Here is a 72,089-nt window from a genome sequence, read left to right as displayed (position 1 = left end):
AGATCTTGCAGGAACTTAATGACGGGATAAGCGATATCTCAGAGAAACTTTTTAGATGTGCTGTTCCTGTTGGAAAGAAATTGCATCTTTCAGATGTTCCCTTCCCGAGCAGAGGCCCTATTATTCTTTGTATTGCTTTTGGCAATTTACTTTTGCTAATTATTTCAACATTTATGAAATCTTAATATACTCAGTCCTAAGTTGGCTAACCTTGAACAACTAATTTTACTGTTTTCTAGAAAAAATTCAGGCAATTTTGGGTAATTTTAGACCACTAAGTGAATTAGCTATAGACAGATAAAGTCCAAAGCTAATAACTTAATAACTTAGTAACTTAAGCACACTGAGCTGAAAAATCAGAGATATCAAACTAAGGGAACCAACTTTGAAAAACAGATCATGAATCTTTCCATATGTAAAAGTGGAGCATGGACTTTGATATTTCAAAGAAAGGTAGTGTATGTTTTTAAATGATTATTGTTTTGTTTATTAGATATTAACTTTTTTATTTTTTATTTTTTAAAAAAAGGTAACTTAGGGAAAATAAAGAAAAGCAATTTTTATTATTTCATAGATATTGATGTTTTGCCTTTTTATTGTGCCTGAATGGAGCATGTATAATATGTTACTTCAGAAACTGTGTATTCTAAACAAGTGAAGACTCCCCGTGTTTGGAAGCCAGTGGAAGTCCTATAGGTCCTTAACTTGCTGTTAAAAACCTCATTTTTAAATTACGTGTGCTTCTATACTTTGTACAGGAATGATTTTTACCCTTTATAAGCAGTTTTAAAGTGAGTGGAAAGTCATTTTGTGTGTGAAATCATAATATCATAATAAATGCATGAGAAAGCATGAAACTAGGATGCATACTAAGATAAAAGTGTAATATTAATTTTCCCTAAACTTTGGTTTATAGTATGTCTTTATGTTAAATATTAAAAAATATAGAATATATAAAAACATTAATGCAGATTCTTTTTTGCTATAACCTTTGTACAGCAGTCTGTATTTTGTATTCACTTGTGGTTGAAGGGAAGAATATATCCTGTTTAAAGTGCTTAGAGAGTGAAAAATATTGAGTATTAAAATCATAATTACTTTTTCAGAGCTTAGCAGAATTGGGACATCATGCATCACATGAGATTTAAAGGCAGCCACTGGAACAATTGGTCAATTAAAAGTAATCCCATACTTAAGTTGTTTGTAGACACTAACGGAGCATTTCAGGGAAGTTAGTAAGAGAATGTACTGTTTTTGCTTGCATTTTAAACAGATCTTTAAGCTGAGAGAGTTTACAGCAGCAATGAATTTAGAATGTCATAAACTGTGTGAACTTGAATACATCTGTTAAGGACTGAATGTCTATACTAAGAAAAACTAGTTGTCTGGGTTTTTTTTTGTCTCTACACCCCTGCATGTCAGTGACATATTGAGAATGCAACTCCCAGTATGAACACAGCTTGCTCTCAGTCCATGTCCTGAAGCAAGTCAGCGAGATGTCTCTGAGGAAAAAGACAGGCTAGGGACACAGTAGTCCTGTGCTGGAGAACAGTATGGGCTGTGTGATTCCTTTAATCTTTTCCTGCATTATCCCAAAGCCTCCCACACACAATCCATGCTCAGACATGCTGTGTCCAAACACTTGGAACATGTAACTGTGTTATCCTGTAAGAATATAAGTGTGGTGTGCAGCCTCTGCGTTACTTAAGGGACACCTACCAACAAAAAGTATTCTATGGAAGAAGAATGAGTGCCACACATGCTCAAGGGGCACACGGGTGATGTGCTGCACAGTGTGAGCACAGCTACTCAGCTCAGAAGGTCATGGTGGACTTGAGCAATTCAGCTCCTCTTCTGCACCTAACTGGGGGCCAGTGCTTGCCAGGGGCGTGATTCTGGCATAACCTGAATGAATTTCTCCCATTAAAGTCTGTAGCACTATTTCCTCCACTAATTCTTCTACTAGGAATTACATTCATTCATGCAAAGTCAGAAAAAAACTTATCCAGATAAATATTTTACCAATTCCTATCCTCATATTTTTTTGAGAGGCAAATATTGTTCAGATGAAATTGTCATTCTGTTAAAGTAATTGGCAAAGCCATCATTACTTTTATATGTTGAATGAAAACAAATTCAGTTGTATAAACTTGTTCTGCTTTGTATCTATCTGTCTTCTCACGTCACTTCTAATATTTCAGACATTTATTTTTTTTCAGATAGAATTGTATTAATTCTGATAAAGAAGCCAAACTGAGCTCTGAACAAAAGAAGATTCTAGCTCTGACTAGATTCTCTTTATCATTGCTTTGGAACTAGTTCGTGGAAGATAAACTAATGTGAGGAAAAACACAGTGCGCTATTGTTAATTTGTTCTTTTATCACCAGAAGATTAGTATAACACTTCTTTCTATTTGTCATTTTAAAACATATTATTAAAACCCTCTAGAGGCACACACACACAAAAATAAACAAACAAACAAAAAACAAACAATTTTGGGCTTTCAATTTTTAAATATCGGGATATAATTTAGGACATTTTTCTCAGTCACGTTTTTCCAAATTTAATGGTTTTTCTTTTTGTTAAGCTACATTTATTTATTCATTTATTAGAATACAGAGCAGACTGGGTATGTTCTTAAGACGACATAATATTAAATGACTCTGCAACTTAACATTTTTTTGGAATTCCTGTACACTTCTGACTTGAGCATTTTAAACAATAGGAAAGGTCTGAGACCAGATTCCTTTATAAAATTAGTCTTTTATTTTTATTTTTACTTTTTTTTTAAAGTATTCTTAACCGTATCCTGGGGTGCATCAAGCATGTCACTGCTAGCTGGTGGATGGAAGGGATCATACTGCTCTGCTCTGCCCTGATGTGGCCTCACTTTGAGTACTGTGTGCAGTTTTGGGCACCACAGTATAAAAAGGACTTAGAGCTATTAGAGAGCCCAAAGGAGGGCTACAAAGATGGTGAAGAGCCTACAGGGTAAGTCCTGTGAGGAGTGGCTGAGGTCCCTTGGTATGTTCAGCCCAGAGCAGAGCAGGCTGAGAGTGGCCTGCAGCTCCCTACTAGGGGAACAGAAGGGCGAGTGCTGAGCTCTGCTCTCTGGGGACAGTGACAGGACCCGAGGGAACGGCATGGAGTTGGGACAGGGGAGGGTCAAACTGCGGGTTGGGAAAAGGTTCTGCACCTAGAGTGTGGTTGGGCACTGGGACAGGCACCCCAGAGCAGTGGTCACAGCACTGAGCCTGCTGGAGTTTAAGAAGTGTTTGGGCAATGTTCTTAGACACATGGCCTGGTTTTTGGGTGGGCCTGTCTGGAGCCAGGGCTTGGACTCAGTGATCCTTGTGGTTCCCTTCCAACTTGGGATATTCTGTGAATCCATGATTCTAACACACTTAAGAGATTTAAAAAAATAAACAAATAAAACAATTTCTGAAGGCAATATTTTAACTATTTTTGGATAGCCCAGACTGCATGCAGGCGATTTGTATAGAAATCCTGCTTTTCTTTGTTATAGGTCTTGGTAAATTCTATTGTTTCAGTGTGTAGCCATTCACTGTTTTTGGGTAGGGTGGAGGTGGCAGTATGTTTGCAGGCCTTCATAACTTTTTGAATGAGCGTAGCTGTAGGCTGCATTCTCTTGCTTGTTAGTATGGAGAGCATTTATCACTAAACAAAAACACTGGGTTTTACCTAACTACACATACACTTTAACCTGCAAGATATCTGCATCTGTTACAGTGCTCTTATTCTAGGACAAGTGCAAACAAATAAGAAAGCAAACAACAAAAAATACCTCTTCAGGACAAGATTAATCTCATCTAAAACTAGGAGCATGTAGGAATGATTACTGTAAAAATCTTGACTTAGCTTTGGTTTTCCCCATCATATTTCAGACTTTCTCCCATGCAAGAAATGATTTATATTTCTTTACTGTGAGGATCAAGTACTGATGGTTTTAATATTACAAATGCCTGTAATCTCCATTTGTCCAGAAGGCAAGAGAACATATTCAAGAATGAGTAAAATCTTTCACAGCTAGTTTCTGCTTCTTCCTGATGTCTTGTGCCATATAATTCTCTGTATTCAACAATGTAGGGCCAAAAGGTATTTTAGATAATCTAATCTAACATGTTATGTCATTCAATTTCTCCTAGTCACTCCTGCATTGAGCGTAGTAACTTGTATTTATACACATTGATAAGATTCACACTCTGATCCTTCTCTTCTGCAGGCTGAGCAGTCCTAACTCAGCTTCACTACATATGAGAAATGCTCCAGTCCTTTAACCATCTTAGCGGACCTTCACTGGACTCTCTCCATTATGTCCATACCACTCTTCTACTGGGGAGCCCAGAACCGGACACAGCACTCTAAGTGTGGAGTAGAGGGGAAGGATTACGTCCATTGACCTGCCGGCAATACTGATATGTATGACAAGCACGATTGTTTAAACTGCTTGCACATTTAGGAAGCATAGTTTTATCCTAATTAAAAAAAAAAAAAAAGTGTTGCAAGACCCATGATGTCAACTTTAACATTAAGCCCATCTGCCACTCTTAGTAAGAATGATGGGAATTCTGCTAGACTGAGATTAAAACAAAGATGATTTTAAGGATAAGTGCAAAACCATTTTGCAGTGATTCATTAATGTACTGGGTCTGGCTGGAATGTTAACTTTCCCGGCAGCAGCCCATACAGTGCCGTACTCTGTACTTGTAGCTGGAACAGCAGTGTTATCACACCAGTGTTGTGTCTACTGCTGAGCAGCAGTGGCACAGCATTGGGCCTCTCTCTAACCCTCCTAGGGGGTGGGCAAAAGGTGAGGAGAGAAACATCACTAGGGCAGCTGACCTAAACCAATCAAAGGGATATTCCATACCATGTGATGTCACACTCAGCAATAAAAGGTGGAAACAGGAAGAAGAGGGGAGGGGTGGGCTCTTGTTGAAAAAACGTCGGTCATCTTCTCGAACACCGGCTGCGTGCGTTGAGGCCTTGCTTCAAGGACGTGGTCAATCATCGCTCATTTGTGGGAAGTAGAGAGTAATTTCTTTCCTCTGCACTTCCATATAGCCTCCATTTATTTTGTTTGTTTGTTTTCCTCCCTTCTTTTTATTTTTCCCTTTTCCCCTCCCTTTTCCCCTTTCCCGTTTTATTTCCCCTTAGTTAAATTGTTTAGTTCATGGTAGTCTTTATTTAATTGTTATTATTATTTCCCTTTAATTAAATTATCCTTATCTCAACCCGTGAGTTGTTCTTTGCTTTACTTCTCCCCCTCCTCATCTAAAGGAGGGGGAGTGAGAGAGCGGTTGTGGGGTTTAGCTGCCCAGCACGGTAAAACCACCACAAACTGTTAAATATATACTTACTTTCTGGGAGAAGATGTTGCTGACATGAAATCTCAGTCTTGCTCAGTGATCTGCATATTCCAAGGGTATATGCCAAATCCATCATGTATCAATATTATGCTTTAAAAATCAGGCAGAGAGATCTGTACCCCTTTTCCTCTCCAATAAGAGAATTTTGGAGAGTAATCTCAAGAAATCCCTTGTTGGCACTTGTCCTTTGATATCTTCCTGGTAAAGGTGGAATGTTTGTGTCTGTGAAGAAGTCACACAGCTCATTCATTATGCTGTATCCCCTTCAAATGCCCCCTATGGTGGTTGGTCTGTGCCAGAATACAATATAATAATCTTATTCACTGACATAAGTGTTTCCTCACCAATATGCTCAGTAGGCAGACATTTTGAAGAAATTATCTGAAAAGTTACAGGATCAAATCCAATAAAGCACACACTGATACCTGATGATCAGCTACCCATATACAAGTTGGGGAATGGCTAGCTAGGTAGCAGCTCTTCCATTGAGATTTTGATGTTTGCCAAATATGCATCAGCAATATTGTGCTGTTCTGAAGAGAGCTGACATCATTCTCCAGTGCATAAACAAGAGCGTAACTTGCAAGGCATCAGAAATAATTCTTTCATTGCTCTCAGCAATGGAGACTGCAGTCCAAGAAAAATCTGAGCCAAATGGAAAGAGTCCTGAGGAAATCAGAATCAACAGAAGCCTAGAAAAATGTAATTATATGGTGTTCAGCCAAAGCAGTAAAGCCCAAGGGGGAACATGAGAGCAGTTTTCAATTACGTAACACTGTTGTAAAGACAAAGGGAATAATCTGTTTTCCATGTTCAAGAAGGAGGTGACAAGAAGTAATGTTTTTAAATTGTAGCAGATTAGATACTAGGAATATGAAGTAGCAGTAAGAATAATGAAGTAGAAAATGAGGTTCCTTAAGAAGTTGTAGATTATTACTACATGGCTCCCAACCAATACCTGTCAGGCATGACATAAGCTTTTACATTATCCTGAGGAGAGTGGGTGTGTTGATGTCTCAAGAACTCTTTTGAAGCCTCTATGTCTGTTATTCTGTGAATCTATGAGGTCTCTGAAAACAAAAGTCAAATGTTCTTATGTTCTTAGATTTTTCTCACTTCCATTTCTTTCTTTTTGTTCCTTGCCCCTTCCCTCCCCTGGCCCCCCAAAAATTTATCATCCTCATCTGCATGATGAGGCGAAACATGTTGCATGGGTCTTCCAGAATTATATTTATTAGTATGCAAGAAACTTTGAGTAAGAGGGGAAGCAACATAAAGGGTGTAATAAATATACAGCAGTTGACACAGCTCAGAGAGCTCTAGCTGACTGGTAAGTAGTGGACTTTAAATGTTCATATTCATGCTGTGGAAGACTCCAGGCAGGATTTCACACCCAGTTTGTCTTCAGTAGATATCCATGTTATCAGTCAACCTGACGGATCACTGAAGTGCCACTCTGTCAAACAAAATGAAGTCAGATCTTCTGTGCCGTAATGTTTGGATTACTGTGATCACTGGAAAGAGAATCAAAGTTTCTATGTGCAGTGCCAAATATCTAAAAAGCATTATAAATAAAGAAGCATTGTTTGTTAGAAGGCAAAAAAGAAGTCTGTAATTGCCCTCCAAAATGGCAGCTGAGAACTCAGTGTATGGCATGTGTGAAGGGCCAGCAGGGGTGAAGACCTCTGAAACATGATTTAACACAAAATGATTTGCACTTTGAGTGTGGTGACTGTCACCAGTATGAATGTGGGTAGAGATGACTGATTCAGGTGGGGTAACAAAGTCTAGCAGAACTAAATACACTGGTCCCAGCAAAGAGACTAGTACCAACTGATATAGCTACTAATGAAATCCAGGAGGACTGGGAAGAGTTCAGAACAGTGTTGGTGCCAGGAAAATCCTAGCTGAATTTGGCAATAGTGCAACAGTCCTTGTATGTTGAAGAAGACAAATGCCACACAATTCCATTATGTGCAGAATGTGTATAACCCCAAGGTTGTTTTTTTTTTTCACTGAAGAACAAAAACAAATGCTAAAACTTTGCAGTTTCCTTGCCAGTTCTAAGGATATTAGCTTGGAACATAAAGCTCATGTCAGTTTTCTTATGGATAAACACTGTGTCAAGGTGTTTATCTGGTGCTTATATATCTGGCAAAAGTAACAACTTAGGGCTTGCTAAAAGCATAATTACACCACTGTCACAGTATTTGCAGTATTAATGTTCTCAAATAGCTGCTATAAGCATTTGGTAGAGGCTTGATGATTGTTCAGTCCTGGCCGTAGAGCAGTTCTTGTATATCTTTTGTGATGATAGCCATGCTGGTATTGTAGGCAGAAATGATTTTGGTTGTGCAGATTCTGTTCCCACATGAGTGTTGGTTGGAAGAATGTACTTCAATGTGCTTATTATAGTGTGTAGGAAGTCCTAGACTGAAAACTAGAGTAACATTTAAACAGACAACTTTGTTTTTGAAATGCTTCTTGGTCACAGGGTTATAGGCACAAGTCACAGTAATTTCTTCCAGGTGTTTTGTCTCCAGTCCATTTTTATAACAACTTATGGAAGTAGATAACTAAACTTATCACTATAAGAGAGGAATTTGCTACCTACTTCACCTTCCTATTAAGCTGTCAGCAGAGACAAATGGTTAATATATTTTTTAAAACAGTTTTATTTTCAAAACAAATTTCTGTATCTAAAAAAATGCATTGTTCTTAAAGTTAGTGTTTTTGGCCCTGAGGGTATGAATATGAAGCAAATACACTGTTTTGCTGCAGTTGATTTCAAGGCAGTCTTTCTAGGTTATGATTGTTTGGCATGTAACCCTTCCCTTAGGCTGTGAAAACATTCCTCTGTAACCTTGTCAAACTAAGCAGAAAGCAGTTTAAATATATAGCAGGCAACAGTTTGCTTCTTTTGCTTTGTTTTTTAAAATATTTTTCCATAAAATAATGATTTCAGGTCTTTAAAAATATGACAAATGATATTTGGCCAACTCTTCAGTGCAAAGCTCAGGCTAACTGAGGTCTTGACATAAAAATTACTGCTTTTAATGTACTTTCAGTGCTTCACAATTATTTTTTTCCTCATACTTGTGCCTCTGAAATGCTGATCTGTTCTGCAAAATAATTTTTCAAAAATTGAGTTCTTCCAGAAGAAGTGATCATGATTGAATAGTATTTAGGTCTACCACTTGAGAGCTCTACTGCCATACAGCACTATTTGGTTGAGGTTGAGGGGCATTATGAATGCCATAAAACTAGGCCAGGCAGCACAGTGTCAAAATTTGTGCATCCTATCTAAAACTTTATTTAATCACTATGGAAAAACATCACTATGCAGTTATAACCAGACAAAGTGAGATTTAATTACAAGTTTTCTTTAAAAAAAGAAAGTGCCAGCAAAAGTTGTCTTATTTTAGAAAGGCTGAGCATATCTGTTTCTTTCCAAGAGGTCTCTGCTCATGAGCCTCTCTACGCACATAGTACACGAGAGACAAGAATTGAAATTCTTGTGCTTGAGATCTGTCAAACTTCCCTCAAAGGAAATGCCCTAGGCATGAAGTATTAGCTGAGAGGAGGAGAAAGTGAAGCTTCAGACTTAATCGCATCAGAGAGAAAGAAAATGAACACAAGCACCAAATTTGGTAGCTTTAGAACAGCTTACGGATGATGTATTTCTAAATCCATCTTAAACAAAATGCATTGACAGTCCCAGAAATCTATGCTAGAATCTAAGATTCCCCTTCCAATACAGGTCCCTAAACACCTGGCCCCACTTTTCTTTTTGTTGGATGGTAGCTTTAACTGTGCCATACAAGTGGAATATCCAGTTGGAATGACTCAGTCAGCAGCTTCCTTGACTTCATTTTTTGCATGGAAGTTTCCAAACATCTCTTCTGTACATGCCCATTGGTGCTTAATTCCTAAGCAAGCTGAGCTGTGCAGAACTTGCCTGGTGCCCTGTCATCCCAGCGATGTTTAGGGCACTCTCCTGGCACACTGGACATGACCCATGTACTCCTGTCAATGGATTGCACTTAAAGGGGAATTTAAGGAAAATTAAAGTCAACTAGGAGCTAAGGCACACTGTAGGAAGAGGAAACTGTAGGTTGGATTCCCTCAGACAGAGAAAAACTATGTTTTTAACTTCCTAGCAGGTGAGCATTTTTAAGAGTGTGCTAGTGAGTAATAGCGTCAATATTTTAAAGGGAGAGAATGACCTTCGATAAATGTTGTGCAAAAAACTTTGATTATTTTCAAAATGAGATTTTCAAATATTATACACAGAAATATGTCTAAATATCACAGAATCACAGAATCACAGAATTGTCTAGGTTGGAAGAGACCTCAAGATCATCGAGTCCAACCTCTGACCTAACACTAAGAACTCCTCCACTAAACCATATCACTAAGTTCAACATCTAAATGTATTTTAAAGACCTCCGGGGATGGAGGTCTCCACTTCCCTGGATAGCCCATTCCAATGCCTCACAACCCTTTCAGTAAAGAAGTTCTTCCTAATATCCAACCTAAACCTCCCCTGGCACAACTTCAGCCCATTCCCCCTCGTCCTGTCACCAGGCACGTGGGAGAATAGACCAACCCCCACCTCACTACAGCCTCCTTTAAGGTACTTATAAAGAGTGATAAGGTCGTCCCTGAGCCTCCTTTTCTCCAGGCTGAACAAGCCCAGCTCCCTCAGCCGCTCCTCTTAAGACTTGTTCTCCAGACCCCTCACCAGCTTTGTCGCCCTTCTCTGGACTTGCTCAAGCACCTTGACGTCCTTCTTGTAGCAAGGGGTTCAAAACTGAACACAGTACTCGAGGTGCGGCCTCACCAGAGCCGAGTACAGGGGGACAATCACTTCCCTAGACCTGCTGGCCACACTGCTTCTTATGCAAGCCAGGATGCTGTTGGCCTTCTTGGCCACCTGAGCACACTGCTGGCTCATATTCAGCTGACTATCCACCAATACTCCCAGGTCCTTCTCTGCCAGGCAGCTCTCCAACCACTCATCTCCCAGCCTGTAGCTCTGCTGGGGGTTATTGCGCCCCAGGTGCAGGACCCGGCACTTGGCCTTGTTGAACTTCATACAGTTGACCTCAGCCCATCGGTCCAGCTTATCCAGATCCTCCTGCAGAGCCTTCCTACCCTCAAGCAGATCGACACACGCACCTAACTTGGTGTCATCTGCGACCTTACTGAGGGTGCACTCGATCCCCTTATCCAGATCATTGATGAAGATATTAAAGAGGACTGGCCCCGGTACCGAGCCCTGGGGAATGCCACTAGTGACCAGCCTCCAACTGGATTTGACTCCATTCACCACGACTCTTTGGGCTTGGCTATCCAGCCAGTTTTTAACCCAATGAAGCGTACGCCAGTCCAAGCCACGAGCAGACAGTTTCTTGAGGAGAATGCTGTGGGAAACGGTGTCAAAAGCCTTGCTGAAGTCAAGGTAGACCACATCCACAGCCTTTCCCTCATCCACCAAGTGTGTCACTTTGTCATAGAAGGAGATCAGGTTTGTCAAGCAGGACCTGCCTTTCATAAACCCATGCTGACTGGGCCCGATCACCTGGTTGCCCTGTAAGTGCTGCGTGATGACACTCAAGATAATCTGCTCCATGAGTTTCCCTGGCACTGAGGTCAAACTGACAGGCCTATAGTTTCCCAGGTCTGCCCTCCGGCCCTTCTTGTAGATGGGTGTTATGTTTGCTAGCCACCAGTCCACCGGGACCTCCCCTGATAGCCAGGACTGTTGATAAATGATGGTAAGCGGCTTGGCCAGCTCCTCCGCCAGTTCTCTCAGTATCCTCAGGTGGATCCCATCTGGCCCCATCAACTTGCGTACATCCAAGTGCTGTAGCAGGTTGCCAACCATTTCCTCATGGATAGTGAGGGCCACATTCTGCTCCCCATCCCCTTCCACCAGTTCAGGGGTATCCAAAGAGCGACTGGTTTTGCCGTTAAAGACTGAGGCGAAGAAGGCATTAAGCACCTCCGCCTTTTCCTCATCTTTTGTAACTAAGTTCCCCCCTGCATCCGGTAAAGGCTGGAGATTCTCCTTAGTCCTCCATTTAGCACTGATGTATTTGTAAAAACATTTTTTGTTGTCTTTGATGGCAGTAGCCAGATTGAGCTCCAGATGAGCTTTGGCCTTTCTAATTTTGTCCCTGCACTGCCTCGCAACATCCTTACAGTCCTCCCGAGTGGCCCGCCCTCTTTTCCAAAGATTGTAAACCCTCTTTTTCCTGCTAAGCTCAAGCCACAATTCTCTGTTCAGCCAGGCTGGTCTTCTTCCCCGCCAGCTTGCCTTTGGGCATGTGGGAACAGACCACTCCTGAGCCATTAAGATTTCCTTCTTGAAGAGCACCCAGCCTTCCTGGACTCTCTGCCCTTCAGAACCGCCTCCCAAAGGACTCTACCAACCAGTGTCCTGAGCAGTTCAGAGCTGGCCCTCCGGAAGTCCAATACAGCAGTTTTTCTGGTCCCCTTCCTGGCTTCTCCAAGAATAGAGAACTCTACCATTTCATGGTCACTCTGCCCAAGACAGTTTCCAACCACCGCACCTCCCACCAGTCCTTCTCTGTTTGTGAAGAGAAGGTCTAGCGGGGCACCTCCCCTGGTAGGCTCACTAACCAGATGCGTCAGGAAGCTATCTTCCATGTTCCCAAGAAACCTCCTAGACTGCTTTCTCTGGGCTGTGTTGTGCTTCCAGGATATATCTGGGAAGTTGAAGTTCCCCACAAGAACAAGCGCTGATGATTTCGCAACTTTTGTCAGCTGCCTGTAGAACTCCTCAACAGTCTCCTCATCCTGGTTTGGTGGTCTATAACAGACCCCCACCAGAATGTTTCCCTTGTTGGCCTTCCCACTGATCCTAACCCATAGGGACTCAACCTTATCATTTCCACCCTCAAGTTCCATGACATCAAAACTCTCTCTGATATAGAGAGCCACACCACCACCCCTTCTGTGCTGCCTGTCCCTTCTGAAGAGCCTATAGCCAGACATTGCAGCACTTCAGTCATGAGAGTGGTCCCACCACGTTTCCGTGATGGCAACCAAGTCGTAGCCTGCCTGCTGCACAATGGCTTCCAGCTTCTCCTGTTTGTTACCCATGCTGCGTGCATTAGTGTAGATGCACTTCAGTTGGGCCACTGCCTTCTCTCCCAGCCTTGCCATTGTTCCCCCTGGCACAGCTCTAACAAGCCTTGTTTCAGCCCTGTCCCCCTTTTTGCCAAGTTTAAAGCTCTCTCAATGAGCCCCGCCAGCTCCTGGCCTAGGATCCATTTTCCCCTTAGAGATTGGTCTATGAAATGTGGAAAAAGGGCCTGTCCTCTTGGGAGGAGTATAGATGTGTTGTCAGGGCCTGCAGGGACACAACGAGGAAGGCTAAAGCCCACCTAAAGATGAGGCTTGCAAAAAAGATAAAGGATAATAAGAAGGGTTTTTTCAAGTACATGTATTTAAACAGCAAGAGGAAGACTAGGGATAATGTGGGTCCCTTGCTGAATGAGGGAGACGCTGAGAAGGCAGAGAGACCGAATGCTTTCTTTGCTTCAGTCTTTGCTCCTGACAATAGGACAAAGGGTCTGGGAAATGAAGGGCTCCCCCCTGGTGGACATGGGAGTGGTTCAGAAGCATCTGAGTGGGCTCAATACACACAAATCCATGGGTCCTGATGGGATGCGTCTGCGTGTGCTAAGGGAGCTGGCAGATGTGATCGCCAAACCGCTCTCTATCATCTTTGAAAGGTCCTGGAGAATGGGTGAGGTGCCTGAAGACTGGAGGATAGCCAATGTCACTCCGGTCTTCAAGAAGGGCAGGAAGGAGGATCTGGGAAACTACAGGCCTGTCAGTCTCACCTCTGTCCCTGGAAAGGTATTGGAGCAGCTTGTTCTGGATGCCATCTCCAAGCAATTGGAAGAGAAGAAGGTTATGAGCAGTAGTCAGCATGGATTCACCAAGGGGAAGTTGTGCTCGACCAACCTCATTCCCTTCTATGATGGTATCACCAGCTGGGTAGACAGGGGAAAAGTGGTGGATGTCATCTACCTTGACTTTAGCAAGGCTTTTGATACTGTCTCCCATGACATCCTACTAGCAAAGCTGAGAAAGTGTGGGATAGATGAGTGGATGGCAAGGTGGGTTGAGAACTGGCTGACTGGCCGAGCTCAGAGGGTGGTGATCAGCGGAGCAGAGTCTTGCTGGAGGCCTGTCACTAGCGGTGTTCCCCAGGGGTCGGTGCTGGTTCCGGTCTTGTTCAACATCTTCATCAACGACCTTGATGAGGGAATAGTGTCTGCCCTCAGCAAGTACGCCGATGACACAAAGCTGGGAGGAGTGGCTGACATGCCAGAAGGCTGTGCTGCCATTCAGCGAGACCTGGACTGGCTGGAGAGATGGGCAGGAAGAAATCAAATGAGATTTAATAAGAGCAAGTGGAGAGTCCTGCACCTGGGAAGGAACAACCTGAACTATCAGTACAGGCTGGGGAACGACCTGCTGGAGAGGAGCTCTGAGGAGAAGGACCTGGGGGTCCTGGTGGATGACAGGTTGACCATGAGCCAGCACTGTGCCCTTGTGGCCAAGAGGGCTAATGAGATCCTGGCGTGCATTAAAAGGAGTGTGGCCGGCAGGTCAAGGGAGATGATCCTCCCCCTTACTCTGCCCTGGTCAGGCCTCACCTGGAGTACTGTGTCCAGTTCTGGGCTCCCTGGTACAAGAAAGACAGGGGTCTCCTGGAAAGAGTCCAGTGGAGGGCCACAAAGATGATACGGGGCCTGGAGCATCTTCCCTATGAAGAAAGGCTGAGAGACCTGGGTCTGTTCAGCCTGGAGAAGAGAGACTGAGAGGGGATCTCCTCAGTGTATATAAGTATCTGAGGGGTGGGGGACAGAAGGATGTAGTCAACTTCTTCTCAGTGGTTTGTGGGGATAGGACAAGGGGAAATGGCTGCAAGTTAGAGCACAGGAAGTTCTGCACTGACATGCAAAGGAACTTCTTCACAGTGAGGGTGACGGAGCATTGGAACAGGCTGCCTAGGGAGGTTGTGGAGTCTCTGGAGATATTCAAGACCTGTCTGGATGCCTACCTGGTCAGCCTGCTCTGAGGAACCTGCTTTGGCAGGGAGGGTGGACCCGATGATCTCTTGAGATCCCTTCCAACCCCTACGGTTCTGTGATTCTGTGATTCTGTGATAGGGAGCCATCTGCGGCCATCAGGCTGGGTGCCGAATAAAGCACCCAATGGTCAAAAAAAACAAAATTTCTGTGTTGGCACCAGCCTCTGAGCCATGTGTTTATCAGGTGGGCTTTCCGTGTCCTCTCTGTACCCCTCCCTGCCACCGTAGGGATGGACGAAAACACCACCTGTATTCCCACTCCATCCACTAACCATCCCAGTCCCCTAAAGTCCTGTTTGATGGTCTTCAGGCTTCTCTCTTCAATGCCATCACTGCCAGCCTGGACTATCAAAAGAGGATAATAGTCAGAGGGGTGAACCAGGTTGGGAAGCTTTCTGGCAATGTCCCTGACCCTGGCCCCAGGGAGGCAGCAGACTTCCCTACTGGTAGGGTCAGGCCAACAAATAGGGCCCTTTGTTCCCCTGAGAAGGGAGTCGCCCACAACAATCACCCTTCTTTCTGTCCTGGTGGAGGCAGTCCTGAGGTGTGGAGTCGACTTCCTTGCCCTAGGCATCCTCCTGGGTAGACTTTCTACCTCTTCCTCAGCTACCAGTCTCTCAAGCTCCAGGGCCTCAAACCTGTTGCATGAGGGCACCTGGGAAGGCGGGGCCGGTAGGGGGGGGGGGCATCGCCTGTGGTGTCGAGCAGGCACCTGTTTCCATTCCTCAACTCCCAGGTCCCCTCCCTCTGCCCAACAGCAACAGGGCAGGGGATCCACCCCCATTTGGGGCATCTCACCCCGGTGCCTGTCTTTCAGGCTGCGCAGGGAGTTGCTCCACAAGTCTGTCTCACACTCACACTCCCTGATATCCCTCAACCTCTCAACTTCTTCGAGTTCTGCCACAAGGCGGACCAGGTCATCCACCTGCTCGCACCTCACGCACACAGTCCCTCTGCCTCCCGCCGATGGCAGCAACAGGCTCAGGCACTCCCTGCACCCGGAGACCTGAACTGCCGCAGTTTTGAGCGGGCAGTCGGTCTGGGTGTGTACAGACTTCCTGGAGAGCGCGCTGTGCCTGGTGTGCACCACTGCAGCTGAGCTAGCGGTAGACTGCCATTAGAGGAGGTGTTCATATGGGCGGGGGGGAGCGCTCTGCCCTGCCTGCTCGCCCTGCCGCGCTAACTGCCGCGCCACTCCCCTCTGCCGCACCACGCTCTGTTTGCCCGCCCTGGTCGCCGCGCTCCCTAGGGGCAGCTTTTGAATGGCCGGGGAGGGGGCGCTGCTGGCTCCACCTACGCCTCGTTCTTGCCTCGTTCGCGAGGGCTGCCGGGTCCTGGCGACTCCCTTGAGTGGGCTGGAAAAATTAGCCCTGTCTGTCTGATCCGCTGCCCCGGAAAGTTCAAATACATTGGAAGACCCAGTCCAGAACATTTCAGTTTACACCACATAGGTGAAGGGGCACAGTTGTGGGGCAGCAGAAGACACAAGCAGCTGCAGACCTTGGTCTTGGTCCTTGGAGGCACTTTGACCTCCCAAGGGTGCCCAGGTGGAAAAGGGAGAGAAATGAACCTTCTCCTTAAGCTGACTGCCAGAAACAAAGGAGCAGAGATAATGCCGTCAATGCCAGCAGTGCAGTGGTGAGAAGGGTCCCCGAAGTGTGATTTGGCCATTTATGAACAAACATTTATGAAGCTCCTTTTCTCACCAAGCAATGAGTAAACATAGTGCTGGATCCTGGGAAGTGTTCAAGAGACAAAGTTATGTTTTATTTTCTCTCAAAAAGCAGCAGAGAAGTGATGAGAGATTTTTTCCAACTAAATAAATGTTTCAGTATTCAAGGTATTGCTAATACACTGCACTAGTCGGTTAACTCAAGATATTTTTACAGGTCAGGCAGAGCAATGAATGTGTCTTATATTCACTGCTGTGATCATGCAAGGGAAAGGAGACAAAGTACAGAAATGCAATCTCAGTGTGCCTAACATCAAACTACATTTTCTCCAGAAAACCTCATTTTTTCTGGAGAAAATGCGAGTTGGTTTTCAGGTATGTTGTTTTCCTGAACCTATTGTTTAACATATAATCTAATATTTTGTCATTAAGCTTATATTCCTGGTCTGCACATAGCTTTTTATTTTATTTTATTTTATTTTATTTTATTTTATTTTATTTTATTTTATTTTATTTTATTTTATTTTATTTTATTTTATTTTATTTTATTTTATTTTATTTTATTTTATTTTATTTTATTTTAATTATCTATTTTTTCTAAGTCCTGACCCACAGTGTTCACTTAGGTATCATCACCATAATAAATGCTAGAGTAAATGATTAGCTCTTTAAAGTCAATATATTTTTAAGTAGGTATCCACTTAAGAGAGCCTGCGTATTACTAGAGTAGAAAGGTAGAAAGGAATTACACATGCTTTTCCTTCTGTTATGCTTACATGCACCGAAATTGAACCAAGGTTGTAATAATATACAGATTTTTTCTTCTTTAATTTAATTCCTAAATGTACATTTTGTTCAATCCGTTTTATCAATTTTAAACAGTTCTTTTATGCTACAAACAACATAAGCTCACTCAAACTACCAGATTTTGTATCAGCTTCAGAGCTATTTGCTTGATCCTTTTTATGTGAAATTTGAAATGCATTTCATAAAGTGCTATAAAATATATTAAGATGCACTTTTCCAAAATTAATTCCAACCCCAGTTTTAAGGATGAAGTATGTCAAGTAGATAATAAGTCAGTTTTTCCTTTGTGACTAGATCTTTGTAGGACCCCAAAATTTGATTTTAAAAAGCTTGAATCAACGTAGCAATGTATGATCATAACTGCCTATTTAATATAAATTGTATTGCATTGTATTGTATTGTATTCTGATCTGAGTTCAGAGTCATTAAGATAACATTTGAATGCTTTGTAATAGTACAGTAAATGGCACAATTGTTATTTAGTACATATGGGTAGCCTGTACATGTTCCACTCAGACTTTAGGTGTGATTCATCTAATCAAATGTCACATTTGTGATGCACGTGTCTAATCCTAACTGGCCCCTTAGACTCGTTTTGTAATCAGTGGAAGCACAGTAAATGGGTATGATTCATCTCATTCTAATACAGATGTCTACAATAAATCATATGAATTGTCCCAAACATAGATTTTTCCCTCCATATCTCTAAAGGTTAGCAGAAGAATGACAAAACCTTGTTGCCCATTTTGCCACAAATCTTCTACTATAGTGTGGTAAATTACATTCTGCTGAAGCATGAAATAACAAATGGTGGCTTGATTCAAAACCCAGTGCTACTTTTCTGTACCAGAAATATCAATGTGAGCAAACTGATTTCCCAGTGTTACTGACTTTGAGCAGTAGATTGAATAGACCCTTTGATATAAATAGGATCACTCAATCAGTACAGTATGAATGGACTTATGATCAGGTATTATATCAGGTTACTCATAAAATAATTCTCAGTTGCAGCTGGAAATAAGCTACATACCTGCAATCATTATTGCTAAAGGGTTTAGTCACCCTTTTTATGAGGTTCATGCAGCAGTTCAAGTCTCTGCAGTGTAATGGTGGTCACAAACTAAGGATGGCTTCCCTGTAGACCCAAGGGAATCTCAGGTATTGAATTACAAGTTCAGGTTTCCTTTGGAGAAAGTAAGTGTTTAAATAGTGTTTAAACATGAAGTACAAGAGGCAGACTCCCTTGCTCAACCTTTAGAGCCCATCACAGCAGACGTTCTACCTGCCTGAAGATTGGAATTGCACCAAGGTTTTCACAGACTCACTGAGTGCTTTTGTCGTCAGACTGTTCATTGTTGTTGCTTACAGCTCTCACTCACAGCAGATTTCATTACAAGCTGTTTCTTTTCCAAGAAACAGATGGTATTTTTCAGCAGAAAAATAATTAGTAAAGTTTTTGAACCTGTTACGCTGTAAAATGTGAACTTTTCACATAATTGGAATCTTGAGCTGACTCACTGAAAATACATTATTTTTTTGAAATAAATTAATTAATGTTGAGCTTTGGAGATAATGACTGATAACTTAGAGGGATGTACCCTGAGATTTTGCTATGTGAAGGATCCTGCACTAGAGAAAATGAATGCACAATTTATAATAGCAATCTTCCTTAAGAATGCCAGCATAAACGGGCATTTAAACTCACAATATGTAAATCTGCAAAGAATTTCTAAAATTGCATGGTACTCCATTTCTATTTATTTAAATGTGTCTCTGATAAGTGGCTAGTTAGCTTCCTAGTGGTGTATAAAATGTACTGCCACAATGATTTACTTTAAAAAACTTGTATTTCAAAATTCCCTATGAAATATTGAAACTTAGAGAAAGGATTAACAGAACATTTTAATTTGTGCTTTGTGCTGGAGATAGTTGGGTAAATTCAGAGTTACCCTGTAATTTGTAAAAACATTAAAACAAACAAACAAACAAAACAACATTAAAAGTGTTCCAGCTAGAAGAGAAAAATCACGATTTTTGCCTAATATGCTCTATTAGAGAGTTGGCTGTTAAAATAATGCAGAAGGCCAAAAGACACAGTAAATATGTCTGACAAGTACATAATCCATGTTGCTGCAGCTGGGCTAGAGCTGGTACTCAAGTTAGTCCAATTATCTCTACTGGTAGCAAAACTCAAAGTCAAGGACATGTGAAGAAATACCTAGAAGCGTGCAGGTTTCTTCAAAACTTAATGCATAGTAAAATAAAGTAAATCTTTATTTATTCATCAATTAATTTTGTATCTTCTAAAATAAGATGGGAAAATGGCAAGGTTAAATATTTAATTAATGTAATTGTAGATTTATAACGATTAGTCCTTAAAGTCCAGATACTTGCACATTTCTTTTACAGCAGAATCCTGAACAAGATTGCATGAAAAAAAAAAAAAAGGTGCATCTCTCTTTCTGCTTGTATAGCTCTAATTCCAAAGCAGGTCTATCACAATTTCAGTATATATATGTTTTTTTCCAACCACACAAATCAGAAGGTGCTGAAAACAGTGGTGAAAAAGCCAGACCCACCCCTCCTCTCAATTTTCTTTATGCCACTAGTGCTTAGTGAATTTTTAGACTTTACATATAAACTTTAGAGAAAATGGCATATTTCCCAGTAATGCAATTGTTAGTTCTCTCTCCAGCTAAAAGCAAGGATTTAATTTATTTTTTCTTGTTTGTGAGCCTTATTTATTTAAATAGAGCAGATTATGAGACTATTCAAGTTACTTTTGTTCTCTTTTGCTGTTGGTCTAATGAATGGCAGAAGTTAAAAGCATCAGAAATGAAAAAAATAGAAAAAAATCCTCCTCAACTTTAAATGAATCCATTTGTTGTTAATTATTTTCTCTCTGTGTTTTCCTTCTTCCTTAGTGAAAACACTTTCAAGAAGACCATGTTCAGATTCTTCAAACACCGAAGAACTGCATTTTCCTCCTTTCTTCTTTGTGTTACCTTCTCTCTCTTGTCCTCTGCCACTGTTCCTAAATGGACAAAAGGCAGAAAGGAATGGATTCTAAGGGCTGAAGCTACAAAAGGTCTGAACAGGATGAGAAGGCATTTCTCTCTGCTGCCTTCCCACAGCCCAGGGAAGTGGGACAGCCGCAGGCAGCTGGCATGCCCCCAGTTCCCTGCCAGGCTGACCAAGTTCTTCTGTCCAGCTCCACATTCCCAGCCCAGAAACCCCTCACTGGGAATGGCTGTCTGTCCGGGACACTTAGTACTGTGGGTCTTTACTTGTGCAGCCTATTTCCAATTTTTTCCTCTCCCTACCCCTCAGTAACAACTTTAACTTATTGACAATTAATCCTATATCAAAATTATCTTGCTCTGTTTCTCTTCATGGTTCAGACGTGAAAGAATTAGGAAATCTGGGCTCACAAGCAAGACTTCCATATTGATTCTGTATCTTAAGCCAGATAATGGCTTGAAATCTGGTCAGGAGAATCTTTGCTGAAATTTCAGCTTTATCTGACCAATTTCCTGCAGTGATGGGTGCAGGTTTAAGTGTCTTCAATCCTCCCACTTAGCTTGGAGCTTCAGACCTGGCCAAAGCCCTTCCAAATCTCAAACCACGAGGGAGACAAAGCAGTACACTACATCACAAAGCCAAGATAATGTTTCTTTGTCTTCAAGAAGTGATTTACAAAAAGCTAAGGAAATAACTCTGATATTCTCATTTCTCTACAGGAGACCAGAAGATAGGCCTGTCAAAGTGTTCAAGCATACTCCTAAATCCAGATGAATTGAATAGGCAGAAACAGGTGCATAAGTATTTTGCTGAATCAAAGTTGCAACTGCAGTATATTTAGAAAAGATAATGTTTGCAATATAGAAAAACCTGTTTTTTTCTAAAATGACTGTGTCCACAGGAAGGTAAAGAACATCTCTATATGGTCTCTAACATGATTTATTAAACACAGAATATTCCCCAGCAGAGCTTGTTGCACTGCTCAAGAAGACAAGGAAGCGTGGAGACATTGTTTTACAAATCCCATGTGGAAAGAATTCTTTAAAATGAAATCCTCATTGAAACAAAATGTCAGAAATACTTACGATAAAAGGAAGAAACCATTACTTTCGTCTTAAAGATCTTATAAAAATACCTTAAATAAGGCTTTTGTTTGTTCCTTTTCAGTACAAATGGCCTAAGCAAAGCACAAGCATGCTAATCTTCTTATCCCTCCTGTTACTATTTTATGAAAAAAACACATTGATGAAGTTTAGAGCTTGAACTAAGATTGGAGCAAGTGGCCCAGACAATTCATAGTTATGCTATTACTTTCAGAAGTCCTTCTTTTCAGTTTGTAGGGTACCAATTACAAGATATTTTTATTCTCTCACATCTTTTCAAACAGAAAAATATATATATATATATATTCTATTATTATATATTATATAATTTGGCATCAGAGTAGGTGTGGGTCATTGTTAGCAACACGATAAAGGCTCAACAGTAAAAAAATAAATCTGCATAAGGACAAAACTAAAGCTTCTTTCGGTATCAGGAATGTTCTCTGGTGTGCATCCTTCAGGTCTTGGTGATTAATTCCAATTGCATCCTTTGAAATAGGAAAGTACGATGGTAACCAGCCGGCTTCTCAAAACCAAAATGCATTAGAATGACAGCAACTTCTAAACTGAAGTTTGGCGAGGCACTGGGAGTGATGCCACATACTGCGGGGCTCAGATGTGCTTTGACTGGAGGAGTGCTTCCAGCTTAGCACCACCAAACCCTGTAATGTTTGGGAGGCAGATGGAGACAAGCAATCTGCCACTGCCATCTGGAACCAAACCCTTGCATGAAAACAGAACTGCTGTGGAAAAGTCACAGAGCATATGTCCCCAGCAAAGATTGTAAAGTCTGGAGTCTGCTTTTCACATGTCTGTTGTCCCTAAAACTGACCCACCAGTGCCTTTTGATTGTTCATCATCCTGGTAATAAAGTGTTACCAACTGAGCATAACTGTTGTCTATATCTGGAGTTTTCTTCCTCTTTTTCAGAGTTTTTTTTTTTTTTTTTTGAAAAAGAAATCCAAAAATAACTCAAGTATCCTCAGTAAACTGACTTCCCTAGACATGAAATTTGTGTGATAGATGTTTGACTGAAGCAGTACAATTGGAGAATAAGCATATGCGCTCTTGTTACTTTGAGAAGGTGCCTGACAGGTCCTTCCTCTAGCCAGGATAATAATGGCTGGTAATACAGTATTGTGAGTGCAGACAGTGTGTGTGAAAAGGATGCTCAAAACTGTCTTGTCCATAACGATTCATAATTGTTAATAATGAAGAGAAGGATGACCAGATTAAACAGTAAGCAGGGACTTACAAAGGCTAGCATTTTGTGGAATAAGATATAGATGGGTGTTTAGAAATTTATACATGTTTATGCTAACATTTCTAAGAGCCTAGTATAGTGTTAGATCTGATGTTAGTCCTTAATATAATTCATAGATTACCAATTATTATACAGCACTAATAAGTCAATGAATTTTTCTGTTCTCACTTGAGTTAAACTAAATTAATTCAGCAGTTTTTCCATGTGAAAAAACCTTCACTGCCTTCCTTTAAGCAATGGAGAATTTAGTGACCATGATAGTAAGGTCCATGTTAGAAGACATCCTTTCTCTCTCTTTCTCTCTCTCTCTCTCTCTCTCTCCATCCATCTATCCATCTATCTGTCTATCTACTTATCTCTCTATCATGCTTAATGATTTACTGTCCAACTGCTGCTCACTGTAGTCTGAATGTGTCTTCAGGTGCCTTGACCCCTCCACAGTGCAGCCAAAGAGGTTTTTCCATCAGAGCTCCTGGAAGAAAGGTGGTTTATGTACAGAAGTGGCCTCTTCTGAAGATGTGATGGCAGGAGAAAGCAGGGCCTTATCTCATCCACAGTCTGGGCATCTGCAGCTCAATGGGAGTCACAAGGCAGCCCAGCCCTCCCCTGGTGAAGAAGTTGTCATCTTTCCTATGTCATGTGTTCCACAGTGTGTTCGAAGAGCACAGAATAGGATCACAGAATGCAACCTCCAAAGTGCTGTAAATATGTGCATAATAGGCCAATTGGGATAGGATGAGAAGATGGGGACTAACTGCAAGTATGAGGAGGTGCATTTTAAGTGTTCCAGATTCACCAAGCCTCAAAATAACAAGACTGCAATCATAAATGGTCCTAGTGAAATGTTTGGTCCTAGTGAAACTCCTGAGATAAAAGCAAGTGGTCTGAAGAGAGAATATGACAAATATGAGCCCATAGTATGGTGAACACCAAATGTGAAATTCTGTCAATATCATTAGATTTTTTAACATTTTTTTCCTGTTTTTCTTTATTAGCTGTCAATGTTCTAATAATATTGTTTGATTACATCCTGGTGCTGGAAATCTTGTGGTTTAAGTACTGGCAACGTGCAGGACTTCTTCCCTTCCTCAGACAAGTAAGAATGCATCCTGGGCATGCACCAAGTTCCTCCCAGTACTCAATGTAGTGAAACCAGTATTGAGCTCTTCAAGGACTAGAGAGCCTTCACAGGGCCGTCTTGGATGCAGGGATTTTGAGAAAAGAAAAATGAAGGCTTATCCCTGAAATGTACATTTAAAAAAAAAAACAAACACTTAGGTTTAATAATTTCCAATGACGCATATTGTGAATTCACTTCTTTATTTGCAAGGACATGTACAAAGGTTAATTCAAAAGTAGTTTTCCTCTGAAAAGGCCTTTTATGTCTCTCTCCTGCCTTCAATAGCTGCGGGAATGAGTGCCAGATGAGACAGCTGTATATCTACAGATAAAAATTGAAAGTTACCCCTTTCTGAGTCATCAGTAACTAAGTCTCTTGTGGTCATTAACAGTTTCCATGACTTCACACACAATGTCCTCAATGTTTGCAGCTTTTTTTTTTTTTTTTACTACCAGAGGACTATATTTTTTCTTAACATCTACTTCTGTCTCTGTACATTTGGCTTGTCTACGTACAGATGACCATAGAAAGGCAATGGCACAATAATGAAGAATATTTTTGCAGAGAATCCTTCCTCTAGGAACAATAACCTTTCAAATAGTGGAGCAGATCATCTTATCACACCAACTTTACACTGGTACAATTCCAGTGACAAAGCCACTTCTGAGTTACACTTTGATGAAGGAAGTGAAATCAGGCCTAGCTATAGTGACCAATAAAATTGGCACATAGATAATACATTTTTTCAAAAACTTGACTTCTGTATATTTTCAATGTGTTTGACATCTTGTTCTGCCATCCTTCCTTCCATGTTTATGCACCTCCAGAGACACTTCTGGAAGTTCCCACTGATCAGGATGTAGAGAAATGGATTGATGTTGCTGCTGACATAGCTGAGGCAGATGGAGATGTAGTAGCTCATGTAGAAGGTTAGAGTTGGGTGAGAAACCTGGAGATTCACAAGCTGGATCACACGGAATGGGGCAGCACTTACCACAAACATAATAACCAGAGCGAGCACTGTCTTAATGAGCTTCATGACTCTTTGTCTGGGGATATTGATGTTGTAACTGCAAAATAAAAGGATCCTAAGCATGGAAATTCAAAGTGAGAAAATGATGTCATGGATTGAACATACTGATGAATGGCAGTTATTTGAGACCAAAATCACCTGCAGTGCAAGCAAAGATCAGTTCTCAAAGACTTTTGTTGTTGTTGTTTGTTTGTTTGTGCTCATTATTTTTTCTGTCAAGGCTGAATTTGATGCTATGCCACACAAATACAGCAGAATTGTTTATGTATAATTGATGAAACACTGACAATTACTTCATTTAAAATGTTTGCTTTTTTTCAACATGAAAGCTGTACAGTTTTGCAACATTTTTCAAAACTTGACTATTAGGAGCTTAAGGAGATGGACAAGAGAAGCAAACAATACCCCTGCCTGAGGGATTAAAAACCACACTAAAATGTAAATGAATTACCTTTTTCATGGGAAATTGGTAAAGCTGAGATCCAAAACACTTAGTCCTAGAAACAAAATTTGCTGACGAGGAGCCTGGAAACTGTATTTCAGCTTTGTTTCATCTGTCAATTTTGTTGTGTTACCTAGGCTTCCTCAGGCATCCTGTGCCTCCTTGTGAAATGTGGTTGGGGGTCACAGGGTATGGTGGCTGCTACCAGACTTGGAAGACATTTCTTCTCAGCATGTCTTGAGACCTTGTTGGGCAGATGTCCTCCTGCAGCCAGAAGTATAGGGTTGAGCCATGCCTTTGTGCTCTCCACAGATAAACTGAGGACTTCTGCCATAATTTTATTTTCTAATTTTAATCAGTTTCCTTCAAGCTGGGTTATCTTGCTTCTTCAGCTGAATCTCATCCCTTATAGGGAACATAATGCAACATCAAGTCGCATGGAAAGTCGCATGGTGCGGTGCCCACATGCCATTTTAGGGCTATTCCTTTTAGCCCGTTACAGGCTAGAAACCTACAAAACCTTTACAGCCTGTGCAGAGAATCTGAAATAGGAAGAACAATGAATAGCACTTCAACTTTCTGCTTTCTTGTTCTGCTGATACATATCCCATGTGTAACATAAAATTAGAATGTAGCAAATAAAGTGGCAAAGGAAAAAAGAAAGTTGTTATAGTAAGATGAAGTGTATACCTGTAAAAGAAAATGAAAAGAGAAAGAACAATGTGATTACATGAAGAAAATTTCATAAATGTAAAGAAATAAAATTACGTTTTTCATAAAGTGATCTCTGTTTTGTGATTCTTTATTAGAGATACGTGGAACCTGTTTTTAGGTAGTAGCAGTTATTCAGAACTGTAAGTACATTTAGGAATAAAATCTATTCCCAGCAGTTCAAGAAATACTGTTAACTACAACAAGGCAACCACAAATTATACACCTTACCTTTCCAAATTCTGCATGTGTGTGCGTTTTTTTCAGCACGTGTAATGAAAATTATTGCAAACTTCCATGCAAGACACAACCTTCTTAGTCCCCTGGTATTTTGCTAGCCTGATAGTAAACCAGTGGTGATGTAGCACTAATTGTTTTCAACCATTCTTGCATCAATCTACAGCATCTTTCCTATTTTTTTTCCAGTCATTTTATTAAAATTTAAGATATTTTGATTATATTTCTACTTTATAAACTGGAGGATTTCCATTAAAGAAGGAAATTATATCTTTTTGTTTTAATATGGTCCTGACAAGTGCACATAGTCTTTTTGTCTTTTTTTTTTTTTTTTTTTTTTTTTTTTTTTTTTGTCACCTTACAGATTGACAGCTTAATAACTTGTTAAACTTTCTGGATATTGAATTTAAGTTCAATGTTTTTTAATCTATCCACCAGAGACTCTTTTAACTCATCTTTATACTTTTCTGTGTTAAAACTTCTGAAGCAGAATTAAACAAACCTCTGACAATTGGTCATGCCATCTGAGAGAGGATGGAGTAGGCTGAATTCCCCAAATTCTTTCATCCCTGTTTTCCTTTGATTTTATCTGATTTCTTCAGGCCATCGGGGGTCTCATGTCCTTCACAAGTTCTTGAAAATAATCGCTCATATTTCAGTGTTTTAACTAATACCTTAAATCTTCAGCAGTGAATTGCATCAAGCTTTCCTGACAGTAAAATATTTTACCTTCTGTACTGCTGTACTGCTACATATTTCCTCCCTCTTTTTCTGGTGTTCCAAAGTTAGAATTCATTCCATTAAAAATCCAGGGCTGGGGGAGGGGGAGAAGAAAGAAAGAGCTGGAGCAAAAGAGGCTTGAACACTTTTTTACTCCCCCCCCCCCCGGGATTTGTCTACACTGGCTAGTAGTACAACTGAGTAGTGCAAATCTATGGAGTGCAGTTTTTGGTGCTGAGGACCTAGCAAATTATACTCATGTCGGGGAGTTAAACTTTGGATTTTCACTAATTGGATCCTGTGGATTGAGGACTGAGTACACAACAGTGGTTGGTACTGTTGTGTACCATTGGTACCATTCAATGTGTACCGTTGGTACCATTCATCAAATTTCTGGATCTCTCTTTTCAGTTTGATTTCACCTGGAAAGAATAAAGATCATGTGCTTTGAGACTGATGAATAGTGTGACCGCAAGTATGGTAATTAGATACAATTGGGAGACTCACCCCAAAAATACATTCCTGGTCCAAATGAACATGCTAATATAAAAATACCCAGTATCTCCCCAAGTTTCCTTTCTGTTCCAAAAAGGCTTCTAAAATTGTCCTTTATGTCCCTTGCTAGTTTTCATTCAACAAGCTGTTTTGAATTCAACAAAAAACATGATTCTGCTTGGCCATGAGACACTGGAAAGTTTTGTATGCAATTTGAGGAATGTTTAAATTCTTCCATGATTTATCTTTCAAAAATGAAAGTCTGACAAGTAAGGAAGGGCAAAGAGATCCCATTTGTGAACAACAGTTACCCAGACACTGGAAGAAAGGATAAGGAGAGATCCTGCACAATTACTTTTGCTATGTGGAGCTGTCTTGCTGACCATGTCTTGCCCCCATTGCATGGGGATGCCTCTATACTACCAATAAAATCTGAGTTGTAATAATATGACACTGGGATCAGCTTTGGCCTTTAATTCTATTCCATCTGTCCTTCTGTCTGTCCGTCCATCTATTCATCCATTCATCCACCCACCTCTCAGGGATATCAAAGACAAAATGGGTGGTATACTCAACAGCAACTGTTGAGCAACAGCAACAGCAAGATATGGTCCCAGAAGCTTAAAAGGCTTAACAGAAAACATCATCAGGTCAGATCAAAAGCACAACTCTCTAAACCATCTTTGAACTTTATTGCTTTTGAGTAGACCCATAGGGGGAACACCAGAATAAGTGATGCTACCCATAAACAAAAGTTGATTCAAAATGTCTTTGATCTTGTTCGCAGGTGGGTTAGGTGGAATGGCTGGACAAGGGTGAGGTATCTGTAAAATCAAGTAACAGAGCAATATAATAGAAAAACAGTAAAATATTTAGGTTAATATTGTGGACCTCAAAACATAAATTCAGAGAATAACTATTACAAGGGAAGGAAGCTGCATTTTTTTTAAGTTTTTGAGTACTACATTCTAGAATAGCATTTATTCAAGCAGTTCACTTAACATTCTACAAGTGTTGTTATAACTGATTATGCTCTTGATCACAACATTCTTTAATTAGTATGATGAGAGTTTTTAATAAATTAAAATAGATCAGAATGTAGGAGATAATGTAAAAACTCATACAAGAAGCAAACAGAGACAAAATCCAAGACAAAGTTAGTTCTGAAAAGGAATGGAGATAATTTAATATATGCAAGACATTTTCAAATACAATTATACTACCTTCTGATATATTTGAGCTATTGGATTGCTCAAGTCTGTTACAGTAGTAATTTAAATATTTTCTACCTTTTTAAATAGTTGCCACCTAACTGAAGGTCCAACTGGAAAACTTCTGTACCTTAAAAGTAACCTTCAGATAGTGACAGCTTATGATACAAAACAAATTCAGCTTCTGTTTCACGACCTTCACATTTTGTAAAATGTTAGGGTGAACTTTAATATGTCAGATCAAAGTGGATATAGTGAGCAATTTTTGAGCTGAAAGCAGATTACTAAATGCAACAATTCAAAAGCCAAAATAAAGAAAGGAGACTTAAGGGGAGGGATGTATTATGACTAACATGACTGATGTACAGATTAACAACTTTTTTGGGAAACAATAGTGTCAGACCACTTTAGAATAAATTCAGCAGAAGTAAAGAAACATAACAATGTTTTTTTTTTTTTCCCCTTTCTCTTTCTGTCTTTTGCAAACACAGAATCTGGGATGCTGGGTCTAGCTGTATCCAGAAGGTACTGGGTGCAGAGAGTACGCAACAGAGGCTGAAAATGTCCATTGCTCTGAGTCTTGGTACTGCTTTGTAGCTCTCAAGCTCATGGAACTCCACAAAGCAACAAGAAGGGAAGAAGTACAGAATTGTTCTGAAGTCTCTTTGAGGTGATATAATCACAGGAGACTCCCAGAACCCAGCACAAACTGACCTCATTTCGGTGCTGCATAGTTGAACTCCAATGGACATGGCTCTCATCAGCTGGGTCTCACGGAGGAGACCCTAGCAAAGAGCTGATTCTTGTCACATTGCTGCCAGCAATAAGATCAGTTATGGTCCCACCTGATATGTGATGAGAGGTGTACTCCTAATGGCATCTCTACCTACCACCACTCAGACTGTGGGAGACTGGAGGCTGACATCTCAGCCCCATATCCACCAGCTCACTCCCTGCAACAGGGAAAGTGCAGGCAGAAGAACCCGATCTCTTCCAAGAGGAGTTGGTGGGTGGGCAAGGAACAAAAGCATCAAAGAGAAATGGGGGAGACACAATTTATGAAGAAAACTTATTTCATCCCATTATTGATTCATAATTCTTCAGTTAATAACAAGCAATGCAGCTAAATGAAAGAAAACTACTGGATGTCAAAGTTTTACACAAAAAAGGGGAGAGGAAGATTTGGGGCATTCTTTTTGGTAGAAAATATTTTTTGATGAGCCTCTACAAAATGAATCAAAAATTTCATTATCTCCTTTTCAACTACATCACACATGCATTTTTACATGCATAAGGCCAGAGGAGTTTTACATAGTGGTAATGAAACGTGGGAGGTAGATAAGCTCAGTTTCTTTTAAAAAGACTGAAAGCTCTGAATCATAGTCACAGAACTCTTTTGAAATTGATTTTTTCTGAAAGTAACTGAAAATGAGTGATTTACTAGCTGTTATAAGAAAGGCAAATGATCAAGAATCTAAACAATACTTGGAAATTATTTTCTTATGATTGGCAATTCAGTTTCTCTACCAAATTTTATCCTGCATGGCAGAGTATTTAAATTTCCTACAAGATGCAAGCATGAATATGAAAAATATTACAGGTGGTTTTTCATTGATTTTTAGTGCTTGTAGAGCAGAATAAATTGACTGTCTGACAAACAAAACAGTCAAAGCTAGTGTAATCGCAATGTTAAGGTGGTTTCAGGCACTGCGTAAGGAGGCACATTTGTTCTAAAGTGTTATTGTCTGCACATGGAATCACACAGCACTCTTTCTCAGCTCTTTAAGAAGATTAGGAAGGTACAACTTTCTTGCTGAAGACTTTTATTTTTTTTTCAGAATCTAATATTTTTGGTGTGTTCTGAAACAAATAGGTAGTAACACAGCAAATGACTCTATCAATCAGTGAACTACTTATCTTATTCACAGATCGTGAAAAAAATCCAGAAAAAAAATAAAACCTAAACACAATAAAAGCCTGCAAGAGACAGTCAATAACAGTTGAAACAAACAATTGAACGAATAAAAGTCAGCATAACATCATTCCTTATTAAAAGTATTTCATGAAAGAAAAAGAGGTGTAAACCTCAGTTGCTTGGTATTATAGTTCTTGGGCCAATGAAGGTTAAGAACCACTGCATAAGGTTAAGAAAGATTAATATGTCTTGTGATAAGAATTTATTTTCATTCTTGGTTGAGTATGAAATATAGTTTGTTTGTTTGTTTGTTTGTTTTTCATTATTCAAGCAATGCAATAACCAAGTCCTTTTCAGTAAATAAGGTTAAAGTAATGACCATTATAGCTAGAATCAGCAAAAGGCATTTCTACTGTATGGCATCTTAAAAACTATGTCTAACATCATGCTGTTATTATGTCATGATGGTAATAAAGAACAGCTTGGTTTTACTGTAGTTCTGTAACTACAGAAAAAATAACAACAACAACAACAAGCAAACACCCACAACATCCACAAAGAACAACAAAACCACCACCACCAAAAAAAACCAACCTACCTACAAGATACTAAGAAAGAACTTTTCAGAAATCCTCTGCATCAGCAATGTAAGAACTGATTTGTATCATTCTTGGCACACCAACTCTCCTGTTTCACTGGCTGCCTCATAGAAATAGCTTCTGACACTGATACTGCTTACAGGATCAGTGTAATTGAGGGTAATTTACAGGCTTATAAGGTTTTTAAAACTTATGATTAGTCCTGCTTTGCACAAAATTTGACCTCTTAGTCTCCGCATAAGCATGGTGTACTATGTATGCTTTGAGCTTGCTTTCATTTTTCAAGAGCAGCAAACAGCATCTCCAGAGAAAATAAGGGAAGAATACAACCCTTTTTTAAAATCAGCAGTGGAGATATTTCCAAATATCAATAATGAAGAAAGTTCCAGTGCATAATACAAAAACCATTAGTGAATAAACTATGAATTAAAAGTATTTATGAGAAAATAAAAGTATGTAGGATGGAAATAGGACATATGGGGTTTCAAGCACAGAGAAGTGACATTACTAGCTGATGTGGAGTAAGAATTACAGCTAACCAGGCCCCCTCTTCCCGATAGCTGCATGAAAGGTGACAGGACACCATATTACAACCCATCAATCACCTCTGAGATGTGCCTACTACTTGCCATTCATGGGAGACTGAAATTCAGCTGTTGTGTTCAGCTGGATGATACAAAAGTTCCTTAATGCCTTCATATCTTTTTCCTTCTTAGCAGGAAGGTTTCAGTGAGGCTTCCATTTTGTTTCACTCTACTTAAACTCACAATGTACCTAACCACAAAAATATTGGTTATTTGTTCTTTCATTAAGAACTGTGTATTGCACAAAGATTTTTGAGGTAGGTGAACAAAAATACATCAGTATTTATTAACAGGTTCTGTAGATGATGGCATATAGTTAATTTTAGGGATGATAAAAATTAAAGGAGAGAGGATGGAAAGGGAAAACTTTGGCCAGTGGGAAAATGGGAAGAGATACAATGGGGGGTCTCCAGACAAATATCCGTCTTGGGTATCTTCTCCAGTGCAGTGGGTGGTTCTCCTCATAATACTTTTTCCACAGTATCAGTATAGTTTTTATCAGGACCCACTTCTTATAAGTTGTTTCTGTCTATGATGCAGTTGGTGCTGCAGGGAGCATGCTCTGCTGAGATTGCACGCTGCCTTGCTGTTAAGCTTGGGGCATGCATATTTTTGGGTCCACTAATATCAACCAGAAGTTTTGACCATGGGGTAGGAAAAGGGGGGGGGAAGAAGGGAGGATTCTCACGCTGGTGACCGTCGCTTCCCATGAGAACCCACTATAACAATGCCGTTGGGTTTGCAGGTGCATGGCCGGGAGGATAACTCCAAGATCCACAGCGTGGGAACAAGGGAAAGGGCTGCCCCAGAAGCTCTGGGAAAGGCTGCTGCAGCAGCTTGGATGACTGGGCGCAGAGCTGCCAGTGGAAAACTGGCTACAGAGTTTCAGAGAGGGCTGTTAGCAATGCAAAAGGCCCCTGCGCTTAAGGCACCGTGTGACATGTGGCTTAATAGAAGGTATTGCCTTTACTCAAAGGATCAGGGCACAGTGCAGCGCAGAACATGCCATGCCAGCAGTGAATGCATCTCATGTTGATCAATGTGGCTGCAGTCTAGTAGTTCAACTAACGAAGTTAGTAAGAAAACTAATCGGGTCATTGAAGACCAATAAGGGAAAGAAATGGCATGTAGAAAGGAACCCTCTTGGCCTGGGATGTGTGCTGAATCCATGTCTTCAGGTTTGAGAGGTGCTTGCCACTGCCTATGTGTCTGTTGGCTCTGGTTCCTTATGCTGGGTGGACATCATCTTCCTGGGTTTACAGTTGAGTTTTCATAGGATTCTCACAAATGCTAAAGGCAGGTGAGGGTACTAAAATCTGGTGTGTATTATACTTGTATTTCCCTACATGTTGTAAGATGATTTTTCATATTTTCTGGATCAATTATTTTGCTCTACATTTTAACATACCAATATGTGACTATAAAGAGGTAGTCTTTCTCTGGGTTTCTAATTCTTATCATTAGTATTCATCAGAGGAAAAGAAAAAAAAAAGTTATTTAATGACCTTAAAAATGAAAAGAAAATAATTAGACAGAATGGAATGAAAACACCACCACAAATTCAAGGGTAAAGGTAAATATAAGGATAAATGTAAATGATTCTTTTTCTTGATAGAACTCAAACTTTTTCCAGACTGTCAGTATTCTGATTCATGAAGAGAAATATCATACCCTTCCACAAACAATAAGAAATAAATATCACACCAAACACAAGCAGCTTTTGTCTTTTTTTTTTTTTTTTTTTTTTTTTTTTAGTGGTAGATTTCTTATTGGCTGCTTCAGTTTAGAAGTAATTCTCAATCTTGCCTATTGTCTGATGATATAAAATCAATTTGTGAAATTAAAAGTGAAAAGTGCATTTGGGAAAAAATGCTGTTCTGAAAATATGGGTGATTTCTGCCTCAAACAGACAGTGGAGTTTAAAGTCACACGTGGCCCTCATCTGCCAAAGTAATTATCAGTAATAATAAGGTCTTTTGTTCAGAATAGACTGAAGAGCACTCACCTGAAACAAACAATAACAGGAGTGTCTGGGCTGTGTCTCTGATGCAGAGATGGACAAGGAGGCAGTGATGGAGCCTGCAGAGCTCCAGAAAGGTGCAGGGCACCAGATACATGGTACCTGTTACCAATGACTATTACTGAATTCTTTTTGCCTTTCTGCCAAGCTTGCTGTTACAATGCTGCTTGGAGGAAGGTCTATGAAATCAACCATCACCAAAGGTACATGGTATGATCATGAAACCCAAGATGACAGTCTGAAAGAGAAAATATTTTGTGGGACCATATGGTTCTAGTTAATGTAGCTAGCTCCACACCATCTTGTCTGATTTCTAGCAAGTCCATAAACATGTGGTCATACTTAACGTCATGAACATACAACAAGAAGGGAAACCTATCTAAGAGCTTAGATTTTTCCTCACTTCTTTTCTCCCTGCCTCTGGATATCTTAACCTATTATATGTGACATCCCATGGTCTAACATTATTACGTATTGCCACAGTATTGTATATTATTGTTAATATAACTAATTAACATTAATAATCCAATTAATGTTAATCATGCATTATATGCATTGGCTTAAAATATTTGGACTGCTCCAAGAGGCAGCAAAGTGTACCACACTCAAAGGCAAATGATAGTCTTCCCAGAAGATGCAGCGAATGTCTTTTACTTTTTCTTCTGGCTGGGGTGTTTATGGCTGCCTGTGAAGTAAAGCAAGGAGCAAAGGAGAAATGAGTGTGAAGACTGAAAAAATGGATTAGTCCATGGCAAATCAAGTGGTTCTGGTTTTAAATATCTGAAAGCCCACGACTTTTATAGAGATATAACCCACCCTACCAGTGATACTGCCTTGGTAAATATTTGTTAGAGCAATATTACAGCAATGGGCAAATCAGGAACATATTTTCTCATGCCTGCTGCTGCAAAGACTGGCAACACCTGCCTGCCTCTTCTCAGCTGTCACAGAGCTACTTACTCCAGATTTATCTTCCCAGCCTCACCTCTCCATTTATACATCTGAAACCTTAAGAGAATTGGCTGAATAAATATTTATGCAGCTATCTAAACTGACTGATTCCCTATGTAACTCTTCAACTCCAGGCATCTTTGCTCAGGGAACATTTCCCATGCACAGAGACACTTCACAAGTAGGATATTCACAAAAAAAGAATATTTATTGTCTATTAAAATACCAACAGGCAACCAGGACTACTGATCTCCTAGGCTAAGTGTTAATGCTCTCATCAGCTCCATATGGCACCCTTTAGCCTTTGCTAGACAGTTGTCAATGAGAGTGAAGGGGCATCTTCAAACTGTTTTTTTTTTTTTTTTTTCTTTTTTTTTTTTTCAGGCTTGAGATCACAGACAAGTGAACCCCTACCAAGAGGTTTACACCTTTTCTTATAACCCGAGTTTGCAAAACTAGTCAGAAGGAAGTGCAGCCTGTACAAAGAGAGCCGAGCAGGGGCACTTTGCTGTTATATGCTCCACTGCATTCATGATATAGGAAATGAGATATGCTTCGCAGACTCCTGCCAGACAAAGAAAATCTAGGGTGGGTTTTATCAGCTATGTCTTGTGGGCCATGCAGGAATAAGGAATGATGTGACTTCTGAAATTGCATTAGTTATTTTGGAGATTTAAGACTTGGCTCTTTTTTTTTTTTTTTTTTTCCAAAACGACATAGATCAAAAATTCCTTTGCTAGTTTAAAGACACTAACATTACTAATTGTAATTTAAATCCCTTTTGGATGAATATCAAATGGCTTTCTTGGAATGTTCCAGTTAACACCTTCAGTATAGGACATAATGTTGGACCGTATTTTCACCCATCCCTCCTCTCTCACTAGACTTCAACATAAATCAATATTTGGAAAATAAGAAATGCTGCCTGCAGTGTACACAAGCCTGATTTCTCTTAGGCCATATTTGTATCATGATATTAAGCAGATTTTCTCTTGGTCTACATGACAGTAAATTACATTGGGATTGTTATCTACATGTGCCTACATGTGTTCTCATGCAAAGAAGATGTGAGTTGCTTCTCAGGAATTTCTCTCTTAGCAGATAGACAAATGTTCTCATAACAAGGTTTTATTCAGGTTTAATTTACATGATGTTTGCCTGTGACGTAAACATGAATCTCTATTAAAAATGCATTTGATGTCTATTTTGGAAACTTTCTCATAAATTTTAATATACATGCAAAACTTGCATAGTTTTTACAGTTATCCTTAGTGGTTTTTTTTTTTTTTTTTTTTTTTTTTCATATCAAAGCGAGTAATGAAAAGCAAATTTTATCCATTGCACCCCTTATAAAATGACCCTTAAAGCTCCATGGAGAGAACAGCTGTTTTTGGCACTTCTTAAGATCTTACAAAGAAATTCGATTTTCAACAGGAAATGCTGAAATAGTAAAGTCTCTGTTGGATGAGTGCGTGACATAGTTCTCTTCTGTTATGAAGATGAGGATTTTGGGGAATAAAAATATTATCCAGCAATATGACAGATATTAATTTGCATGTGGTAGCCATTTTATTCAGCTCAAGCTTCTTTTGGAAGTGCCTTCCCAGTTCTGACCCACTTCTGTCTTACTTGAGAAGTACTTTAATTTTTGAGAAATGTGAAAAAGAACATGAAGCTGTCTTATGATGCATTAGCTATAGCATTATTAAGGCATAATCATGTTTCTTGCTTTTATTGTGAATTTGTGATGATTTTACTGTCAAACAAAATCTGATACACTCTGCTGATTTTTTACAAAACAGATGGTTTAATCTTTTCACCTAATAACAGCTTCCAGGTGGATTCAGAGGTGCTTTTATGAAGCACTAAACCATTTGGGAGCTAGTTATCTGAAAACCCTTTGTCTCTCGGCAGTACTGTCATAATGGGTATTGGCAGTGATTGGGAGAGAAATAATTTGAAGAGCCTTCCCTAAACAAATATTATTGAGATGGAAAAACTTGCTCAAAATAACACAGGCTTACACTCAGTATTTACAGGAATATGGGGAAAAAATGTCAATTTTTAAGAGCTGGGTTTTATTTGGTACATAAACTAACTTTTATACTGTGTTTTGATATTTTGCCTTTTCTCAGTAGGAGACCATGTCTTTTCCCTGTCTTAATACTTACCTGTCCTTTGCATAAAGATTTTTTTTTTCCCCAAACAGAATGACTAGAGTTACTATTATGTGCAAATTCTTTAGAAACATAAGAAAAGGCAGTCTTCTATCACATTACTCACATGCAAATACAAAATAGAGTTTCTGAAATGCACTTCAAAATTATAATTTCTTGCCTTTTTTTTTAACTGCAAGTTAACCAAATAATATTTCTGATATTGTTCGTTAGTTTAGCTTCTGTATAATAGCTACATATTATCAATTTCAAAATTATTTTTAACTTTCAAATTTCTACCTTCTGCTCTCTGTCTTACAATATTTTTTCTCCCTCTCTCTAGTGACTACATTCCATTTCCATGTAAGCATTCTGTCTTATATGTTGCTGGTTCAATAGCAACCATCCTTCCCATTTATCCTGGCTCGCAAGTCAAAAGTTGTCAATTGAATATCCTCTTAAATGATTGACTACTGTCTTGTGCTATGAAGGGAAGATTGTCTTCTTCATGGTCTCTCACATACAAATAACCTCTTTGGTCAAAAATAGACTTTACTTTCCTGATCCTGGCCATTTTTTCCTTAAGATCAAGACCACTGAGAAGCTGTTTTTGAAATCTGAAGTGATGAACAAAGCTAAAATTCTTGTTATACTCTTACTATATTTTAATAAAGATAACAGATACAGTACTTTTATGCAGGCTGCCTTGAAGCCATTTTTTTTAATCTTACACTGAAATGTTTGAAATAAATCTAGTTTCAGTGAAATCAAGCCGTTACTAGAAGTTGGACCTCTAAAGAGAATCCACAGAACAGTAACAGTGGTACTGAGCAGGATTTTGCAAAACTTTGTGCATAGCATAGAATTTTAATTCTATAGCAAGAATTAAAATATTTATTCCACCTCCACAAACGCCAAAAAAGGAAACATGCAATTAAAAAAAATATTAACCGTAACCGGCATTACTTCTCTTTCTCAAATTACTACAGATTTGCATAAACACAGGTATTATTGTCCTTGAATTAAAGGTATAGAATGAAAATCTGAAAGCACATACCTGTCCAAACTCGTTGCAGTCATAATGGCACTGCATGTAAGCTGGTTGCATGTGTCCAGGGAGGTAATGATGGTACCAAGAAGGCTGCCAAACACCCACTCGACTCCATGTGCCCATTGGTGAATGAGGAAGACCATGCCAATTATATGAACTAAATCTGCTATAGCCAGATTGCAGATGCAGATATCTGTTTTTTTTTTTTTTTTTTTTTTTTTTTTGTTTGTTTTTTTTTTTCCTCAGTTTTCTTCTGAGTTCTGCGATAAATTGGGGGTCATGAAGACGATTCCTTGACATAGTTACTGTATTGTTTCCCAAGTATGCTGCTGATAGAATGGACCTTAAAACTGATCTGAACATAGGTGAATACACTGCTGGAAAAAGTATTTTAAAGTCAGGGGACATCTGTCAAACCAAAGATATTTCATAATAAACATTTTAGGCTTAAAATACATATATATATAATATGTAGATTGTTCATAGCTTTGGTTTCCAGTGAAGTTTAAAGGGCTATTTAATTTATTAACAGTAATCCCTTTTCTCCTTTTCTCCTTTCAAAATTATAAAGAGATCAAAAGAAAGAAAGGTGTTAGGGAGATAGAAACTAACATAAATAGGAAGAAAGAGCAGGTAATCTGTTGATGCAGTTAATCCAGGGTTGAATCACTAAAAAATGCAGTCAGAACATTCTTGAGTGCTTGAGGTAAAACAGTACTGCTAAAAGAGGAAGGGTCCTCCAAGAAAAAAATAATATGCAGTCAAATATTTAAGGACAGTCTCATAAAGTTTACACCTACGTAAGGAACACAACTGAATTAAAACTGTATGCACAGTCTTCACCTAAGTACTGAGTCTATTTTTACCAGTTTCATAATGTATTTATTATATAGTTTTTGTGTGAAATATGTGCTTTCCTAGATTTATTTCCCAAACTCTAATCTTTATCTTAATATACCCTCAAATTTAGGCTTAAAGGAATGTTACACAGGCAGTTAAAAGAGCTCCTGACTTTAAATTACCGTATTCTATACAAATCAAGGGAAGAGACACAAAGCATTTTTTAAAAGCATCAATATTTATAAAATATTTTTATTCACAGAACTTTATGTAAAATGTCCTTACTCACAGTGTCCATATAGGAATGCTATAGTTTCCTATGTAGTTTCATACAGGAATCACCTTATCTAACTTCATTTACATATTAGATATCTACATGTAGCCTGTTATTTGCCTGGACTCCCTCTCAGTATCTCTAATCCATTTGCTATTTTTTGTTTGCTTGTTTTTCAACCTGTTCCAAAGTACTAGTTTGCTTGTCACTTTCACTGAAAGACACAGAAGGATCTGCAGCCAGGAGAACTCCTCCTGGCTGCCCACATACTGCATTCTCTATGACCATCATTTCCTAAAAGGAACCATGTGAGAAGAGTTCATCGTTTCATATTTTTTATGTTACCTTCATTGCATGTTATAAACTCTGAAATAACTACATTTCCAAAGACAGAAATTTAAGCAAGAGGGAAGGAGCCAGACAAAAGTATTTATTTCTAACCTTTTAAATAAATTATAAAGCATGATTCACTGCCATCTGGTTATGATGCTGAAACCAAAGCCAGACATCTATAAAGTATATCTGTTGGCACTGACGACTAGAACTTGTGGAGAGAATGACGCATATGTGATCTTTTTCCTCTAATGCCTACAGCTTTTTGAAAATTGAAGGATGTAAAATCTCCAGGAAAAGCAAAGCCCCAAACTGTGTTTCCTGTAAGACATCAAATGGTACCATTATGTTCAAACACATAATTTTCAGAGCATCTGAAAACTGCATGAACATGCCATTTAATTCATATTAATAGGGTAAATCATACAAAATGAGAAAAAACTTTTGAACTCTAAACAACAACTTCAAATTCCATGCTCTCAGACTTTATGTTAAATTTAATCAACAAAGAATATTTGGTACACAGCTTAAAGCTACCAAACTTCTGCCAAAGGGAAGTACAAGGGATGGACATGGGAGATGTTTTTGAATACACATTAAATTTGGCTGAAATATTTCCTAGGTGTTTTGTGTTTAACTGAGACATCCAAATGGAACTGCCCAAGAAATGAGATCACAACTGAGGGTAAGTAAAATTGCTACCTCAGCAGTTCCATGGATAATGTGATGGGAAATGTTGCAATACCCACTCTTCCGTGCTTTACACTGAGGTTTGGAAAACTATTCCTGTATAGGGCATAGGGCTTTCTTACAGATTTTTGTATAGTTCCCTGTACAGACATAGACATTTTGTAGAAGCCACGATATTTAAATGGTAACCCACACAGTAAACTTTATAACATCAAATCGTTTTGGCTACATTTTGTACTTTAGAACAGCTTTACAATTTATTAAGGCAGGGGTGCTTGTGTTCTGCCAAAAACAGTCCCTTTACAAAAACAAAACAACACAAAACCAACAAACAGACAAAAAATCAACCAGTCATATAATAGCTATAGCCTCCGTTTCAAAATTTTCATTCTTTCAGTAATTTCTTCTGTCTTACCACAAGCTTGAAAGCTTCTCATCAGTTTCTCAAGCCATATTAACTGGACAATTCTTTTTTTCCACCCAAAGAAGAATAATTTGCATCTCTGAAACATCCAAGTATCTACCTATAAAAAATGTACAAAACCATAGCTGCTGTTCAGAAAAATCTGTGAATATGTCAAATCTGTAGCTAGTCCTATTCTCTCTTTAATTCTTCTTCTACAGATTAAACTAATTAAAAATAGATTTGAATGATCCCAATCAAATACAAAAAGAAATGTTGAGCAGACACAACACTGTGATAATCTGTGCGCTGGCTGTGACTCCAGCCACAGCTTTGAAGAACATAATAAGTGCATTATATGTTGTCATCAGTCATTATTTATCCCCTCCAACTTCATTATGTATTGTCATCAATATTTATTTATCTCCTCCTGGACACAGATTCTTCACTAACTAGAAGCTTAAGTGTTAATTTACAAGTGATCTTCCAGGTCAAAGACAAGATGGTTTACAAATATCACACATCTACAAACACAAGCAAATACCCTTTCTTCAAACAGGAAGAGTGAACATGTCATGTGCTACAACAGCAGGTAGCACCAGCCGTAAGGTCATTCTTCTGTCCTCCCTACACTACAAAATCTGAGTGTTTCCATCTAACCAGCTCGAGCTGGAAGTGTTTTTGAGTTTCCAGCAGTGAGGTCAATCACTTCCCTTGTGCTCTCAAGCTTGGAGTTTATCTAGACCCTTGGGCCCTGAAAACAGCAAGTCCAAAAGCAGCAGCTTTTATAGCACTATGAGTGCTGCAGAGAAACAGTACTCAGGGGGTAACTTTTCCTATCTAAGACAGGTATATGTCTATCTAAGGTATATGACAAATATGATATGAATTACCCTCAGTAGTACCTCTCCATGGAGACCCAGATGACTGGCTTGGTCAGTCAAAGTTATGCTGAAAAAAAATCATTCACATTGAACAGTTGCATAAGGCCTATAAATTTTTTGTAAGACTGAATCTTACTCCGTATCCATTATAAAAAACTGTACACAGAAATGACAGCCTTTCTATTCTACATGTTTGACTCCATGCCTTCTCTCATTCAACCATACCTGACAACAAATTCAGCTATCTAATCTGTTGTATCAAAGATTAACAATAGCTATATGTTTGTCCAAGATTTTTAGTCCAAAAATATATTACTGCTTAACTGAATCTCATAGTCAAGCCAGATAACATCACTTAAAGACATTTATGAGTTACTGTGCCAGTGTCATCATGGGAAGTCCCATATTTCTAGCATTACTTTTAAAAATAGGTATATTTTATTTCTGAAACAAATAGAATCACAAAAATTAGAGTAAATTGTCAGCGTACTGTTTCATTACAGAGACTCTTAGCTTTTCTATCTCAGCTAGGCAAAAGAACAGAGCATGTGGGGCATGTTGTAGGGTGCCGAGTTTAACTTTTGTTTAACTTTTTTTTTTTTTTTTTTTTTCCTGATTTAGGAAAACTAAGAACCTAAGATTGGAAGAGATAGCCCTTGTCACAGCACAGCGTTATCCACTGTTGCAGGCAACCAAATTCTAACAGACCCTCTCATAACAAAGTAGTTTCATTGTAGAAATGATGTTTTTAACTTCCACTAATCCTACTGAAGGCAGTCACAGGACAACACTGCTCTGGAGAGTAGAAATTGCCTTCCAGTTATCAGTCTGCACAATAGCCCTTCTACCAGTCTTGGCCTTCAGTTTAAAGCCTTTTGGTGTATTTGGTCCTGATTTACAGAGAACAAGCATACACCTCTGAGACTTATTTTTATTTTTAAAACAAACTTAGCTGAATTTTCTTAATTCTTCTTCCTTCTGGTTGTAGCAATTGTTCTTTTCTGTTCTTTTCCAGACTAGGCTTCTCTTTCCTGGAAACAGCTGGTGAGAATTGTATTTCAGGCCTTGTTGTGAGCCTGAAGAATGGCATTAGCAGCTCCCTTTTCCCTCCGGAAAGGCAGAGCCTTTATATTACATACATTACATCTGTGTGTGCCTCTCATGCAGCTTTAGCCTACTGACAGCCCACAGCAATCCCAGGAGTTTTTCATCTGTTGTTTTCCAAGTGACAGCAGTGCTTCCTACTTATTATAAAAGAAAAATAAAATTCTGTGGCTTTGTGCTATTAAACATTGCAGTAGTTGTTTTGCTTTCATCCCTGTTTTATTCTTTATCTCATTCTTTCTTTATGACAGTCTTAAACTCCATAACATCAGCCAAATCTCCAGAGTATGCCATTAGAAATACCGTTGACACAACCATACACTTTACTCCAGATCTCTGAGGGAAGATAAAAAATCTGACTGGCCCTACAATCAGTCCCTGAAAGTTCCAAGTTATTTCCCCTGAAAATCTTTTCTGAAAACTTGTTTCTTATTAACATCTTGAAGTACCATCCATACATTAACTTTTTTTTTTTTCTCATCTTGTAATTCTTGAACTCTTTGGATTTTTCTTTAGCCAAATCAATATTTTTCAGCATGATAATATATAACATCTGATAACAAAATCTCTGATCTGAGTAGATTAGTCATGCTGTAGCACTTTCATAAGTTTTCTGGTCATTACTTTACTTCCAGTGGTGCGTACAACTCCAACTGAAGACTCAGAATGCAAGTAATAAGTGCTGTAAGACTTATTTGCAATCTCTATTTCAGGAAATGTTATTTTAAGAAATGGTGTTAGATATGTTATTAAAAATCAAGTTAATCTGAAAAGTTTTATTTATAGGTAATTCAAATTGTATTTGAATCCCTTTTTTCTTCTGCAAGAGACTATTTCCTCAAAATTTAAAGTTAGACTAATGTGGATGATTGGGTTTGTCTGGATCCCATTCCACCCTCCAAACAAAACCATAGCTATTCTCCCAGCAGCTGGTCTGCCAAAGTCAGTAGATTTATATAAAAGACTTGCTAGCAGAACTGCAGTTTGGGAGGCCAATATTTGTAGGTTGCTGGGATGAAGTTTATCATAGCCTACTGGCTGACACTGAACTCTTCCCATGTTTTCTCCACCATTTTCTTTTTAATTTAATAGCAACATATCTCAACTCCCTCTATTATTCTCTAGGGATTAAATTAATTCACACATGGAGGGCCAGTCATTGAATTAATTTTTAAATTAGATATCAGTGCACAGGCATATATTACATGCAAGGTTTGTTATATCTTTTAGTTACTCTCTCACAGTAAATTGCAGATAATATCATTTTAATTCACACTTTAAAATGCTTGTCACTGGCTAGTGGACCTGCAAACTGGGGAGCTGAATTTCCAAAGTTCATTCTTTTTCACATACCTCCATCAGTAAAGCATTAGTTAGGCACTGGAATGGGTTGCTCAGGGAGGTGGTGGACTTACTGTCCCTGGGGGCTGTTTAAGGAAAGGTTGGATGTGGTACTTAGGGACATGGTTTAGTGGGTAATATTGGTGGTGGGGGGATGGTTGGACCAGATGATCATGGAAGTCTTTTCCAACCTTAATGATTCTATGATTTCTTACTGGTAAGTAAATAACTTGTTAACTAGAGAAAGAATTTAGTTTATTTCTCTCTTAGAAGTGCTGACTCTATAATGCTAAAAAACTTGAAATATATACATGAAAAAGTATGCTCAATAAAGAAAAAAGAGACATCTCTGAAGCAGAGTCATTGAGTAGAATCAAACCTGCATGATGGAAGGTGGGAATTTGACACAGTTATTTTTCAAACTGCAGTTGCATTTCAAATATATATTCATCTACAGAGTATGAGGTTTGTGGTTGTCCTTTTAACTGCTGGTAACTACCACATTAACTTTTTAATGCACTATTTTCAATGTCTTTTTCTATGTATAAATGTTCATGTCCATAAATTTGAATGCTTGCAATTTTATTGAGCAAATATGGTTTAAATTAGTTTTTTTTAAGTCATTGTCTGTGTCTATTCCCTCTGTCTCTCATATTTGTATTTAAGCTAGACAAAGGCCTTTCACCAGGGGAAAATATCTTTGTTCTTTCTCAGTTTCCTTCTATTCTATTATTTTAAAGACTGTTTTTTAGAAACTCAATGATTTTTTTTTTCTTCTCTATTCATTCATGCATTTTAAAAATTCTATTGCGATTATGTCCATTTCAGACATACTGTTTCCATATTTGCTCTCTTCTGTGTTCAGATCATGAATTTAGTACTCTCAACTGCACCAACCATCAGATTTTTGGTAGTTTCAAGGGAAATTTACTAAAGCTCAGGGGCTGACAGACACCCAGTCCTAGGCTGGCCGTAGGAAATCTTTCCTTTAAAAACCTGTTATATAAGGGTGGAGTCTATCCGTTGGAGTCCATCCCTTGCTGAGTGTGACATTTATTAGTTTATCCTCTCATATTTCTTTATGTTAATATTTCATTGCAGATAATAGCCCCTTCTTCATGATTCATGCTTGTGGCTGTAGAGTCTGTGATTGTATGTGCCAGTTGGAAGACAATTACTTATTATATACAAAAAATCTCCTCTTAAAATTATGCGACCAGAAATTTTTTTTTTTTAATCATATAAAGGATGTTTGGGTCAGATTTTATGACCCAAAAATCTTTAGCAACTTCAGCAACTTTATCTTCTCAGAATACATCAAAAATATTTTGAGGTATGAATTCTTGGCATGTGAGAATACTTGACTGGCACTAAGGCCCTTGTCTCCAGAAGCCAGATGCTGGAAAAAAGTATTATGTTCTAGGAAGCTGCAGTAAATGGCCAAAAGGTACATGGCTATCTTTCATTGAAATAATCTGAGGTAGAAGTACAGTTTTCAGTCTTAAAAAAAATCTTTAAAAATTGTAGCTAGCACTGTAACCGAAGTTTAAAGTTTTGTCTAGCTTTTTCTGGTGCCAGTAAGAAGATTGCTGTTAACTACAACGAAAGCCACAGAAGACATGCATTTCAGTTTCCTTGAATGTTCTTGAAGTCAACCATGCACTTAAGTGTTTTCTTATAACAGAAAAGGCTAAACGAGCCTATATTCCCTCCATCTGTTCTGTCTGTAGTCGATTTATTTATTTATTTATTTATTTTAAAATACATGTCTTTGCACAGCAATTCACTCCATTAGTGTGGTCATTGTTTATTTTGTTCAGCAATAAGTCATTTTACCAAATGTACTCAGTTCTATACATTATTATTGTGAACACAATGAGGATATTTCCAGCTAAGCCTGCTGAACAGATAATCCCAATCAGAGAGGGAAGGACATTTGTCTGCAGCACTGATCACCTTGTAATGATGCTTTCCATTCCAAGACTTGTTGAAGAAGTCTGGTGTAGCATTCTGACAGGGAGGCTGAAATTAACTCATTCTTCAGCAACATTAATACTTGGTTCTGCAGTAGCAAAACAAATAATTCATAGAATAACCTTTTGAATACCCTTATGTAAGTATACTATCTAAGTGTATATTATGGTTTTCTCAGCTATAAGATACATCTTTCCATAAAGTACTAAACAAAATCAGTCTCAAAAAACAAAACAACACAAAAAAATCACAAAACAACAACAAAAACAGTAGATTGAGAAGCAGATCATTCTTCTGCATTTGTTAATCCTAATTTAAGACAAATTTGTATCTGTAGCAAGTTTGATTTTTATTTCAGTAAATAGAGCATCTGTAAACAAAATGGCAGCTTGAACTAAAAAAAAAGTCCTTTTTATAATATAACATTCCCTTATGTTTTTGAGAATAAAGTAACCCTTTTACCAGATTTTAGTCTTTATGGTATAATGACTTGCTGCTCTTTAATAGCATCAAATTAATGGCAACGAGTTTCTGCTGTTCAAGGTGCAAGAAAGGCTGTGGGTATTAGAGGCTTAATTTGTTTGCCCAAATCAGGTCGAGGAGGCTACCAGAAGTAGGAAAAAATAATGAAAGTAAAAGGCAGGGAGAGATTGTTTTTGAAACTAATTTAAAAATAAGTAGGCTCCTGTTTACAGAGAAGAGACTTGCAAGAACATGTTCCCTTAGTACAAACAGGGGGGTAACATTTACACTTGTATAATGCATTTAAATGTCGAGGCCACCACCAAGAACTTTACAGACTTTATGTTTCACAGCAAATCTGGGATACAGAAAAGCATTTTTTTTTAATGGAGGACTACCATTTGTAGCTTATAAAGACTGAGTGAAAAGCATATGATCACAAAAACAGTTATTCATGTTGGTGAAGATAAAATAAAGCCAACTTCCCCAGTGACAACAATTTATCTTCAGAAATGTTCTTGAAGTCATACATCACTAAGGAGTTCGTAAGTGTCATGGTTTTGGCTGGGATAGTTAATTTTCTTCACAGAGGCTCACACAATGCCATGTTTTGGATTTTTGATGAAAATAGTGGTGATGACACACCAATGTTTTAGTTGTTGCAGAGCAGTGTTTGCACAGATCCCAGGCTTTTATTGCTCCTGGTGTTGCCCTGCCAGTGAAGAGGCTGGGAGTGTCCCAGGAGCTGGGAGGGGACACAGCCAGGACAGCTGGCCAGGATGGCCACAAGGATGTCCCACACCATGTGGCGCCATGCTCAGCAGTAACAGCTGGGGGAAAGGAGGAGGAAGGGGGGGCACTGGGGTGATAGCATTTGTCTTCCCAAGGAACCATTCCATGGGATGAGCCCTGATTTCCTGGACATCACTTAATAGTGATTTAATGCTTTGTTTTGCTTAGCTTGCACATGAAGCTTTTTCTTTATCTAGTAAAACATTCTTGCCTCAACCTATGAGTTATTGCACTTTTACCTTTTTGATTCCCTTCCCTGTCCCACCTGGGGAGAGTGAGTGAGCAGCTGTGTGACACTTACCTGCCTGCTGAAGTTAAACCTCAACAGTAAGTTGAGTGAACAGTAAGAGTGAACTACAGTAAGTGAGGAAGAGATGCCATCCAAAGGGACCTGGACAGGCTTGAGAAGTGGGTCCATGTGAACCTAATGAGGTTCAACAAGTCTAAATGCACGATGCTGCACCTGAGCTGGGGAAATCCCAGATGTGAGTACAGACTAGGAGAAGAACTTATTGAGACCAGCCCTGCTTAGAAGGACTTGGGTGTTCTGGTGGATCAAAGCTCGACATGAGTTGGCAGTGCGTGCTTGCATCCCAGAAAGTCAACTGCATCCTGGGATGCATTAAAAGAAGTGTGGCCAGCAGGTTAAGGGAAGTGGCTGTCCCCCTCTACTCTGCCCTCATGAGGCCCCACTTGGAGTACTGTGTCCAGGTCTGGAGCCCCCAGCACAAGAAGGATGTGGAGCTGTTAGAGTGGTGCCAGAGGAAGGTCACAAAGATGATCAAGGGGCTGGAGTACCTCACCTACAAAGACAGGCTAAGAGAGCTGGGGCTGTTCAGCCTACAGAAGAGAAGGCACTGGGGTGACCTCATCACAGCATTTCAGTACTTAAAGGGGCCTTATAAAAAGGATGAAGGACTCTTTACTCAGAGAAATAATGATAGGACTAAGGGGAATGGTTTAAAACTAAAAGAGGGGAGATTTAGATTAGAGGTCAGGAGGAAATTTTTCACTTAGAGGGTGGTGAGGCACTGGAGCAAGATACCCAGAGAGGTTGTGGATGCCCCGTACCTGGAGGTGTTCAAATCCAGGTTAGATGAGACCCTGAGCAACTTGATCTAGTGGGTGGTGTCCCTGCCTATGGCAGGGGGTGGAACTAGATGATCCTTGAAGTCCCTTCCATTCCATTCCATTCCATTCCATTCCATTCCATTCCATTCCATTCCATTCCGTAGAATATTATATATATATTATAGAAAATGTTATATATATATTGTAGAAAAGTATATATTTTTCAAATCAAAAGAATTAAAAAGTGATAAAAAATAAATTGGTTATTAGTGAAACCTCCCATTCCTAATAATGGATTAATCTGGTGGAATTTTGTGAACAAAAAGCTACACTGGGCTGAAAAAAATGTAGTTAGCTTCTACAAATTAAATGAATGCTATTTTGTTTATAAAAAGAGATGAGTTTTTCAGCAAATAAAAAATCATATTTCTTTGTGTTTTAAAATGTAAGATCAGCACTTCATGAAAGAATTGGAAAAAGAATAACCATTTACATTAATAAATAGAGCTTCAGATGTAACAGAGCAACTTCCAAGCTAACAAACCCTTCTTACTTTATAACTATGTCAATTGATTTATTAAAGAACATTGTCTTAGTATTTGCCCCCAACAAGACATTACATTTCAGATTTCAGTGGAAAAGTAGAAAAAAGCCTCCTAATTTAATTAACATTAACCCTGAGAGATTATTCAAAAGAGCAACATCATTTATTTATTTATTTATTTTTAGTGACAGAATTTAAAAACTAAAAGTTAAGCCCTGAAACTTCAAGTTTTAATATATGTTCTCTGTATCCATACTTCCTCTGACATGCTATTACCATGAAAAATCTGAGTCAGTAAGGAAAACAGCACACCTAAGTTCAACCATAAAAGCAAAACCTGTAGGCTTAGCATTGTGAAGATAAGAACATTGTGAAGATAAGATACATTTTATTATCATGGAAAGAAATTTTGTACAGTACAAAAGAAAACAAAACTTAAAAGAGAGCAAAGTAAATAGAAAGGAAGGAGCAGTTTTGGAAAAATGAAAGAGCCCTTAACTGACAAGTCTGAAGACCATAATTCAAGAGCAGAAATTTGAAATTTATGCAAACTTGTTTAAAGCAGATACATATGAATTTGTGAAATCCAGAAATATGTCAGGTTTCTGAATCAGCCCAGAAAGCTGCACAAGGAAGCAAGTGAGGATTCTGATGATCTTTACTGCATTGTTTTCAAGATGAGATCTCTAAACTCTGACTTTACAATGGCTAAAAAATATCTTTTCCTTTTTGTTGATGTGGCAACAAAGGTGGAGAAAATTTAGCTGGTTATTTTTCAGAGTTTTTTTTTTTCCAAGGAAATGGCTGTCATTTGCACTGAAATAAGCTATTCATCCTACTCTGATTAGACAGAATTTCATTCTTTACTTCTAAAATATTGAAACACCTTCTTTGCTTCTTTTCATATGCTTCCTCTGGCATTTGTGAAGATTTCATTGTTAAAGATTCTTAAAAAAATCTGCCTATGAATTATTTAAATTAAGTATGCTCTGAGCACTGTCAGGTGTCTAATCTCCCACCTAAGTAAAACTGTTGTCTTGTATTATAAGCCAATTTTAATGGGTATGGTAGGACTCTGGTGATGTTGGGATGCTACTATGTTTGTCTGTCTTGCCCATGCTTCCCCTGAATTTTTGTAACCTCTGATGTGAGCAACATGCCCTACATTACATGGCAACAAGTTATAGTTTAAGCAAGTAAAGTAATTAACAGCTGTGAGGGTGGGATGGGTCAAGTTAACTTGCTGGTACAGGCATGAGAGAAATGTCAGTTTACCTGTTTATCAACAGTGCCATTCTTGTAAGTGATGTAATTTTTCTTATTTCTGTGAAGAAAAATAAGAAAAAGCATGAGATTGTTCATAATCAGGAATGGGTTAGGTGTGGGTAGTTTTGTTCAAATGAAGAACAAAGGAGAAGGAAAGTAATTACACAGAGACTTACCTACTTGGACCAAGAACTGAAAGAAGAAATTAGGACCATATCTGTTGCAGTTTTGTAAAGCATAGTTGAGACAGGTCCTTCCTGAGCATACATTGGTATGTGCTTCATCCAGTAAGCACATCTGTACCATGATGACAAGACCAAGGCTGGAAATGGAAGGTAAATATTACTGCTTACATTTAACTGCTGAGGCTAAATGTATGAAGCAGCACATATAAAAATCTGTGTAAACTGTTTAGGTATGACTGGAAACTGCATACTACCTATTACCTGGTCATAGTACAGAGTTTACGAATGAGCAATGAACTGGGCACCGATCAAATCAGATGGTAGAAAAAATCTCTGACCAGCTTGGGAATACCCTGCCATTTTAACCCACTGAGATGGTCACAGAGCCAGGAGAATTGCTACTTCTACATTCCCCTGTTCCCCAGCATCACACATATAGCTCCAATTTATTTTTTTATTCACATAAGGAAACTGAAAGATGCAAATTCAGATCCTAGCTAAGTGATATCACATTTCCTTATCAAATGTAATCTTCCTTGGTCTTTGTGTGTGTGGTACATTACCTACCACTAGGAAAGTGGTAGGAAAGCATTCTGGATGTCTCTCCTGTACAATGCATTTCTTTTGTCTCTGCTTGGCTGCTCATGCAGTATACTGCCCACCCACTTGGAGTAGCAAGCTTCTTTGCTGTGGACAAACATCTTTATCTTTTTTTGATGGATCCCTTTATTTATTTATTTATTTATTTATTTATTGAGGGGTGGGGGGTGGGCAGGGAGGTGGAGAGGAATGCACTGATTAGAAAATGTTGCTTGGTATATGACATTTTCATTTAATCACAGAATTTTACCGACATACCAGCAAAAGATGCTTGGAGATTTCTATGTAATACCAATATAAATTCAACAGAAGAAATGATTCCATATAATTTTTCGATAAATCCCTAATTAATAGGTAGGCATTACAAACCAGATGTTTACTTCTCTAGTTCTGATAAATTAACCTGGGTTAAACTATTAAGGGAAGATGTTTTTCTTCGCACAATATTACTTGACTTCATGTGAGTCTGATATCAAAATGCACACAAAATAAGGCAACATGACAGAAGAAAAAATATTTAAGCATAATAACCCCATTTGATTTTTAATCCTGATTTGAATGCAGTTATGTTGCACAATGGCCTTTGCAAAAACTTTCTACATTTATTTATTTTTTTTGACTTGTTTTATTTTGTAAAAAATTTGCTTCTTCTTCAGTAAATAGGCAATAAATGACCAACAGAAAAAGTCATGCTGACTTGTTCCAATGAGTAGAAAGGAATGGTAAATTATAATTCCTTTAAAAAGCTGAACTCCTGAATATATCCTTCACATCTCATAAATATTTTCTTTATCTTACTCTATTCTTCTTTGTAAAACCATCATCCTAAGCACTTTGACTTAAATAGTATAAGAGCATCTTGTTCTCCAGGACAAGCTTATGTTTAGAGAGACACTGATTTTCGCCGCTCTCCTAGACAACTAACTTCTAACGATTCCTAAAAGCACACACATCTTTTCCCTAAAGACAGAGTTGGATTGATTGGTTGATTTTAATTATAAAGGAAAAAGAAAAAAATCCTTCCAAGTTTAGGAAACAGTAGCAACCTTGGTCTGGAAGCCCCCACACCGTGGCCGTGCCACTGTGAGCCTCCCCGGGGCACCTTCCTTCACCTCCCCACCCCTCTCCATCCCTGTATCTCCCCCTGCTCATCCTGTGGCACCTTCCCCGCCATGTGCCCCAGGGGCTGCAGTGTCCCCCAGCACACCCCGCTCCCGCTGCACCCTGCCGCACTGTGACCCTCTCCGGCTGGGAACTCACCTCTCGTGCTGTGCTCCTTGGTTTGCGGTCTGGCAGAGTCATCTTCGGCACGACAAGAAGAAGCAGTGCCTTGCTCCCAACGTGTGGCCCAAGGCTGTGCCCATTGCTGAACGCTTGCACAGAATGTTAATATTTATATATAAAAAACAAAACCAAACACACAAACAAAAACCCCAGCACAATATTTACCTTGGAGAAACAAACATACAAACAAACAAATGAAACAACAAACACTCTCTGTGAATGTATTTTAAATATAAAGGAAAATATGATGCTTATTTCACCATCTACTCTGTTTCACAGCACTTATATCTATGCAGTTTTAAACCTCCCTGAAATATCAGGGATTTCTTCATAAGAAATCAGAATGAAGAGCAGAGAGAAATAACCATATCTGTCTAACATCAAAATAGTTGTCAAAGAACTGTGACAGAGTTGCTGAATTATACTAAACCAGAGATGACTGGGCAGATCTGACTCAGGCTTTTCAAATTATGGCATCTGTTTCTGGTTGTGATAAGCTAAGGTAGTGACCTAAACATTTTTTTAATTCCTCTTCACAGGAGTGTGCGAATGCATGTTTTGGCTCAACCGATAGAGTTATTCCATTTTTATTTATTTATTTTTGGTAGTGAATTTTCATAGTTTATATGCAATAAGTACATGATTTGAGTACTCCTGAAGCTAGGACATTGCAGCACTATAGTGCTGACAGATTATTCTCAGAACTGCTTTTCACACTTTAATGCAATTTTGGCAAAAATATTTAATATTGTTTGGAATTTATTTTTGCTGAAACATTCCTGATTTCTCCCACTTCAAAAGACACGTCTCAGATGATTTGATTCGGATTACCATCTCAGCTTCTGTAGGAAAAAATCTTACCCAAACATTTTGAATTGCCTTTAAAAAACATATGATCCCTCTATACCCACTCAGAGAAGTGCAGCTCACATAGGAGTATGAGAAACACAAACTGTTTCAGTAGAGTTGACACATGAGAAAGGCTGCTATGAAAAAAAAGTCAGTTGGGAAACACCAAATGCTTTACATCCAAAGACAAGCAGAAGTCTCAAGGCTATATTCCTTAGTGATATACCCCTTTATAGCTCTGGAAAAGAGAGTTTCTCAAATTGCCACCAGCTGCTTTTTCATGCCCACAACGTAGCCAGCCTAGTTGCTTTTAGCTGCCCCAAGCACTTATACTGGAGCTCACTGCTCCCTGGTTCTTGTCAAAAGATTGGGGCTAAAAAAGTTTACCATTAAATGAAATTATATGAATCTGTGTCAGTCTGGCAAAACCAGGTTAGAGAGGTAAATAATATGCATATCACTGGCACATCTGTGAGAAAAGTAACCTCTGGAAAGAGGGAAGCAATAGGCAGCTGAAGTGGTGACTGCTCCAGCAGGAAGGATCAGCACGCTTTCTACTCTGTAGGCACAGGAGGGAAGCAAAGTGTCAGTCAGTGTACTCTGTGAAGATAAGTCCAAGTAAACCAGGAAAAAGTAGAGACGTCTAACCCAGAACATGGACTGTAGGTCATATTTAGATGGTGGAGGCATCTGTCTCAGGAAGGAGAATCTTTGGGAAGCATGCTAGGGGGTGGGGAGAGATGAATGTGGGTCACTGTGGAAAATAAAACAGAGACAAGCTTTCAAGAAAGAATGTGAAGAAGTAGCCAATGCAGTCCTTAGACATACTAACATTAGTTACAAGAAGAACAGAAGGAGACGAGATACTATCTTGATTTGGTGCAAGGAGCATTATGCCCTTTTCACGTTTTTACAATATAGTCATTATCCAGAAGATTCAAAACAGCAGAACGACAACTTTAAACTCAGAAAATGAGCACATTGAGGGAGAGATTTGGGGTGAAGGGGAGAGATTTTCTTTAGCAAGGGAAAGATTAGAAGCTTATCATGTCATCAGTTTATGAATATCAACAAAATGAAAAAAAAATAGAAGAAAAAGAAAATTAGAGAAAAACTACAATAGTAATAAGACATCAATTTGTAGCTAAGCCATAGGAACAACTTATTGAGTTTACAGGTATGATCTGCAACAATGAAACAACTTTTAAAGTAGTTCATATATTTTTCTGACATATAGGTCCTTACTCAAATGGGAATTAATTGCAAATAAAATATTTTAAATTATTTTGCAGGAAGGCAAACAACTGCTCTCTGTTGATCTATTACCTTTCTAATCCATGAGAAACCTGATGCCACAGTTAGGAAGTGTAGTATTTATCACTTTGGACAAAGCCTGGGTATGTATTCATACATTCAGACTTTGCAGATACAATGACAGAATGGAAATCCTTGAAATTCTGGTAGTTTTATGACTAACAGCTTTGTCTCGTAACCAGTGACATGCTGCAATCTCAACTGCTCTGAGCTGCACAAAACTCACTATGTCTGGTTTGGGACAAATAATGAAAGAAAAAGAATGGCTCTCAGTTGATTTGGGAGATGTTTACCTGGAATAGAGAGATAAGAGGAATAAGTATTTTGAATTAAGATTTAACTGGAGCAGAGACTGGTACTCTGGACTCTGTGTATTCATTATTTCTCTTGTTCTCTTTTTCATACAGTGAGTTATAATTATTTCAGGACAACTGGAAGAGCATGAAGAGATGATAGAGTTCCCCAGAGTGCCCATGGTTAGGTCATGCTTATTGTAAACTCCCTTGGGCAGCACAGATTAATTTATTCCCAGTCAACCAAATCTGTAGAGATGTTGGATAAATCAGAAGAAATGTCATGATCATCTTCTTTACTTTCTAAGAAAGGAAAAGAAGCTTTCTAAGAAAGGCAAAGCTGGAAATTTTCAGTGGTGGGAACAGGAAGGGAGAAGAGCAGATGACAGTAAGGGTATGCTGACTGGGCAGAGGAGGCTGCCTCCCTCCCTTAGGTGCTGGGAGCCTCATTCCCTTGCAGAAGCAGGTCACAAATCCTCCTCCGTAGTATTTCTGACTCCTGCAGGTTTTGATTTTTTTTTTTTTGGTACTGACCTTTCCTTACACATCATATGGAAATCTTATAGGATTGTTTATGAGGGGGTTTTCAACTTTTTTGTAAATAATTCATTTTTATGAATATATTTGCCAGAAAAAAAGTTAAGAAGAAATTTAATTTAAAATAACAACAACAATAACAACAAAATGTTTGACTTAGAATTTTCCCGGTGGCTGAAGTTTAACTAAAGCCTTGTACTTTATTTAAGGTTAGGTACCAGTATATTAACTTAACAGATGCATACTTATTTGGGCTTATTGTTACAAGTTTTTTTTTTTTTTCCCCTCATAGTAGTTTGCCTTAAAACAAACTTTCTCTGAGAGAAAATGAAGTTTCTGTATTTTTGGTTCTAGTCTATTGTTCTCATGCTCTGGCATTTTAGATGCCAAAGGAAAACCTCATATATAATTCACAGGTGCTTATGTTGCTTATTGTGTATCCCCCCCACCCCAAGGTGCTGAAAGACTCCAGATTGTACTTCTCTAAAAACGTCACGCCCTTCTTGATCAGAATTTCTTTATCATGTTGAAACATCTACATTTTCATAAAGAATAACATTTGACACCCTGTTTGCAAATGCATTTCAAATCAGAAGGAAGCTTTGTGGTTTCACGGCACATTCAGTGCAAAGCCTCAAATGCCTAGTCTGTTCTCCCATTTCCCCATGAAAAGGCACTGCTATGAACAGTGATAAAACTCTGCACTGCTTCCTTCCAGTGCCCTGCTACTATTCTGTTCTTACCTGTACAACACAGCTGGGATGCTTCCAAGGGCTACACCAATAATAAGTCAATACCACGAGGTGGTGCTGCGAAACAGTTTTCCACATCCTTTTTATTCCTGAGCGAAGTGAAGTAGTCTAAAGATCTACCCAGAAGCTAATTCGAGCTTGGTCAGTTTAATAAAGAAGCCATTCTCTTTGGGGAGAAGAACAGGAGAGTGTCATCTCTGCCTGTGGACCTGAGAATAATTCCTGACACATGAGCATTTTTATTGGGCTGAAATGTTTAAAAGATGGAAACTGTGCATGCATGTTGACAACTACTCGCCAGACAAAATTAATACATTTCACTACCACTGCAAAGCCATGCAAATGTGCAGGGTCCAGCCATCACCCTTTCTTTCACATAGAGTCAGGGGTAGCAATGAATTTGAATACTGAATTTAAAAAAAAAAGATAATAAAATACTTTTTAATAAGCTTCTCCTACCCAGATAGCAATGTTCCAGGTAGATATGTTTAAAGTAAAACTGGAGGAATTAGGGTAAAGGTAATAGTTTTGAATTCAAAAGCACAGATTACACTTTTCTGACTCTACGTTCTTGCTTGATTTCTTTCGATATGCCCGTTGTTCCAATGTGCATAAGACTACAAAAGCAATATAATCCTGGTGTTACACAATAAATCTGTTTTGCTCCCCAGGTACTTTATGTCTGCAAAATATCTAATTGGAGAGAGCTATTATTAGTTCTGAAGTGTACACCAGTAGCATACAGGATGAGAAATATTTATGGAAATTACAGTACCAAATGTTAACAAATTCCTCTGCGCCCTTACAATTTTTAGCTAATAAATTGGTACTTCAAAACATCCTGGCTCATTTGTAGATTCCTTGAGGTAACATTCTTTACAGTAAGCAGTTGTTTATTGCTTGAATGTGAGTTTTTCATATTACCGTTGGTTAGAAGCAAGAGTGCATTATGTAAAAAATAAATTGTTTTCTAGTGATCTTTTCTAAGAGCAAAGGTTTCAGACATTAAGAGAGACATTTTTATATTATCCATAACATTTTGAGAGAAATATAAAAGGTCATTTAGGTATTTATTTCCTCTTTTTTTTTTTTTTTTTTTTTCTTCCTTCATGTTGACTCATTTATGCCTCAGATCATTTATCATCTTACAGCCAATGAACTTGTAGGAATGTGCAAGGAAAGGCATGATTTGAGACTTGATGAAGCTGTTTTCTTTGCTGACACGGAGTCAAAGAAATATCCTCAGCATTTATTTACATACTTTCCTGCACAACAGCAAATATATACGTATTATATATATATAATATAACTTCAGAGCCAAACACTCTGGTGCTGTATCTGAAAACCATCTCCTCCCCGTTGCCAGTTCTCTCTCTCTCTCTTTTAATTTAATTTAATTTTTTATTTTTTCATTCATTATGTCTCTGTCTGGGAGTTTCACAGACATTCCTTCAGAGAAGTTATTTATTTATTTCACTTATTTCATTTTAATATTGATTCTTACAGAAATAGGCAGCATGCTACCACTTCTTGCTAGGCAAATCAGAGCATACCTGGAAATTAAGAGGGTCATGGAGAAACAGGTCTATAGCTTCTAAGAAAAGTACCTGGAGTTGGAATCCATTTTATTTAGCCATCTCTCCTACTACTCACACTGTTTTATGAAAATGAGATCAGCTTTGGGGCACAATCTCTATCTGACCAGTTGGCTCCAGATTGTGTCAGCAAGCTAACATCTTCAGGTTACACCAAAAATCACAGTGCACAAGCATGTTCAACCTCTTCACAAGTTTAATGAATCCACATCTTCACCATGACAATATTGTACTAGTGATGAGAAAATCCAATGAACCACAGTGCCAGTGTCAGTGCAGGTGAGCAAATTCTTTATGACCAAATCTATGATTTAGCCTCTTACTTTTAACCTTTCATGGCATCAGAACATTCGTGGAACAGGTTTCAGACACTCTGCTCAGTCAACCCTTTTTGATAGAAACCAGTATGACAAGTGTTTTATGCATGTGAACAAGGTCAAATGTGTATTCATGGGTTCAGTTGCTTTGCTAAGCAAGATATACATGTAGCTGAGTCTTTTCAGTATATATAGTATTATATATAATATATTTTAATATGTATACTATATATTTTTATATATCTATATCACATATATATGTATTTCCAATCAAATTCTTCGGGTATGTCCTTGGCCACATTATAAGGGAACAATGCTTTGTTCTTTGTGGTCACACCATTGTCCTGACTATGCTGCAGGTGCATTCTTTTTCCAGTAACTGATGTAACAAGCACCAATGACAATGAAAGAAGTAGTAGAGATTACAAATTCATAAAGGGAAAGATTTCTATCTGAGCCAAGAGAAAGACTATAAAGTTATGCCAATTTAATCTCTTTCATCTTCACTTGAGTGGCTGAAGCAATAAATCCCAATGTACCTCTAGGTCCTCATTCTAGCATGTATGCCTGATATCTGACCCTAGAACCTGTTAAGCAAATGTGTCCTTCTAATTGTCCTGCATGTTTGTTTTATGAATCTCTTTCTCCTTTGAATTTATAAGTGTCTCCTTAATTATTTCTTAAAAGATCACCTTGAAAGATCTGAGGGATATGAATATTTCTTCCTGGACAAGGGGTCTACACATTTTCACTTCTGGTAGCAGAGGGGCCTGGAGGACTGAGAGCTAATACTCTGTAGCTTTGGTTTATGACAGCCAGCTCTTCTCAAGCAAAAGAATAAAGCAAGAATCAGAGCTCTCCATGTGTGCAAATAGGACAAGGATAAAAGGCTAACTCAAAATGAGGTAGGTGTCACTCAGAAGTTAATAGACCATGTGCTTTGTTGTCTTATAGAACAAAATCATAGAATCATTAAGGTTGGAAAAGACCTCCAAGACCACCTAGTCCAACCATCCCTCAACCACCAACATTACCTGGTAAACCATGTCCCTAAAATACAACAATATATCACATGGTATGATATATTATACCACGGTAGGAAAAGGTAAAGTTATATACACAAAGATATATAGAGTTTGAATTAGCTGGACACAATGTGCCGTATTGTTTTCTTCACTGAAATTGTAGGCAGACTGTATTCCTTTTTTTTTTTTTTTTTTTTAAGAGAAGTTAATGATAGCATATCATTATGTTATAATGCCAACATTCATATGATCTCATTAGTCAGAAGAAATAATCAGGTACTGGTTATTAGGTACTGGTAGATATTTTTAAGCACTTGCAGTACGATCTTCAGTCCTAAGGAAAAACATTGAAAGCATCTTCTGAATAATGAGAACAGGAAAAGTACTTCACTAGAAAATCTCCATTTGTGTAGTTGCTGGCAACTGCCATCAAAGATAAAATGCAATCATAATCATAATTGCATTTCAAACTCCGTCTTGATGTGAAATCCGTAAGTCTTAGCAGTTAATAAGTTTTTAGTTTTTTATCTACAGGAAACTGGAAAGTATTTCTTTTGAGTTCTCTGAATTTCTTCAAGCCTGTGGTGAAAATTTATTTTAAGAACAGTAAAAAAACTTCTAACAAGTAGTACATGCTTGTATAGCTCTGCAGTCATTTAACTTTGCTGATGGGTATTAACTTCCTTGATAAGAAATTCAGATTATATATAAATCTGGTAATGATAATTCATATCACTTCTAGAAGAAGGTAATTTATCTCTGTTCAGGGACATTTTTATTTTTCTTCTTTAGACTACTTAAAATACAAACCTTTGGAAATCAGAATTATTTTGAAGAAATTACACTGTGAAATATTCAGAATATGTACTTCTCACAGCTTTTCAAACTCCTTCTAGAAAGTTTAAAGTTCAAAGAAATGTTAACATCCCAATTTCTTTATAACAGGTCAGATAAAACATAACTTTTTCATACTGTAATGTTAAAATATGAATTTAAAGTTATGATATCTCAAGTTCCTTTCAAATATATTGGCAGCTTAGATTGCAATAGTTACTTATATAGAATATTAAACTTAGTTTTAAATTAGTTTTAATTTTTCTATGCAACTAAAAATATTCTTATAACTCCTACTGCATTAAAATGGAATAAAGTAGGACAAGCAAATATGAACAAATATGGTTGTTAAACTATATAGCTGTTTTAGAAGAATATGACTAATGTTGAAGGATCAGCACTATCAGCACTAAGATGCTATCCTTACTAGCCTTACAGTAGCCTGTTAAGCCTTAGAAACATTTGAACATAGAACATTTGTACCATAGATTTCAAATCTTACTGAAAAGCAAATTAATTTTCCAGCACTGTCACCTACTTTCTATAATGGTGATTTTTCCTTATATACTGCAATATCATGCCTACTGGGGACAATAAGCCTATTCAAAAACCATATCTGAAGAACTGTATGAAGTATACTCTCTTTCATTGGTTTCACTAATTTGGTTCTTTCACTTGTTGGCCATGTTTTTCAAACTTGTCTCATGCTTGCTGCTGTTTGCTGAACTGCCCTCTGTGGATCCCCCTCCTGCCCAATGTGTGCTGTCCTCTTAATGGTGCAGAATGGAACAGAAAGGGGGGAGCTACTGGGAACAGGAAAGGTACACTGTACAAAATATTCTGTTTGGAACAATCCTAGAGGGATTATTTCACCTCTAAAGCAATCAATGATGTTATTATTCTACACACTTCTGAAATAGTTCAAAATAAACTAGAGTTCTATATTTTAAAGTTAAACTGTCCAGTGCTGTCTATTAAGTGAGGTTTAAATAATCTACTCTAACAAAAATAAAATATATAAAAAAAAATCCAAAGTGAATTATACTAAATCGAATGAGGTCTGCTTATAAAACACAAAGGCCAATCTATACATTAAGTTTATTAGAAACAGTTAATTATAAACAGTGTCCTATTTGGACAAGATTTTTCTATTGTGATGTGTGATGTCAAATGACTGTCTTCTGTTTGTCAGTAAAGAATGTAAGAAACCAAGGACTATTTGGGTAGAAATAATCCTTGGACTGTCTCCTTTGGAGATCCACAAGTTTGTTTGGTAACTGGTGTCACTGGGTAGGGCACTAGAACTAGAATGAGGCTTGCTTCATACTGAAGGGATTGTCCTATGACCCATGTAATTCCGTTCAGTTGAAAAGAGCCTCATCTGAGAGAATTTCATACATTTCTGTATTCTTAATGATTAAACAACTTTATTACTAATCAGGAGCCATTGGCAAATTCTATAATTCAGTTGCTTCCTTGAAGAACTTTTAAGTCTGGCAGGACATATATATCAATGCTTTTTACAAACTCTTTATGCAGAGCAGTTTCTGTTGAGAATCATGTCTGAGTCTAGTCTCAAGCCTTGATGTGCTAGAGAGGCTGAATCCAGAACCATCAGAAAAGCCCAAGTAAACCTTTGTGTATACTGCATGGGCAGAGGTAGGCACCTTAGGTTGCAGTAGTTATCATGCGAGGGTAAAGCCTACATGTAGCTTTTCATAATTAATGAAGGAGAAAGAGAATGGTGGGTTATTTTAGGGGAACACCCTCTTTAGCATCCAGTCCTAGAGGTACTTTCTTGCAAAAGACACAGTGAGGTTTGATCTTTTGAAACAGAGCGGGCTTTGCCACTGTTGTTTTTACCATAGGCATTTTCCTTTATATGTTAGGATAGTGGTAAACTAAACCAATTCTTCCATCAATCCAAAGACGTTATGCCCTCAGGAGGATCTAGTATGTGTTCTAGAGCTTTGTATAGTTGTTTGTCTGCACATGCTATTGAAAAGGGTTGGCTGTAATACAAGTATCCCTACAAGCACAGACAACTTAGAGTTAAACTTGCTTTTGCGATCTTCTTCAAGATAAGGGAGTTCTTATTATACAGTTCATAGTGAAACTATGCTCCGTTTCTTCCTCCCTTGTCCCTCATATGCCAGGATAATCACTAGTGAAGGCTCTGAATGCTCTCATAGGCACAGAAGACATGTACCTAAATCCCTGCAAAAGCATCTTCTGCATTTTGTGGGTGACTTCCATAGAGTGTGGCTTTATTTCTGGTTCTGATTTAAAAGAAAAATGAGACTATTGGCACATTTTTTTTTTAGGGATATTGAGCCTCTCAGTGTATTATCTTCAGTAAATAATTACAAGACAAAGTATCTCCAAAACATTAGTCAGAGGATTAGGTAGCTTTTTGGAGCTTAAGACATTTTTGAGCTTGGCTATTAGTTCTAAGACATGCCAAAACTGAGTAGCTTCTGGGTATATTCAGTCACAAACCAAGAAGTTTCAGAAATTCAATTTCAAATTTCAAACGCAGTTATGAGAGAGGGCTTTCAGGAAACTGGTTTTAGTTTCAGTAGTCTACATTCTAGTAGTACTCTGAATTTCATTCTCCAAACCTGTCCCTTAGACATATGTATCAGGAATGTAAAACAAACAAACAAACAAAAACAAAAAAAACAAAACAAAACAAAACAAAAAACAAACATGAGAATAAAGGTATCAAAAAGCGTAAGCATTTGATAATTTAATCTAGTGTCCTGAGTTTAGTAATGGTTTAGGAAAGGATGGCATTTTGAAAGCTGTAATACTCCTCCTCTGTAAAGATATTCATTTGTTCAGTGCTGAAGGTAAACAAGGGAATCTCTCCAGTGGTCACTGAATGAGCTGAAGTATGAGTCTGATCATCTCTTACAATCTAGGGATAGCAGAGAAAACTTTGTTTTTCCCATAACTTCAGATGAGCAAAGCTCCAAATTTTCACTTCCTTGCTTAGTTCAAAATGTACATGGTGGCCACTAGTGTGTTTTCTTCAAATGGAATATCACAGCCAAATTTAATGTTAATAATATGTTCTTCAACAACACGGGGAAGGCCACTGAGATTAAGAATAATGGAGAAATAAATTGTTATACAACAGACACTTTTCAAAACCACAACATTTTCTCATGGAATACTGAAATATATTTATATGCAGACTAATACAGCCTGGACATAACTTACTGCAGTAAATTTTATTCTGTGACACTGGCTGATTAAGCCAAACTTTGTAACCTTTTCATAATTAGGAATTACAATAAGCCCTGTAGTTTATGAACCACTAAACATAGTTACAAAAACGGAAGATAATTTATTATAGACCTACCATTTGATACATTATAACTTGATCATGCTTTTAATTGGCATATCCTAATTTCAGTTTCAAAGCTTAACATAATCATGGCAGCAGAAATGACAATAAATTAATTGCAGCCTTGGCATTAAATGGTATGTACACCTTCAGGAGGTGTAGATACCATTTAATATGTACATACCTTCAGGAGGTGTACATACCATTTTAGGTTAAATATTAAGATAGACAGGCAAAATAACGAGATAAATACAGAAAACAGTGTGGCAGTTTTTAAATTCTCTTAAAACAAAACTAAACAAAAACACAAAACCAAATACAAAAGACCTGACTTTGAACAACATCATGTATACTTATCATTTAGAAAATGTGTGACACCGTGACGTTTTGTCTCACATTAATTTGATTTATTGTATAACTTATCATGGCTTTACATGTTCCATGAAAAATTCTCATATAAGCACAGATGTCAATAACAGAAATGACAAGAGTACAGCATGCTCACATTAAGAACTTAATATCTAGAAACTAAGAAGGGACACTGTGACCTTTTAGTCTAGGCTTCTGCAAAACATGGGAGAAGGGGAGCATGTTGAGGGGAACAGTTTTTCTCTGCCATGGTCGTAGACACTTCTTTAAAGGTGTGCAGCCTCCCCAGTCAGCTCAGGGCTGAATCTGCTCTTAATAGACCAGATGCAGACACAGGATACTTTTCACATATTTTCCGGTGCTTCTGTACTGCATAAGCATCTCAGTTAATAGTGATGGGATATTTCACACTTTATACAATGACATTAACTGAAGCACTTGTCTGGGAAGAGGAAATCTAAGTATATCTCAGGCTTAGAAGGTATATATGTTCACATTCCAGGAAATTGTGCTAGTCACTGATGCGAGGATACATGGAGCATTTGGTGGGCTAGTGGTCGAGTCTGTGTTACCAGGAATATAAGAATCATAGATCAGGGATGCGGGAAAGGGAACACCCATATTTTTTCTTTTCTTCATGGTTGTTAGATGAGGTAGATGAAATTCTTAATTTTTGCCCAGCTCCTAGTAGGTTTTTTAACTTTTATTCCATGAGCCTTTCAACGAATGAACTTTCCAACAAATGCTATGTGGGTGTCCAATTCTGCCTGATCCTGTGTGAAAGTTAGGCTCTATAACTCTTCCACACTAAATGCACAATGAGCAGTTTCAGGAGATACTACAATACATATGAGTCCAAAAGTGAACAGTACACAGCACAGGGATTGCTCCTATCTGAATGCCATGGATACGAGGATGTTGGAGACATTGGCTTGACATGACTACCTACAAGTGGAGATCCTACAGCTGTGGTCTATTTCTCTAAGTCTACTAATTGCAAAACTGTTGAGAAAGTCTCAATTGTTTTGTGTTACTGAAAGAGTTAACCATGTAAACCTTAGATGTAATTTTAGAATGGATTGGTACCACTAGATAGGATAGCTTGGATCCCATGTAGATACAGTCACTACAAACATTCCAGTAGATTTCATATACTGCCAAGGGAAAAAGGTGGATACTTACCTTAGGTAGTCTGGATCATCTTCCAGAGGCCCTTGAGTTTCCTAAATACATTGGCTAAGGGAGTTGAGTCGACCCAGAAAGACTGCATCTTCTCTAATGGGGGAAGGTATAACTAAGACCTGGTTCACCTATTCAATAAGGACTATGAATTCAATCCCTTCTTTTTACCCTGGGGTTCTGTATCTGAAATGTAGATTCACTCTCACCACAGAATGTATGCTGTGTGTGGTAAACATTTTGAATAGCCTGATTTTCTACTGCTGGGTCAAGAGGAAAGAGACTATAAAAAAAGAATAGAATTTATAATGTGGTTATTTGACAGCTCAGTCCAAAGACTACTAAAGCTCTTGAGGATTTTTTCATCAACATGTTTGGAATCAGGCCACTAATGAGTAGGAGGAAGGGAATTTGGAACCTAAGCTTGTTTAGTTGAATTTTATTTGAATCTAAGTAATGTTTGATGCAGATTAGTACTCACTAGTATATCTGGCTGCTGCACTAAGACTTTGTGCCAAGGGAATTTTTCTGTCAAATAGCCAGCATACAAAAAGAATAGAGTATATAGACTGCAAGTACATAGTGGGCTCAGGAGAGGGAAATGTGGTAGGTGTGCTTGGAGAGAATATGTATGCAGCAAATGGCATTGTTTTTTTTGTTTTTTTTTTTTCCTTTGATCTCTTCCACAAATTTGACCAAACTGGAAAAAAAATATCAACCTCTATATCACATCTTCATTGAGAAAATGCTCTGTGATCTTTAAAAGAAGTAATATGCTTATGTTTATATCATTAAGCTTAATCAATATGCTTACATTAAATCATGAGATCATGGAGATCCCATTTGGATAAGGGGACATATGTTAAGAGATTTTCTTTATGCATTCACATTTTGCTAGCCATCTAGGGCTCTTAATAGGCTTTCTTTTTACATGCTGGCTATATTTAAGAAATCAATTTTGATTGGTCATTTGTTTATTTACTTTCTAATTAACTCCATTAAATTCTTCAGCAGTACAAAGGACAAAAAGAGTGACAACTTTTATCCATGCCTTAGAACCTACTGAATCTCACATGGAATTATTATAAAAGTGTAAAATAGCATTTTAATGGTTTTTGAAATATTTTAAAATATTTAAATGGAGTGGGCTTGAATTTTGTATCCTACTAGTAGAATCTATATAACAAGTATAACAATGGTATAAGGAAGGGTCACTGTTTTCTCTCTCTCTCTCTCTCTCTCTCTCTCTCTCCTCTTCTGGTAGCAAAGGCTTCAGGATTGATTTCTATAATATGCAAACATTCTTAATATCACTAAGTTTTGAACCCAATACTCAGCCGAACACTGAATTACACTGACAGAATCTGGACTGAATTCATTCTGTTCTGAAGTAATGAAAAATAAAGAACTAAACAAATAATTATTTTGTCTCAAAACCATAAATTATATAGATTAATTTTACTGAGTGTACAAGGTAGAAAAAAATATCAAGAGTGTGTACTGCAGCTCTAAGAAAATCTTTTTAACTTCACTGGGTTTTGGATTACTCTCCACAGAAAAAGAGTGAAGTAGCCTAGCTCAGAGAGAAGCACATGCTGTTGCATCAGCTATGTGCTCAAGATAAAGCATGCCTGTGCCTGAGGAAGAGGAAAGGTATGCAAACAGTATGTGACAATCTGGTCACTGGAGTGCAGAATATGACAATACATCCAGATTTACTAGAACTAGCACATAATTCATCCATTAAACCCCATCAGCTGATGAGTCCCCCACCTACATTGCCATAAATTTGAATTGCTTTCTGGGAACTCCAGATGATTTTAAAATGTAATGTTCTCTCTAGTCACCTGAAAAAAAATAGATTCCAGATTTTCTACTTAATCATTTTACTGCTTGGCAGTAAATGCTATTTTTGCTGTGGAGGCTATTGCAGAAACACCTAATTGATTCACCACCATCAGTGTGTTATATCATACTCGGCAATAAACAGCTTGATTCCAATCCAAACCAGCTTTTGTAGCCAGTATAACAGAAAAACTTCTGCAAAACCATCTGCGACTGTCAGCTTTAATGGGTTAGAAGCATGCACTGTTAAAGTGAGCAAGAGTCATCATAAGCGGAGGCTGGGAATCTGCATAGTTAAATGCCAACATGGATAAATTCCTGCAATTCTGTTAGCCTAGCAGGTGACTTTATACAGCTGGTTACTCATCCGCTGTATCTTTGCGGGGAGTGTTTCTGGCAGGGCAGTATCTTAAACTAAACTAACATTGGTTCATTTATACTGAATGAAAATGATACTTGAACCTCTCTTTTGTATCCGTTATTGATCCTTGTTATTAAGCTAAAAAATGCACATCTAAACCAATACTTTGGGTCTTGAAATTTCTGATTTCTTTTTGATGCCCTTTGTGATATGTTGTTAAATTTTATGAAGACCTTCTGGCCATTCCAGAATGGATCCAAATCAGAGATACAAATGGTACTATAGTCCCCTTCTAACACCCTGGCAAACCCATTACTATCTTGCTTTTCAAAACATTAAGGACCAAAATTTCAATATTTACTAACTTCTCCCTTGAATATACCCTTTGTATATATCTTGTGTATATATCCATTCAACCAATACATTAACTTTCATTAACAAGTTATTTGTTTAACTTTCCTGTCTTATAAAAAGAAGTATCTAAATCTGCAAATGTTGCTACAGAGCACATTTGGAAAATTGCCCTTACAGAATAAAGGAGTTTCAATACAAAGGTGTTGCACTAAGTCTGTGGTATTAGACTGGCCAACTTCCACTATGCTATCACTTCTGTTAGTATAAACTGCACACAGAATATATAAAATTTTTAGATGAATGAGAATACCTCCATATAAAAGAGTCTTTCGACTGTCAGCATAATATTGCACATTTATTTTTATTTTTGTAGAAAGATCTGAAATTGTCTTTGAAAATATATTATTTTAACAAGATGTACCATTGCACATTACCATACTAAATGTGTTTATTACCTTTGCATTTTTACATTTTCCAAAGTAGGAAATGGCAGAACAAGCTATGCATATACAACATAAAGGACACAGTGTATGTTTTGAATAGGCTTATATTATTGAATATACCTTATGCACTTATTTCATGATACATGCATTATAAATATGTATGTTATGTTTTTGTTTTGTTTTGTTTTGTTTTTCCCAGTTGCACATTAACCAGTTGCATATTTTCAGGAGTCACTGAATTTTGTTACCAGACTCTAGGAAAAAGGTTGAGACCATGGGAGATATTCACTTTGCTCCTCACAGGTGATATTGATGAAAGATGAGCTCTGGAAATAAATGCTGCAACATGGTGTCACCAATAAGCTTTTGTCTTTCTTGAACGTGTGCTAGTGTGTAGCCGAGGGTGTATTCTGCCCCACGAGAAAAGAGAAAAACAACTTGGCTTGCTGTCTGATAATCTAGTGAGTTATTTTAAGAGCAGAAAATAACAGCTGAAAGTTCACACAGCAGCATGAAGGGCAAAAGGTCTAAAACTAGGGGAGATCGAGCTACTGTCCTTTTTGTTTTTGTTTTTATTTGGTTTTCATTTGGTTTTACTTTTGGTTTGTTGCTGTTGTTGTCATCATTGTTTTTGTTTCCGTCTTCTTTCTCCTGCTCAGTTTACACACCAAACTTAAATGCCTGAATAGTAATGCAAGAAATATGAGAAATAAGCAAAAGACATTGGGATGGTTAATACATGACCAGAACTGCAACTGAATTGGCATAGCAAAGACGTGGTGAGATAATTCTGATGAGTGGCTGTTTCATATAAAAAGTATAGCTTGTTCAGGATGACAGGTGGGAGAAAAGGAAATATCAAGGGTTCAAACACTTCATCTGAGGTACAGAATATTGACAGATTACATCTGCAGAAGATTTAAGTGAGTTAGAAGTGGCTGAGAATCAAAAGGTGAGAGCAGTTTGGACAAGAGTGATGATGAATACAGTAAGAATTCATCAGTCACAGAAACTGGCAAAAGGAAGAACTGCATCTCAAGAATTAAAAATCAAGTATACTGAGAGAATGGTTAACAAGATCTGCTGAAACTACAGGCAATTTTAGCTTGATGTCTCCCAAGACTATTCCAAGAAAAAGCAGCAGTAGACCAGTAGGAGCTTCTGTTTTGAGAACAGACATATGGAGTAAGTTTTCTTTAAGTTTCTGAAGTTTTCTTTTCAGTAAAGGAAGCTCTTTTGAGGTACTCTGTCCCTATTTGCCTTACTACATATGTTTTTTGCAAGCCACCCTCCTGCTTATATATTTCAATGTGATCTATGGATTTATTTACTTATTTTTTCAGCATCAGCAGCATAACATTGTAAGCATATGTTCAGCTTGTGAGCCACTATAATCTGCATTTTCTCATTTTTTTTTTAAAAGTTGTGTAGCTTTTTTTTTTTTTTTTTTTTTTTTAAAGACAATTGTAGTTACCCCTATACAATACCTGACAGTGGACAGGGAACAAAAAGAATAATAATAATAAAAAAAAGCTGAAAAGAGAAAAAAACAAACTTTCTAGGTGGAAAGTCCATCTGGAAATAGAACTCTTCTTCAAGCCATGATTCATGCTGTTACTACAAAACGGGTATGGGTTCATCCATGTATACACACTGGTAGGCTGAGGCATAGGTTGGTTAGTACGGATGGCAACAAACCTCTTGGAGATGAGGATGATCATGCAGCCGTACACAAAAGGAAGAAACAGCTTCCAGATTTGAGTGAAAAATCTAGACAGTCTGTGAGATGGGATATCCTCTAAGACATGGCAACACTTTTATTAACCAGACCAGTATAAGCTACAACTAGAAGTTGACAAACAGTTCTGGGAACTTTCTGTACTAGTACTCCAAATACAGTGACCCATTGGATTGCCATGCAGTTATGCACCTACAAAGCCTGCTCAGACACAAGGTAATGCGCCTGTTATTTTAAATTCTGAGTCTTGGTCACTAAAGCAGAACAAATGCATAATCTCTCATGCTTCTTTTGGTTGTTTTCAGAAAGGTTGTCCAAATGTCTCCTCCCTACCTTAGGGATTCCATTTCAATGATACAGTGGTAGTTGGATGTAGTAGAAAAGATGGATTAATGAAGAATATAGCCAGGTTGGGCTGGACTGAGAAAATCTAGGTGCATGACCTCAAAAACTTCTGGCGTGTTGTCAGGGAAGCAATCATCTGAAGATTCCCTGCAATCTAATCACCATCTGAAGACTCCTCTTATAAATGGCCACAGCAGCTGAAGATTAATGCAGATGATATAGATTGAAACATACTTAAAATGGGTGATCCTTTGAAGAAATGCTGTGTATCATATTGGATTGTGCCTACTTTGTGCAAAGACCATGAGTCTATAGTCAGTCAGAGCTGAGGTCAGTCAGTACTAGGGTAGTATCTGGTTTCTTCCTACTTCATTTCGCCCCAAAGAAATGATAACACTGTTAGGGGACAGATTTGACAATATGATTTTATGTTGTTGTTTTGTGGGGGAGAGAGGGGAAATGCCAATTAAGGAATGCTAAACTTTCCATATTTTAAATGGAATTAGTTTTCATTTGCAATTCAACAGAGTGGTTGATGGAAAACTTTTCTATTTGCAGTGGTTTTTTTGACTAAGAGAGAAGTTTCAGTTGGGGTCACTGGACAGTTCCCAGACTATAAATCATGATTCTGGACTACAGAGAATCAAAAATAGTGAATTTTGGGGGGCAGGAATGGAGTACAATTGAGCATGTAGAGATGTCTAGAAATAAGTTATCTCTAAGCTTTCAGTGGTAGAAGTTGAAAAATCCAGGTATTTTGGAAACCCCATGTTTAAAGGGTAGTCAGCTCATTGATTTTGAGGATCACAGTCTGGACAAAAATAACAGAAGTAGAATGTACAACAGAATGTAAATCACTAAAAAACATAACTACATACCCTACCTGGGCAGTAAAAATACGACAATGATTTGTCATATTAGACATTTACATGTTTAAAATTCAAACGTATATTCTCATAAGATTTTTATTTTTTTAGTTTTAAAATTTTGTGTTAGGAAGTAATGAGTTCTTAAAACAATTTATTAGTTTTGGCACCAGAATTGTGAAAATAATTACTATATAATGGAATACTTGCATGAAGAAGCAATATGATACTGGGCCATACCTGGTTGAAGTTGACCCTGTAGGTGCAGCATACATAAAATAATAGAAGACAAAGTTAGAATAATATAACTACTTGGTATAATCAACACAAATTAAGGCTGTGTAGCAAATTATATTTTACCTACATTTATAATTATTAGAAAAAATACATAAACAAATGAATTCCTCTGTTTCAGTTACAAAATTGTGTGTGTGTTCGGGTGGGGGGTGGCTTGGAGGAGGATTTTATCATGATGTACATCCTGGCAATTATTTAAATCTCTAGAGAATATTCAGAATGCACGTTTTAAAATATGAGCATTATTAAATGAATACTCAGCTTTACAGAGTTTACCTCATTGCCCTAACTTTACTGACAATTCTGCTGTATCCTTTTGTTCCAAATATTTTATGAGCTAGGCTCCACTCTTGCCAAGATCTCACACAGAGAAATCTCATTGTAGGACCAAAGCTGTAACTTTCCACTTCCATTTCCCTTGCTTAAATCCATTTATCTGTTTAAAGAAATTTTGTTTATGTGAGAACTGCAGGAAATGAGATATATGTTAGCTGCCTAAAGAGTCTTTCTTTATTTTCTATCATTCTTTAAGATTTGATTGATGACCAAAAATCTTGGAATTCCAGCTACCTGGGGAAAAAGTACTCAGTGGAGAATATATAATAAAGAGCAGCTAAAAATAAAGTGACAGCAATCACTGCAGAGCTTGATAACTGAATCTCTAGTGTCCCACATAAGTACTGTTTTTAGGTGCTTTTTATGCATTTTACAGCAAGAGCCAGATGCTTGATATGTGGTATGTAAGTTTATATAAATTAGTTCCTTACTTGGCCATCTTTATGACATCAGTTCATCTCAAATTTATACTTTGCTTAAAAAATCATAATTACAAAAAAAAAATCGATAAACAAACAAACCAAAAATAACAAAACAAACAAACAAACGAACACAAACCCCCAAAGAAACAAACAAACAAAAAAACACTGCAAATGATATATTGAGATCAAGCCTACAGGTTTTATGAAATGTCGCAACTTTACTACTGTGTATTATGCCAAATCTGTAGAAAACACCTATGTGACAATGAGTAACTAAATATTTCCATATGTGCAGAAAGGTGCATCTCAGTAAGTTCTTTCTTTTTCTCTTCAAATAGCTACTACTTTAACTCATCAGAAATGTGCAGTATAGGCTCCTGGTTATTTCATCTAATGAAATATTTATGATAATGGATTCTCAAAGTGTACATATGATCTGAGACAAACTAAAAACTAAATCACATACTGCAGATAGGAGCTGAAAAAGCATTACAAAAGTTTAGGCTTGTACTGTGGTGAAAAGAAAGAAAGTATAGTGCCCTTTGGCCAAAGTGCAAAGTTGATTATGATGTAATAGGCAGCAGGAACCTATGAGTCAACCAGGTGTGCCATGGCTTAGCTGTGCTCTGTGGTCCTACTGTCATCCTTTGTGTTTTCCTGCCTTTTATTTATACCTTCTAAGATGATCTATACCTTCTAAGATGATCCACTTCCTTCGATCTTCATTCAAAGTCCAAGTGGAGATCAGTAATGATTTGTGTCCCTCAGAGACTGGTGTTAGGACTGTTGCTCTTTAACATCCCAGGCAGATGGATTGAGTGCATCCTCAGCAAGTTTACTGATGACACCAAGCTGTGTGGTGCAGTCGGCATGCTGCAGGGAAGGGATGCCATCCAGAGGGACCTGGACAGGCTTGAGAGGTGGGCTTGTGTAAACCTCATGAAGTTCAAGAAGGCCAAGTGCAAGGTCCAACATCTGGA

At 38.1% G+C, this 72,089-nt stretch overlaps 1 protein-coding gene across 1 annotated transcript; it reads right to left on the bottom strand.

Moving 5' to 3' along the window:
- Positions 1-23,586: 23,586 nt before the first annotated feature.
- MCHR2 (melanin concentrating hormone receptor 2) lies at positions 23,587-51,704 on the bottom strand. Its single transcript, XM_072035106.1, is given in 10 exon segments — positions 23,587-24,581; positions 25,562-25,630; positions 25,632-25,679; positions 26,373-26,378; positions 27,788-27,976; positions 37,646-37,858; positions 45,369-45,461; positions 45,463-45,518; positions 49,627-49,675; positions 51,610-51,704. Coding segments are annotated over 10 exon segments (1,140 nt in total). The 3' UTR covers positions 23,587-24,259.
- Between the last annotated feature and the right edge of the window lie 20,385 nt (positions 51,705-72,089).

This window comes from Anas platyrhynchos, chromosome 3, assembly GCF_047663525.1.
Source record: "Anas platyrhynchos isolate ZD024472 breed Pekin duck chromosome 3, IASCAAS_PekinDuck_T2T, whole genome shotgun sequence".
Classification (NCBI taxonomy): Eukaryota; Metazoa; Chordata; class Aves; order Anseriformes; family Anatidae; genus Anas; species Anas platyrhynchos.
Note: the sequence above shows the minus strand (reverse complement) of the source record. Positions and strands in the feature narration are given on the sequence as shown.